Genomic DNA, 72,089 nt, shown 5'->3' on the forward strand with positions numbered 1-72,089 from the left:
CTGCCACAGGCGCTGCTGATACAGTTCTACTCAGCGGTCATTGAGTCTGTCCTCTGCACTTCAATAACTGTCTGGTTTGGTTCAGCTACGAAATCAGACATCAGAAGACTACAAAGGACAGTTCGGACTGCTGAGAGGATTATTGGTTGCCCCCTGCCCCCCCTATACACTTCCAGAACTATACACTTCCAGAGTGAGGAAAAAGGCTGGAAAAATCACTCTGGATCCCACTCACCCTGCCCTCTACCTTTTTGAACTGTTGCCTTCTGGCCGACGCTTTAGAGCTCTGAGCAGCAGAACCGTCAGGCACAGGAACAGTTTTTTCCCTCAGGCTATCCATCTCATGAACAGTTAAAACTGCCCCTTTGAGCAATAATTAATGTGCAATACACAGCTTAGTCTTTTTATATTATCCAACACTTCCTACCTCTTCTGCCATTACATTCCCTTGCACTGTACATAACCGATTTGTATTTAGATTTGCACTACATATGTGTATGTATGTATGTATGTATGTGTGTGTATATATATATATATATATATATATATATATATATATATATATATATATATATATATATATATGTGTTTATGTGTGTGTGTGTGTGTGTGTATATATATATATATAATATATATGTGTGTGTGTGTGTGTGTGTTATATACTTTTTTCTTTTCAATATTTATCCATTTTTTTTATTCAATTTTAATTATTTTTTAAAGTCTTGTTGCTGTTTTTTGTATAGTTGTGTACTGGAAGCTCCTGTCACCAAGACAAATTCCTTGTATGTGTAAGCATACTTGGCAATAAAGCTCATTCTGATTCTGATTATATATATATATATATATATATATATATATATATATATATATATATATATGTTTGTTTTTAATTGCTTTTTTAATGTTTAATATCAGTATATGGTTAAAAGCAGGCTACCAAAATTTTCTGTTTATTATAGGAACAGGAATTGGTTTTTATCGTTAATTTACGATCCCTACAGTCATAATGTAGTTCACACAGCAATGGATGCTGTATTTCTTCTACCCAGAATGCTGCAGTGAGAGGAAGTTGTCTGCGCTTACGCTGTAACACAGGGCTGTCCACTCTGTATAACAGCATAGGCAGAGGAGACGACGAGCGCAGACTGGAGAGAAGAGACGGCAGGGAAGGTTGAAGGTGGTGATGCGGCGCGAGCTGACAGAGAAGATCCCATTAAAACGAAGAATATCTACAAAAAGAATGGCGTCGACACGTTCAGATGAAAGAACTGATCTCAACGGTGGGATTATGGTAAGATTTCGTTATAGATTTGAACTTATAAACGTGTTTGAGCTTATGGTACAGACGCACCAATATGGTGGAAAACGAGAGGGTTCGACGAGGTGTTGTAAAATGGCCATGATGGGGCCATGGCCAAGGACTGAAAAATGGCATTCCGGCGATTAAATCGACGATTTCCGGATCAAAACATCGTGTATTTTTTAGGAAAACAATACTTGGTTATGTTATAGGAAACGTGTGAAGATTTCAGCTGACACCTACGAAGAGAAACAAGGATTTAACTCTCTACGCATTTTAAATGTGCTTTGTCCTTGACAGGACAAAATGTCCTTGTAACATTTGAAAGCCGAAAAAAATATTAAAATGGAAATATTGTTGTAAAAATGCAACTTTGAACGTACCATCTCCAGAACAACATTTTGGAGATCTTCATGTTGACTTCAAATGCTTTCCTTAAATAAAATTTTATTGAATATTTCAGTGCATCTATTGTGTGTTCATTTCTTACAAACATGATTTATTTTCTTCGGATGTTCATTATTGAATTTATACCGAGAACATTTTGAATATGTCAGCTTGCCATAGGAATTAGTTTATAATTTTGATGTTTTACTTTATTTTAAGATTTTATTGTTTTCTGCATAACATGTAATATTTCAATAGTTATTCATTTAATGTTTCTTTTCCTTTAAAGAATGAACATAGGTAAATGTGTTAACTTGTATTTATTATGTTTCTAAAAATATTTATGGTTTATTTTTCGATGTTAAATAATAGGGTGTTGGCTTTTAACCCTTTGTGATCCACAAGAGGACTTTTTATTCTTCAAAAAAATTCAGAAACTTATTTCTCACATTCTGTTTTTCCATTGTGGTAAGAGATTTGTGTAAAGTAAATTTCCACATGATAAGTACTGTTTAAATTACTAATTGCCCTAAAAATGGACTAAAATGATTTATAAATATAAAAAATATCATATTTAACATGATTGTTTTTTTCCAAAGGTTGTTACCAGAATAGAATCATACAAAAGCAATAGTATAATATCACTATTTTATTTAGTCTTTTTAAGTCTAAAACCTTAGTTTTTAATTAGCACGAGGTCTTGGCTGTAAATTAAAGTAAAGAATAAACATTTTACTCCGCTGCTGTGCAGAAAATGTGTAATAATCTAATTTTATATGTAAGAATAAATAAAAACATAAGCTTTCAGTGATTATTCCATATCTTAGAGATTTTTTATTTGCGTATACCTTTTGTGTATATGAAGTACTGTTCCGTTACCTTTGAGTATTCAGAACAATTTTCAGTTCTCCGTTTACCTTGATGCTAGCTAAAGAAATGCATTTTATGCAGAGAAACTGTACGACTGTTAAACATATTTCTTTTGAAGATTTTGATGCGGAAGCAAGTGTAAATGTTCAAAGTAGTTTTGCTAAACCCAAACAAATTCTCAAAAATGTTTTTTTTTTTTTTTCACATACAGGCATCAAATCAAATGGATGAAGGATGATGCAGTTTGGTTGAATATCACGCATAGTTACCGTAAGTGTAATTAATGTACTTTATTTATTTTTTATTTTTTTTAGTTTCTAAAGTGTGATCTGTAGATAATGTTGGCGCAATCCTGTGCGCTTTAGTTATCTTTATATCAATGATCACCACTAGGTTGTGCTCTATATATGATAGTAGTATTAAATCTAATATAAAATCCTTTGTTATTAAAGGTTCGTGACCTGCCTAATGTTGAAGACCGACAAGGAAAAGGATTTCCATAGTAAGTATTGCACTTAAAAGAAAACTTTTAACGACGCATTACAGCAGTTTACATTTCTTAGCTTTTCTTATAACTTTAAAAAAAAAAATAGGTTTCAGCTACTTTAGTTATGTGCTATATTTTCTAATGCTCCAAATCCATAAAAGCCTGGAGACAATTTTTTGACACAACATGAGCACAAAACAATCAAATTAGCTATAATTTAGAGTATAATCTACACTTATCGTAATTTTTCAAAATGTACACCGCGAAAATAAATTCTAGAACACACATTTCTGCTCAAGATGTTAGGGAAACTGTCAAAGGAAATCATGAATTTAGATTTTGCTGCTCTAACCATAACTTTTTTAAGTGATGTTAACGTTTAGCTACTAGCTATGAAATCTAAATTAATTTCTATATTGAGCAAAATGAGATGAAATCTCAAATTTATACAAACCTTTTTAAATGTAATTTTGCAGTTATTAATAGAATAAAAAAAATAGACATGCCACTGTATTGTGCAATATTGTTAATTGGGTAGGTTATGAAAAACTTTGCCACACTGGACAGTGTACTTTATTGTGCCTACACATTTCCTATGTACATTACAAAATGGATCACTTTTCATGCATAAAGAAAATTTTAGACAGTTTACATTATTAGTGTTACACAATACCTAACTACATAACAAAAGGAGTCACTTTCAAATCAAGCTTCTCGAGAATAATTTACTATTTTGCCATTCTGGACAATATACTTTATTGGGCGTACACATTACCTATGTACCTAACAAAGCTTTTCCTCATTTTAATTTCATAGTGTGACATGCACTCCATATTTAAGGATAGTCATCCCCACTTTTTAGACTAATTAGGTGATCTTTTTCAACAACAGTCTTAAACTGATTAAAAGCTTGTACTCTCAAGAAAGCTCTTTGCATATTAATGCACAGATGCAAGCAAGATTATATAGAATTTTTATTTTTATTTTTATTTTTTTTATTTTTTTTGCAGAACCATTAATAGAAGTCTAGCTGGTGCAATTACACATTGGACTTAAATTGAAGAATATTAAACAGTCAATTAAAACTTGATTAATCTTTCCTCATTTCACCTCTGACAACAAAACATTAATGTCTCCAGTGTAAACAGTGATAATGCAATACTTGGCTGAGGTTTGTAATTAAAGAGAAATTTTACCAAAGAGCACACCACCATTTACTCTGCATCAAATTGTCATATCTACACAACATTCACGGCAGTACTCAATCCAGTTAAATTAATTTTTGGTTAGGTGGTGTTTTTACTAACCAATCAAGAATCTTGTGAATTTTTCGTCAGTTTCATCACTTTTGCTATGCATAGTATTGTAAATTTGCCAACATACCCCAAGCACAGCTAAGGCTGCACAACTTCTTTCAATTCAGCCTTGTTGAGTTCAAGAAATGTGATATGAGTGCAGCATTATATGCTCAAACTCTCTGGTTGAGGTCAAATCTGGAAATGTTTATGGTAATTTCTGATAGGAAGTTAACCACTTCAGTGCAACCAGAGTAATGGAGTCTCCATTAGTAATTATTAATAATTATGATTGCCAGGGCAAGCATCATCATTATTGTGGCTCCTATTTTGGATTAGGGGTTTGTTCTAAACACCTTAAGCTGGTTGCAAGAAAACCTTAGTGACTATACACCTACAATTATTACTAGGGGTTTTCTTAAAGGTGCTGTAAGCATTTTATTTATTTTTTTTTCATGGAATTGTATGCAAAAAATGTTTTACTGCTCCCTGAAAGATATTAAGATAGTCCTGAGATATCTCACCAGTCTCTGTGACAGCTCTAGACTTCACAAAAATGAGTTCACGGACCATGACGCTTTGTGCCTGTCAATCATTTTGCATGTTCTCATAGTATTGTAGATGCAGCGAATTTAGGCTTACTGCCATTTTTATGCCATGTTGTTCATAACAGTTGTCAGTTGAGGGTGCTATTTTGCTGCTGTTGTTTTTGACAGCTGTTTCTGCTTTTGTCAGTCTTAGTAAATCTCATTTAGTATCTTTTGGAGTGTGGGTTTTGGAAAAAGGGGGCGTGGCTAATCCAACTGCTTAGTTTGGGGAAATTCTAGAATGGCTAAAATCACTTACAGCACCTTAAAGGGGTTTCTTGCAACTGGGCCTTATCCTAAGTATTAAATTTAGGTCTGTAAAAGCCCAGGTATTCTTCGTTTTTTGTGTGTATTGGATTGCCTGGTTGATCGCTTTCAAAGTATACTCTTTTGACCGCGAGTGAAAATGAACGCGTTTTGTGATACTCTTAGTACAGTCAACGGCAGGCACATGCACCAACGATGGTTATAGATGCGGACTGTCCGCGTGTCGAGAAAATCTGGGCAGGACGTGGACAGTCCGCACAGACTGTGCTGATAAAGAAATTTGCATCACGCATACTGTGCGCAGAGCGATCAGCAACGCAGCCAACGATACTTTAGCTCAACTCATCTGCACAGACATGAATAAACTCTACTATTTTCTGAGCAATTGGACTTCACCTAGCAGCACCCTAGCAATGACCCAGTACACCTTAGCAACTGCTTAGCAACATGCTAATAACCACTCAGAACACCTTAGCAACCACATAAAATCACCCTGGCAACCACCCAGAACACCTTAGCAATATGGTGACGACGTATGCACAGCTAAGCACCACTCTTCGGAAAATATAAAAATATAATTGTTAGTACAGTTGGCATATGTTTGCAAAATCGGGATCCGACCAATGGTACATCAAGGCATGTAATGCCTTATTATGTCCACTGCCAAATGGATGATGACATGTTTTACTTGAATTATTCATGCTAACTGCACCGTCTCATGCTACTCACAACTCACACCATGTAACGTCATTCAGAGGAAAGAAGGAAAGAGTATTTTGTTTTATGCCTCTGATCTCAGTGATTGTCTTTCTCTCTGCAGATGAAGTTGGCCTGAGGATATTGAAGCAAATGTCCAAGAAAGAGAAGACTACTCTGTAAGTCCTCGCAGTGTTATATGTTTGTAAAAATGGCGTTACCCATATGTCTGTCATATTAGCTTAATTTAGACCCCCAGTAAAAGTTCATAATTTGGCCTGGAGTGGTTATGAGCATTGTACACTGCATTAAATATAAATTTTGTCACAATAATTAAGAGTTGCTGCAGTTCCTTTTAAAGTTTATGCAAAAATTAAAATCCCAAACCTTTCTGAAATGTAATCCAAAGCTTAAATGATTAATGCGCTAAGGATGTGTATTGGGAAAGGACTTGCTGTTACAGCTGTATGTTCCACTTTTTATTGATGAAGACACATTTACTTACTTTTGTACCTGGGCATGCTTGGGTGCTCTCATCATTGGATCTTGTATTCAGTGGAAACCTTTGCTTGAGATCAGTGACTTTTGATCAGCGATCTTTTCTTGTGGAGCTTATTCAGCTTTTGTGTAACTTGTTTTACACATCTTTCTTGATTCTGTGCCACAATTGGCCTCCTTTTGTTTTCATTGGCTGTTGCATACCTTGTTGTGCATTACTTATCCATTTCTTTTATGACATGGGTAGAGTCATGGCTCAAGTTTTTGATTTTGATTTTGGCGATGGTTGGATTCCCTGAGAAACATTGTACTGCCGGCACCAGTCTTTGAATGAACAAAAAAACATGGCCTTTTAGCATTGCACATGAAATAGTAGGCCACCTCTAGTCTTTGGTACCAAGTCCTTCACATAAAGTGACTGTTTAATTGGAGCTGCAACCTAATCATTCTAATGAAAATAATTGTGGGTTTGAATCACTTTTCACCAACCTTGAACAACTAAATGGAAATGTATAACAATCTTAAAGTCAGCATCAAAATTGACTCCTATTTACCTTTTCAGTGCACATTCCTGGTCTTATTGGGCACGATTCATGTCTGAAACTATGCGACTTTTCGGACACCTTTCACCAATCCTTCTTACTTTTCAACCCCTCCCCTCCAACCACCTGGCTCAGTTGTAGCATAGAACACCTACTTCTCATGATCCAATCAATTCCCAATGGCTAAAATCAAGCCCGTCCTTGTTGAATATCTTGTTTCACTCAAATATGCCAGATTCTGGAAGTAAAAGTGGTTGCAGGCGGTGTTGCATTTAACTTTGGTTCATCACTCAACTCTTACGATACATAGTGATGATTGGGCTGCTGACATTTTCATGCAGTGACCTAAATGCCAAACGTTCATTGTGAATTAAGCTGTGACTTCAATCAAGCTTAAATCTTTTCACCTGGCAAATTTCAAAAAGTTTCACTTTTATAAAAATTTACTTACTGATTCCACCCCCCCTCCCTCCACTTTTTTTTTGTTTTTTTTTTTGGTCCCCATTTTGTTTTCATTATGGGATGAAATGTTTTGTAAGCCTCTTTATTGAATTTCTTTGTTTGGTGAACTGAACTCTGGTGGTCATTGAGGCTCTTTTTTTACGTAAAAATTACGTAAATGTTTTGGTGCATTTTTTTCCATTTATTGATTCTCTAATTTGAAATATTGTTTATATATTGTAATAACATTGTTATTATACAGTGAGGACACATGTTCTTTCAACCATTCATTTCATTGCTATTTCGATGCTATGCTACATATTGTAGCTTTTCAACTTTTTAGACTTCTTTTTATCACTTGGATACAATGTTCTTGTATCATCAACGATAATGGCCATTACTACATAAAAAGACAAGATACTGTTGAAAAACACAATTATAGCTAGAAATGGCTAACCACAGAAATTACAGCTTAATGACAGACATATGTTTTAGCTGTGGTGTTTTATATTCTTGTAATACATGTTGGGATAATCTGAAATGCGGGCCTATCAAGCTTCTTTCCGAGTACCAACGAGTAAATTTAGACTTTAGTTTTTCTGGTAGTTGAAATTGTTTATGAAGTCTTGTTTCTTGTTATAATGCTTAATTGCATAAAGAGATTCTTTCACAAACAGTTGTAGGTGAAAGCAATAAAATCTCATAAAAGCATCAGCGACAAGTTGCACTTGCATGTGCGCTGTTGCTAGCATTTTATCGTCAAACATGCATATATGGAGAAAAAGGCATTTTATTATTGAATATTGACTATTATAATGCGATTAATGGAGTTGTGCATGTCAGTCAATGTTCAAGTTGCCCTAATTGACGATATAAATCTACCTTGAGAGACAAGGCATTTGTCTTAAACTTTCTCGAGCTTTAAATACTAGCTTAAGAGGATTCTAGTATGTCTGATTTCAGAAATAATTTAGTCTTGGATTGTTTTGTGCGTAGCTATACCATAGCTAGGTCTATGCCTTACAATTGTTATGAAAAGCTATCATTGCATATTGAAGAGTAAATTGGGGGTTTACATGTTTTTCCTTCTCCTTTTTGATTTCATTAAGAACCAATTCTGGACAGTCAAGTGGAGACTACTGCTTAATGAGGAAGATGGCGGCTCAGATTTTGCTTTTGGATTTGAAAAGAACGAGACATTTCATTTGTGATTTGCTCTGATATTCTGATTTATTCGCTAATGTGCTCAATTGTATGTATTTTACATGTACCTCAGCTCACTCATATTTTGCTACTTTTGTTTTTGTATTAATGAAATTATGTCTGTATCTCAAATTATCAGTGTGCTATTTTGCTATTTTTGTTTTTTTTAAATAAAATTTTCGTGATTGAACAATTTCGACTTGCTGTTTTTGGATGGAGAAAGAAAATGTGGCGTTTCTCAAAATATTTACCTTTTATTTTTGTGCTTGACATACAATATTTGTATTTTTTATTTTGACCTTAGTTGGTCTGTTGTGTTGCTTCGTTTCACAACTAGGAATTGTTGAGGTTTATTGACAAGCTAGCATTAGTTGGCTGATGTATTAAAAAAAAAGTAAAAGGTTTTATGGTCTGTCTTTGACTGGCCTTTTAGATATTTAATATTTTTGGCCAGATAAACTCGTTCGTTGTACACTAAGCACGTGACATTCGCAAACTATTTTCTGCTTAATGGTGCATACTCTATTGCATTTAAGGATACAGTCACATTCTTTATTTTAAATAAAACAATTGCACATTTGCTCGCAAGTAGCTGCCTGCAAAAGCTTCGGTGCTTTCAACTGTCCTCTTTAAAATATCACGTTAACATAATATAATACAATTACATATACAAAGCAGGTATAAAAGGTTAAAATGGTCAAAATGGTCTGAAATGGTGTCCAGTGTAGTCCAACACTGCAAAATGGCTCCTCTTGTCTCATTTCCTGTCTGTGCAGGAAGTGAAGGCTCACAGAAATAATATTAATATCATAAAGAAAAAGGATCAAACTGCCCTGGGTGCCTACTAATCATTTGCTTCAATACTTTAACTGTAGTTTAGCCTTAACTTTACCATTTAATATATCTTTAAAACAACTAGTTTTTATTTTAAATAAAAGGGGTGGGACTTTGGTTCATCACCTGAGCTCTGGGTAAATGGAGAGAACGTCAATCAAAGGCTAAAGCTCTCAGAGCTGGGAAGGAGCTTTAGATGGCGGATGAACCTTGGGAAGGGGAGAGCGTCGAGCCTCGCAGGGCTCTCTTTAGCACTTGTGTCTCAACTTCGGTGAACTTTGAGTCCCGCTCAGGAAACCATAGTCCCGCGAATTCGTTCGTTTTTTTTAGTTTTGGAATCTAGAAATGTTAATGCGTACATTTTGTGACTTTATTTCGTCGAAATATGCTCTGCTGCGTGCGTAGAGTGGCCAGTCGTTGTTTTCCCTGCCTTGTACAGGCAGCCATGGCGGTCCTCCATTTTTAGTGCGCTCTGTTGGGCTCTCTCACACACTCTCTCTCTCTCGCTCTCGCTCTCCAGTGAAATAGCCATCCTTGGATTACTGCTACTATTTTTCTTTTCGAATATTATTCCGATTATTATTTTTATCAGAATCATGGAGTATTTTTGATTTATTTATTTTTTTGTTCTAATGGCCAAAGTAACAAATCGAATTTTTTGTCAGATGTGAAAGTGCTGCTACAGTCCTTCTCCTGTCAGTGGAATAGGTATGTTTACATTGTTTCTTTTTTTATTTTGTTTCATCGTGATGTTTTAATCGTCCTTTGTCTGATGACGCAGTAAGAATTTATGCATGTGGCTATGTGAATCCATTGCCTTGAAATGCCATCGACATGCGTTATTTCACATCGGATATAGTCAAGCAGGTGTCCTTTCAATTCCGATGCTTTATAACAAGAAATACTGTAAACATTTATATCGTCGGTTTCCAAGTTACTTTTTTCCCATATGTCGCAACTGCAGGACTTTTTTTTTTTTTTTTGCTGTCCTTTTTAAGCCGACTGACTCGATGGTTCATCCCACTTTAAACTTTTGACAGTTAATACCTGGATAAAAGACCATCATTAACAAAAACCCAAGACAAAATCATGATGAAGAATAAGAATAAAAAGCAGGAAGACGAAGGCTCGACCCAAAGCAATGCTTCCAGGTACGATCTTTCATATTTTTCTCTTATTTTAACATCTGTCTTGATTGTTTACCTTTACAAGCATGGTCGATCACCTGTGCATTTGTTTAAACCACAATGTCTGTGAAATATATGGGTTTCGGATCATTGACCTTGGGGTAGATGTATAGCCACACCCTGATTTTGTTTGCATTTCTAAAACTGAATACAAGGCCTATGGGCCTCATTGATGGACTTTACCCAAATCTGTGCTTAGGATGCCCAGTGTTTTTATACAGATTTGTGTAGTACTCAGAATTGTAATATTTGAAGTTCTAAAGTGACTGTATGAAATGACCTTGTCTGATTAGTATGTGCTGCATTGCACCACACTATGTAAGGTTAATGACATTTTAAACAGTTTTGCTTTCACATCACACGTGTTGAGACAGTTTAGCAATTGATAACTGTAAATTGATGTTGCAGTTCTTTTATACAGGACCTGTTCAGTCTAATACAGAGCCAATCATTTTGGGATTTACTTGACCATTTTAATGATATTCACAACACACAAATACAATGTTTCAAGTAAATTTATTACATTTTAGGTAAAGTTAAGTTTTATTACACATAGGACAATGTATATAATATACATTTTTGTATTTACATTTTTATTAAATGTAGCACTGGAACTTATTTCTTTTGACTGTTTACTGTGCACTTGTCTTTTTTAATTTTGCTGACTGGTCATTACATTTGCAGGAAATGTAGTAACATTTATGTGTCAAAAGTGTTTTATTTAAAAAGAGGATGGTGTCCCATCCTAAAGTGTTATTTGTTTGAGGCTCACACAGGGCCTGTGTAAATTAAAATCTTTATGTTATAGACTTTCAGGTTGTAAATGTTCATGTAGAATACCCTAATGACATGTGGTGTGTAACCTCATATTATCATATTGCATTACATGTTGAACACTCAATTATTTATTGTAAAACCCCTTGAAAGAATTTACTGTATACAGTAAGTAATGTTCTTAATATTTTAGCATTCAGTCTTTAATTTTTTTTAAATAAAAATGTATTCATTATTAGCATTGTTGATTACCAACATTTTTAGTTTTGTCTTGTCATAATGGTTTTCAACAACAAAACAACATTTGTGTTTGCACCTGAAAGACAACTGATGTTACAACCTACGATACAAGTTAACTATTGTGAAAAACTATGTTCCCACGTTTTCCCCTCACACACCCAAACACAAGTAGAAGGATGTCTTGTCCATATTGGAAAATGCATGGAAGCAAATTATTACTGTCACTTTACTACACTCACATTTATGCCCATTTCCATAAGAAAACAGGAACTGTTGAACTGTTTGAATTGTAAAGATTGACACTGGGTTCATATTAACAAAAACTTATGCACAGCTTGTCTTTTACCGGTATTCCTTGTGGTGACATATGCATTGTGAATTTATTTCATAAAAATGTAAATACATATTCACATTTGAATTTTTAAAAAGTTCCCACAAGTTGTCACATGACAATGAAAGTTCATTTGAAATGGTTTGTAAGTCTGACATAATGATGTATCCACACAGCCATAATCGTGACATGGAATGGACATTAATCTCGAATAGTATTTTATACACCTGCACACGGCTTACATGTGGCTTTTATAATTTGCTTTAATGAGCTAGTAGCAAATTAAGTTACCTGATGTGTGCATCCCTTACCCGGTTATATCAAAAGTGAACATATCTGTCTTGAAAAAAAAAAAAAAAAGTATCATTGAACAGAAATGTTTTGATGTACTAATGTGTAGGAATTATGATCTGTCCTATTAATATGGTTGTGCCTGTCAATTGTTTTCCTCTGAGTTTATACATTCTAAATGGGGAAAAAAAGGAAACATTGAACAACATTAAAAACTCTCTCTACAAGCTTGAATGTAGTATGCTAATTTCACAATAAGATGCAGCAGTTGTATATAATAGTTAGTGTATATATTCTCTAGAATTGACATGTAGCCCTGGCTTCAAAATAACATATATGCAGACGATGACAGGTTGATAGCAAATTATTTCTTCAGTGTTAAAGGTGTATATAAAAGCACTAATCAATTCGATACCCTTAGAAACGTAGCTTCACTGTTGTTTGGCTCAGGCAGCCATTTTCTAAACATTACTGTAAGCTGTAAAAGCTGAAAAAGTTGTCACAGATGTAATATCTTTTAATAATGAAGTCAGTATGCTTTATTTTATGTTATCACATGGCTCAGCTCTGCATAAAAACAATGCTCTGTTTCATCCATGTCTGAAACTGGCTTCATTAAATGGCTGAATGTCCTCAAAGTCACAAAATGGCTCTTGCTTTGTGCTGCATAGCTTGTATTAGTTGCTGCATTGCATAAAAGGTGCTTAGAACTACAGGAAGTAGATGCCGGAAGTATTTTGGGGGTCATGTGACTTCATACTGAGTTTTGATTGGACCTTTTCTTGTCTAGCAATAAGCAGCCAATGAGAAATCAGTTGAGCGGTAAGGTCCAGCCCATATGTGATGTCAGAAGCCATATAAGGACAGTCTGGCTGGTACAGCTGCTTCCTCAAGGGGAGGTCTTTCCGTCTCCTTCTCATGTTTAACTCTGCATTGTGTTCCCATGAATGTGTCAAATCAAATATTTTTACTTGAGGCCTAAGGAAAAAATGTTGGTATGTTTCCATGAGTTGCGTCATATGATGAAATACAGTAATCACAGTTTGGAGGAATATTTAATATCATAGTTGCTTAGCTAAACTTTTAACCATGTAAGGAAGACATGAGCTTTCTATTTTAAGTTGCAGCTTCATTTATAGAAGGAAGGGGGAGGGCCTTGTTTCACATTGCACTTAATTTTAGACTCAAAGGGCAAAGGGACAGCAGATCAAGTAGTCTGACACCAGATGACGTAAGATTATTTTGTAAACCTTTAACTGCAGTCTATATGTTTATGTGGGAAGATCACCATATATTTAGGGTTAAGGTTAATAACAGGTTTGGATTGTTTTGGACTAGCAAATTTTAAAGATACCTTTGCCTAATCCATGCATGAGTTGAATTATAACATTAATAAACATTATTGTATTTTAATGTCTCTTCACCAAAGCTCAATGTAAATGCAGGAAAAAATATTCTTAAAACTGAATTAAATGAATGATTCCAATTGAAAAGGTGTTGTCAAATGTGTCCATGTTTAAGTAGCATTATTTAAAAAAAACAATTGCTGTTAAATTCGGCTGTATGCATTCATTCCCATGCCACATTTGTATTTCCCCCACTCCCAGTTTCAATCCTTGGAATGCTATTGTTTATGATGACAATAACACAGCATGGTTTGAGACTTTCCTCGCATTTCATTGGTGGACCAAAATAATTAGGTTTTATTTAACATGATCAAGGATTGTGTGTATTATGAACAAGCAATGAATGAAGCAACCAATTAATTGCTCCATTTTACTAAATCAAATAATTAAGTGCTTTAGAGTAAAATGATGATTTAAAATCCACTAACTAATATTTATAAAATTAATTATTGAGGTCCAAAATATGAATCTGGGATTTTCTAGGAGATTATTAAAAGCCATACTTTGTGCACTGAATATATTGTCAGTCAATTTAATTTTCATAACAGATTGTTCAGTTTGAAACTATGAACATAATTCCAACAACATTAAAGGAATATTCTGGGTTCAATACAAGTTAAGATCAACTGACAGCATTTGTGGCATAATGTTGATTACCACAAAAATAAATTTAGCCTTGGTCCTCCTTTTCTTAAAAAAAATAAAAAATAAAAAAAGCAAAATCTGGGTTACAGTTAGACACTTATAATGGAAGTGAATGGGGCCGATCCGTAAACATTAAAAGACACACAGTTTCAAAAGTATAGCCACAAGACATAAACAACATGTGTTTTAATATGATTTTAGTGTGATAAAATCACCTACTAACCTCTTCTGTTTAAAGATACAGCCAATTTTACAACTTTGTTGCCATGATGACATAGCGTAAACCTTAAAACAACTGTAATGCTTATTTAATCAACTTTACAGGTCAAATAATGCATGAGTTTTAACAGAAGATTTAATGTAAGTGCTTTTATAATAGTATAAGCTTCACATTTCTGCCTTTAAACCCTCCAAAAATTGGCCCCATTCACTTCCATTGTAAGTGCTTCACTGTAACTTAGATTTTTATTTTATTTTTTTTAAGAAAAGGATGGACGAGTCGAAATAATTTTTTTGTGGTAATCAATATTATACCACACAAATGCTGTCGATTGAGCTTAACTTGTATTAAACCCGGAATATTCCTTTAATGGAGGTCAGTCACGCTGTTTAGGAACACCAACCACATGAAATGTTTGTACTCTTTCTGAACATACACATCTTTAATATTGTAGCAACTCAGCATCAGAGGAATCCAACCGCTCTGGATCGGAGTCTGGGAGTCAGTCGGAGAGTGAGCAAGGAAGTGATAGGGCCCGTTCCCGCCGTTCCGTGTCCAACAGCACCTCTGATTCTGAGAGTCACTCTGAGTCAGAGAATGAATCCACAGGGTCTAAGTCCTGTCAGACCTCAGCACATGTCAAAGACAAACCAGTCAGGAAGAAAGACAACCTGGCAGATGTGAAGAAGGTAACGGTACAAAAACAGGCCAGCTTGCTCATTAAATATTTAGACCAATACATTCCCATTGGAGGTAAAAATTAGTTGTTGATTAAATGGTTTATAATTTTAAATGAATTGTATCCCTAATGATCATAGATGTGGGAGGAACATCCAGATGTTTATGGTGTTAGAAGATCCAGTCGCAGCAGACAAGAGCCTGCCCGTCTCAACATTGGAGCTGAGGTATGCTGGTTGTCCGGAGATTTCCCTGTCAACACTGAACCCTAGTGGTGGCTTTCATGCTACCTCAACAGTAGCTAACTCACTGAAATACTTGGTTGACATTTGTAGCAAGTTGGCAAGATGTTCTGCTTCTCGGACTTAAGTAATTTCTCACATGGTTGCTTACTAAAGTGTAAACACATTTATATTTGGCCCTAAACCCAGAACTGATCAAGCTTTTTCACATCAACATATATGAAACCGATAAATCTAAGTGCTATACATTCAAAATGGATTTTCATGGATTTTTAGGGCAGCAGTGATTCAGAGAGTGAGAGTCCCAAAAGAAAAGGTCCACGGCAGAAAAAGAAAGAGTAAGTGTACTGAATGCTTCAAAACAGGACTCGCCCATTGTTTTCCATATTTACTTAGAAATGTGTGATGTATGTTTTGTTAACTAATTTTCTTTCCATAAATCTCTCTGTACTTAACATTTCGATTTTTGTTTGCTTCATAAAGTTACCCACATCCTTCTGACCTTGTGTTATTTCTTTACACCAGGCCTTTTTCATGAAACACAAGCAGAACAAATTTGTGTCTTGCATAAATTGTCCCATTGAATTAAACTTGCACAAGAATGGTTTTACTAATGATTTATACATAAATTTGCTCTGCTTGTGTTCCATGAGGCCCATAGTTTATATTCATATACAGTGGCTCCTACAAGTATTTGGACAGTTAAGCAACACTTAAAATGGATGTATGCCAGTACATTATATAACAGCATTTCAGACCAAGTGGCATATTTTTTTTTAAAAAGAAATATGAAAGTACAAGCATACTTTTTTTAAGCAAAATATTTCACAAGATTAGGGTTATTTCACAAGGTTTTAAATTGTAATACATATTTTATAAAAACAAAATACTGTTCAAAATGAAGATAAGTATTGGGACATGTCCAGTTATGTGATGAACTACACCTGTGGTTTGTTAAAGGAAAATTCTGGGTTCAATTTAGCTCAATCGACAGCCTTTGTGGCATACAGTTTATTACAACAAAAAATAATTTTCAACCTTTCTCATGGTGCCAATTTTTGGAGGATTTAAAGGCAGAAATGTGAAGCTTATAATTTTATAAAAGCTCTAACATTAATTCTTCTGTTAAAACTCATGTATTATTTGAGCTCTAAAGTTGATACTGTCTTTTTTATGGTTGTTAAGAGTTTTAGGGTTTACGGTGTTACATTGTCATGGCAACAAAGTTCTAAAATTGGCTATAACTTTACACAGAAAAGGTTAGCAAGCGATTTTATCACACTAAAATCATGTTAACATGCATATTGTTTATGTCTTGTGGTTATACTTTGGAAACGGAGAGTATTTTAACGTGTACAGATTGGCCCCATTCACTTCCATTGTAAGTGCCTCACTTGATCCCAGTTTTTTGCTTTTTTTAAAGAAAAGGAGGGATGAGTCTAAATAAATGATTGTGGTAATCAACATTACACCACAAATGCTGTCGATTGATCTTAACTTGTACTGAACCCGGAATATTCCTTTAATTTGAGAGGAACTGACTACTTCCATTTGCTTAAAACGACCTTGGAATCAGATGGTTAAAAGTAATTGCAAAAATGGTTGCAAGTTAGCGTTGAGAAAAGGTCTAGTATTGTGTGGTTGCAAATGCCACTTGGTTTTATATTTTATGAATGCAATGACATTAATAAACTTTTAAGTGTGGCATTAAATAAAGTAACCAGTGTACCTAATAAGGATGTATACGGATATTTGACACACAAGAATTGAGTTAAAATTAATTTGAGTTTACCATTTCTTTGAAGTTTTTCACTATTTTAGTCACCTTTTTCACTGATGCATTTAATTGGTCTTGCGGTGTGACACACATTTTTAAAAGTGCCAGGATTCCATGAAGTCTCCATTAATATGATATCATTAAAGCTGCATGTATAATAATTATAAAAGAAATAGCAAAATACTATTTAAAATAGTTTTAGATGGAGTACTGTATGTCACACCGCAAGACATTTCATGTTTTTCACTTCCCATGCTCACATTCTGTATAGAATTCAATTAATTGTAATAGAATACAGTATCTCACAGCGTGTTAAACTGCCTGCGTGATGGGGAATACTTGGAACTGACTGGCTTGCAGCATTACAGTAGGGTCGCAGTTGAAGTCATTAGAGGCCCAGTAGTTGAACCTGTGGCATTTCTGTGTTAAAAGAAATACCTGGAAAGATGATGACTCAAATGACGACGAGGATGATGATGAGGAAGAGGCCAGCAGTTCAGAGAGTGAGCAGGAAGAGAAAAAAGTTAGATCCAGACGACTTCCTGCTAGAAGGTAAGAGTGTAGCGAAGCCTGGCCTTCAGACAGCGCTAATGAATTATTGAGCGAGGTGTCTTAACTGCTGTCTTATTAAATTCAAGTGATGATAGAGCTGTTACAACTAATTCATGGGCTTATCTATTAAATGCTATGCTTGCACTGCAATTGGTTGTGTGATCATTAATTGTTAAAGCATGTATCTTATTTCTGGCACAGTGGTTAACATTGTGCAAACTATACCTCAGATTAGAACTGTTTTAAATGTGTGAAAGCTGTCTCAAGGCCATTGGCTCATGAGTCAAGTTGATAGGCGTAAAAATGAATCGCGACACTAGTAAATAGATCAGGGACCCAGGACGAAAGGCAAGAAGCCAAGCATGGTAAACAAGTGCATATAAATATATGTGCATGCTCTCCTCCCAGACCACAGACCAAATCCTCTGCAGGCAAGCAGCAGTCACAAAAGGGACGGAAACAGAGGAAGCAGGAGTCCTCTGATGAAGAAGATGAGGATGATGATGACGATGATGAGGAAGATACCCCAAAAAGACAAACAAGACGCCGAACAGCTACTAAAGTTAGGTATGGATTGTTCTCCTCCAGTCTGTGTGAATGGAAGACACCTTTCCGTTTACTACTTGTGTCTGTCACTGTGCCCTTATCAAGCAGCATGTTTGTTTACATTATCTGCATAAAGTATAATGGCCCAGTGAAAAAGTTAAGATGAAGTGCGTGTTTGCAGTTATAAGGAGGACCAGAATGATTTTGAGACAGACTCCGATGACCTTATCGAAATGGCAGAAGGAGCTGAGGAGCAACAGGATGATGACAGTGAGACCATTGAGAGGGTTCTTGAGACCAGGATTGGCAAGAAAGGAGGTAAGAGCACTCTTGTTAGTTTCTTCCCCTCTTTATATTCAGTGATAGTTTAAGGGATAGGTCACCAAAAATGAGAATTCCATCATCATTTACTCACCATGGAACACAAAAGATGATGTTAGGAAGAATGGCCGTCTAGTTACCAAGATAAGAAGATGCAAAGAAAGTGACTGAAGCTGTCGTTCTGCCTAACGTCTTCATCATCCTTCATTTGCATCAAAACAAAGGCAATCTTGTATATTCATTTTATTCAGAGTTCTGTTCCTCCTTGTTAACAGCCACTGGAGCTTCCACAACCATCTATGCTGTTGCTGAGAATGGGGACCCTGGAGCAGACTTTGACTCTGAGAAAGATGAAGGGGAAACTCAGTTCCTCATTAAATGGAAAGGCTGGTCCTACATCCACAACACTTGGGAGAGTGTGGATTCCCTTACTCAGCAGAAAGTCAAAGGGATGAAGAAGTTGGAAAACTTCAAGAAGAAAAATGAAGAGCTCAATGCTTGGTAAGTGAGATGCTGCATTTCCATTATATATGATCTGTAAAAGTAGCAAATAAGCATCCGTTAGCTAATTGTGACTGTTAGTTAAAAACTTACAGCAAACTTGTGCAAATTACAATAATGTGTTTTTTATAGGATGAAGAGAGCATCACCTGAGGATTTAGAATATTACAACTGCCAGCAAGAACTAACCAATGACTTGAGCAAGCAATTCCACATAATAGAGAGAATCATTGGTATGTCTTATTTTCTGATAAACATCACAGATGACTCTCAAAAATTGCATTACATTATGCACTGCAAAGAATAATTTTCTTAATGAGTATTAAGTAGGGCTGTCACAATTATGAAATTTGGCTGACAATGAATTGTCAAACAAATAATTGCGATTATGACGATTGTCTGTTTTAGGGCTCTCACGATTATGACAATTCATTGTCATACAAATTGTCATGTTTTTATCTTAGGTGTATGTGTGGTTCATAAACCTTAAAAAGTCATTTATTCAAATGTAACTTTTACATGTTTTCCTTTATGGCTTTAAAAACGTATGAATTACATTAAAAATAATCTTTTAAATATCAAAATATTTCAAAATTCTTAAAACATCTGTCTCTCTTTTTGGTCAGTTTTAGTCTTGGTCCATTTTGCATTTACATGGTGGTTGTTGGAACCCAGCCAACCTTAATAGCTATTATATTATATGGAAGTATGCAATAGTAAAATATTTCTATCCAAAATGTGTCACTTTCTCACGTTATTTTAAGGCTGTCCAATTAAACCCACAAGCCCTTATTTCACATGTTTCTTTATTCTATTATCTTGGGCATGACACAGAGCTCCTCTGTCTCATTGCGTGTCATTAACACTGCGTGTATGAACCCATAACGACAAATAAAATTTGCCATTACACAGTCGTTAAATGAAAGTGAAACTGGAAGGCTTTGCATTCACTAAAATCCTCATTTATATTTTTGCGGGAGTTTGGCGCAAACCTCTGCTGACAGCACATTCTTCAAATCGCTTCAAGCCTGGTTCAGTTGAAAGAGACACTCATTCCCTTATCTGGACAGTAAAATGTGATTGGAATTTAAACTGCACAATATCAGAAGATTATTTAATAATCACGACAGGCCTGGTATTAAGTATTATTTTCCTACCCCATTGGAATTGTTTTTCTCGTTTTAAGCATAAACCTCACTACATTTTGTTATGCTTAAAACAAGAAAGAAAGAAAAAAATTGCCACTGGGGTAAAAAAATAAAAAATAAACAAGTGTTGTTATCTCATACAAATTTTCTTTTCAAGTTAATGTATCTTATATAAGGATGTTTAGATATTTTTCTGGCGAAAAAGGAAAATTTTTATGGAAAAAATCGCTATCATGACTTGATATTGAATTTTCTTTTTCTCTCATTTAACAGCAACAAGAACAGGGAAATCACAAGTACCTTCAGATTTTCCCTGTACGTTCATCGTAACTCATCGATTTTGTATTTCTACTATTTTAGCTCTACATTGTCAAAGGGGATGTTTACTATTTTTTACTAATAATTGTCTGTTGTGTTGTAACAGCCCAAAAAACCACTTCTGGTGAGCCAGAGTATCTGTGCAAGTGGATGGGGCTGCCCTATGCCGAGTGCACCTGGGAGGATGGAGCATTAATTTCAAATAAATTAAAGAAATTTCAGCCCTGCATTGATAGTTTCCTGAACAGGAATGTCTGTAAGACAGTCCCTTCCAAAGACTGTAAGGTGAGTAAGAGAGTCCTATAGTTCTAGCTTTAAAGTGTTACTAATGAAGCTTTGATTTATCAATGTTTTATTTTGAGAATAGTTCAGCCCACACGGAATCTACAGATATTTTTGCATGTTCTGCACTGAGTTTGACAGAAAATCTGTGGAATTCTGTAGAAAGGATTCCAATTATCTATTAAATGGAGCTAAAAGTACCATATTCTTATTGATTGCTGAAAGCATAACCAGATTTGCCAAAATATGCAATAAACAAACATGTAAGGATTTTTAATTTTATGAATGTCAGGAATTACAAATCTGCGTAACTTTCTGCAGAGTTCTGTGGACCCAGATACTGTGTGGATCTGGGAATGGGTGGTGAAGCATTAAATCATACAATGTTATGTGAACCCTATCATCTTTTTCTGTCCAAATGAAAGGTGTTGAAACAGAGGCCAAGATTTGTTCCCTTGAAGAAGCAGCCTTCTCATATTGGAGATGACAACCTTCAACTCAGAGATTACCAGTTAGATGGACTGAACTGGCTTGCACATTCCTGGTGCAGGTACGTAACATACAAGTGAAGTTTAAGTCAAGAATTGTTCACATTAATTACTTTGTACTATTATGCTGTCATATGAGTTCCTCGTGATCTTGGAAGGATCATTGACTCCAACTTTCCAACTTTCATCTTTGATTTCTGTTTTGTTCTGTAGGTGTAACAGTGTTATTTTGGCTGATGAAATGGGCCTGGGGAAAACCATTCAGACGATCTCCTTCCTTTCCTACCTTTTCCATCAGCACCAGCTTTATGGACCCTTCCTGCTGGTGGTGCCCCTGTCAACCCTCACCTCCTGGCAGAGGGAGTTTGAAACCTGGGCCCCTGACATGAATGTAGTGATCTATCTGGGAGATGTCACAAGTAGAAAGACAGTAAGCCAGTTCTCATATGCTGAGATCATCTAACCTCAAATGCAACAACAACAACTTTACAGTGCCATTTGGATGCTTAGTTTGATATTTAATTATCTGTTTTTGACCAGATCCGTGACTATGAATGGATCCACCAGCAGACAAAAAGAATCAAGTTTAATGCACTTTTGACCACATATGAAATTCTACTGAAAGACAAGGTATAAAAAATGTCATTGATTCAACCTAGTGTAACCACCATGTGTGTCATTGAAATGAATTGTTTTGTCATAGCAAATTGTTAAGTTAAGGCCTGTCTGTGTGTGCAGGGAGTGTTGGGGAATATAAATTGGGCCTTTCTTGGAGTTGATGAAGCTCACCGGCTTAAGAATGATGACTCGCTGCTGTACAAAACTCTGATCGACTTTAGATCCAACCACAGGCTGCTCATTACTGGGACCCCGTTGCAGAATTCACTTAAAGAGCTGTGGTCCCTTCTGCACTTTCTTATGCCTGACAAGTAAGTGCTCACAGTTATACTTTGCATCAATCACTTATTCGTATTTGATGAGATCAGAGTTCAGATCGTGAAAATACAGGCTCGTATTTGTCATTAGTTTGGTCCATTTGTAACCAGGGTTCCCATGCATCCTGGAAAGCCTGAAATTTTGCAATGCAGTTTTCCAGTCATGGAAAATTAGAAAAATACCTAAATGTCCTGGAAAATAATTATTTGTCCTGGAAAATATTTCAGTATAATAAAATGGTTTGACTGTTTTCATTACATGTACAAAAGTATGGTAACGATCGGGACAGGAGTCAAATACACAAATTTGTGTCGTTTTGTCACTGCCGGTGGCTGTGCATTGTGAAACAACATCAACGGTTAAGGGGGCTTACACCATCATGATTGATTATAGCAGCAGCCAATCATGTGCTTGGCAATCGTGGTCCAACCAAGGCAGATTGCTTGATTGGTTACAGCTTGCTTGGCTACAGCAGCGCATGCACAGATAGAAGCGGCACTCTTGAAACTTCTCATTCATACAAACTGAACGAACTGGTACATGTACTGACCAACTGAACAGCATCGCCATTTGAGTCTACTTGTTCATCACGGAGAGAAAAGGGCAGAAGAGCTATTAATGTGTAAAAGGGACTGATGTTTATACATGTTGAGGGGCCTTCACTTAACTCACGTCAGTTCTGCCGAATACATTGAAGTCTAAGTAGTGACGCGTCAGCGCAACCTCGGCTCCAACTTCACACACGTTTTGCCTCACAAATGATGTCTTTGAGAGTACAAAGCTACAATAAATATTTTAAAACTGTCCAAATTTATGAAGATATATTGAATGTCTCAAAATTTAATGTAACCAATTATTACCTTATCTTTTCCGAATATCCAGAGACCAAAAAACAAAAACAAAAAATGCTAAGACATAAACATAAATGAGTCCTCTTTTTATTTTCTGCAATCAAAGCAATTGCTATTTTTTTCTCTTCCAAATTAATGTTTTCAATGTTTATTGTGCACACCTCCCGCTTTCTTGCGTGGCAAGCTCATAAATTCGCCCCTCCATGACGCTTTCTGCAACGCTTGTCATGTGGAAGGGCAAAGCGGCGCTTGACGCTGGAGTTGAGCAGAGCATTGACGCCTTGACTCAACTCCTGTGAAATGCACTTTACAATGACGAAAGAACATTTATTGAAACTCAAAATTATTATTAGGCTATTATTGTTGTCTTTTCTGATAAAAGTCATGCTCAGCAGTTTAAATACTGTAGGAAAATGATAAAGTAGATCTGCATTGTTCTTATAATGCTTAAACATCCTACTGAAGTCAGTAGATTTTACATGCAAATTTTAATAAATGAGAAGGTAAGGACATTTTTGATACTCATTATTATTATTAGACTATTATTGTTGTCTTTTTGGATGAAAAGTCATGCTCGGCAGTTCACAAACTGAACGGACATTACAGATCTGCTTTGTTCTAATAATGATTAAATACTATAAAGTCTCTTGGCAGATTTCGGTGGTGAACATCGTAAAATGATTCAATTACTCACTCATTGCACATAAGGCGCTCATTTGTCGCCACCTAGTGGCTTCTCCAGAAGTGGTCTCTAAACTAGTCAATTAATGAAACTGAACAAATTTATGAAACAGAAGCAAACCACACCAAAATACCCTGCCAATTCTGCACAATTGTGCAGATAGTTTTCTATACTTGAATCCTTTAAATAGCAAATCCTTGGTGCTTTTAGCATATTCTTTAAAAAAATAACCCTGGAAAACATGTCCGTGGATCAGTGATTGTCTCAATTGCCTCATGAGGTTGCAACCCTGTGGAGTTATAAAACTTTAGACAACGATGACACTGATTTAAAAAAAGGAATTAATTCACACTTGGTTGGTAGCATTGAGATTTGGCCTTAATACCTCAGGATGTGAATTGCATTGTCTGACTCTGGCACATAAGTATTGATGCAATAGCAGTAAGCAATAAGTTCTTACAGTATCATGATCACGATTGTGCTGCCTACGTTAGCTCTGATGATTAAAGAGCAGATGATAATGCTTTTGACTCCCATCAGGTTTGAGTCCTGGGAGGATTTTGAGGATGAGCATGGTAAAGGCCGTGATAATGGTTATCAGAGCCTACACAAAGTTCTGGAGCCTTTCCTGCTGCGCCGTGTCAAGAAAGATGTGGAGAAATCCCTGCCTGCTAAAGTGGAGCAAATCCTTCGAGTCGACATGTCTGCCCAACAGAAACAGTTCTACAAGTAAGCACTGTTTCATCCAATTACATGCCACTGTACAAGCCTTTGTGCTTGGTTATTTGAGATGATAAAGTAGCTCTCTAAATGAAGGGGTAATTCTTTGATTAAGCCAAATCTTGATAGCATGACTATATGCAATTGTAATACGAGTGTTTTGAGTATCTGCCAGTCTTAATGTGATTGATTTTTTTAAGGTGGATCCTGACAAGAAACTTCAAAGCCCTGTCCAAAGGCACCAGAGGCAGCTCCTCTGGCTTTCTTAACATTGTGATGGAGCTGAAGAAGTGCTGTAACCATGGTTTCCTCATTAAACAGCCAGAGGAGGGTGAGAATGAAAAGCCACAAGAGCACCTACAGGTATGACTGGCTTAGTGTATTGGAACAGAATAAGCTTGTTTCTTGGAGAACGTCATTTTAAGGATTTTTGTTGGTTTGATCAGGCCCTGGTGCGCGGCAGCGGGAAGTTGGTTCTCCTGGATAAGCTGCTCACACGACTGAGAGAGAGAGGCAACCGTGTACTCATCTTTTCCCAGATGGTCCGCATGTTGGACATACTTGCTGATTACCTGGCTATGAAACGATATCCATTCCAGGTATGATCCATACTGCACTGCAAACTGTTACTGTTAAATGGTTTTATCTGTACAGTTTCAGAAGTAAAGACTTAATAGCTTAATGTGCAGTGACAACTATAAGGTAGCCATTTGTAGTAGGTTGATTTCCCAGAAAAGTGGCTCAGTTTGGCGCTGCTAGTGGTGCAATAATTACTCCTGTAAGTGAAATGCATACAGTGTGGATTAATAACTAATTACTGAGAAGAATAAAGATGTTCACATGCATCTGGTCATTTGTAGTTTACTTCATCTTCTGTTCTAAGCCAAGATCTTTTTGTAATGGCTATGGAAAGTTTCAAAAGTGTAGTGTATATGAAACTGGCTAGCACTTGGATAAGGTGATTTAAGGAATCATGTGTCAGGGTTGCAGTATGTAAGCTCAGATAGCAAGTTCCCAGAGCCTATTTTTATCCACTAGTTATTTTTTGATCGCCACTGCTTTGAGCATTAGCACAGCTTGCGTTTTGGTCTGGCAAACAATCTTCAGTGTCGTCTTAATATCCAACAAATTGGTGACTTTTAAGATTTAAGAAGGTTTAGGGATTTCGTTGGAGCTTTATCTAGCTGTGGTGCCCATCAAAGTGCCAGGCTTGACATTGCTTAACCGTATCTGTGTTTTTTCTAATGTTCAGCGTTTGGACGGCTCAATCAAGGGAGAGCTCAGAAAACAAGCACTGGACCACTTTAATGCCGAAGGCTCTGAGGTAAGAACCAAAACATGTTGTGGGTGTTTGTTTGTTTTTTTGTGTGTTTTTTTTTTTTTTTGGGCAGAGCTTCAATGTCCACAGATATTTGTCATGGTTGTGATGGCCCGGTCAAGAGTCTGCGTCAGAGCTCAGCTGACAAGGCTGGATCTGGGAATGCTTGATGCATGGGAAATGCAGGCCTAGTGCAATTATCATGAGATTGCAAATGCAAGAGGACATGTAACAGAAATCAAAATGATTATTGTGTTTCACATATTAAAACTATCAACCAACACTTGATATACATTAATACAGTATATGTATAGTTCCATAAGGTAGATTTATCATTTATCGTAGAAAATCTTTATTCAACCATTTTAGGGTTCCCCTATGTTACAGTCACATTTACCTTAACACGGCGAAATTCCGTGCAAAAGTTAGTTGACCAATAGAAAGTGTCCTGAAAATAATGTCAAATAATGGTCCTAAATGTAGGCTTAATTTTCTTAATGCAAAATATTATGTCATATTTTCTTGTATTCTTTTTGATATAGATTTTGTGAGAATTACCCATTAGAGTTAAGCATTTAACTGTGTCACTGAGGAGACTGGTTATTGACCCTTGTTCTCACTGTCCCTCTGTGTCTTCCTCAGGACTTCTGTTTCCTGCTGTCCACCCGTGCTGGAGGGCTTGGAATTAACCTGGCCTCTGCCGACACTGTGGTTATCTTTGACTCTGACTGGAACCCTCAGAATGATCTTCAGGCCCAGGCCAGAGCCCACAGGATTGGCCAGAAAAAGCAAGTAAGTAGACCTTGAACTTTTGACCTAATATGTACCCTGCTGGATGAACCTCACTCATAAGCTCATAAGTAACAGCTCAGTATATTTATCAGAAGGATGCATTCAATTATTCTTTTTTTTTTTTTTTTTTGTTCTTTGCATAGGTGAATATCTATCGTCTGGTCACAAAAGGCACAGTTGAGGAGGACATTATTGAAAGGGCCAAAAAGAAGATGGTTCTAGACCATCTTGTCATTCAGAGAATGGACACCACTGGAAGAACCGTACTGGATAACAACTCAGGAAATTCAAAGTGAGCACCTTTAAATAGAACTAAATAGAAAAAAATAAATAAAATAACTGGAAAAAGAAAAGCATCATTTTATGGTCTTTATTTGGTCTGATTTTGTACTGAAGCTACTGAGCGTATAACAAAGAAGATGTATACCTATGTGTTTGCTATTTCCAGTTCAAACCCTTTCAATAAGGAAGAACTGACTGCAATCTTAAAGTTTGGAGCAGAGGATTTGTTTAAGGAACCTGAGGGGGAGGAATCAGAACCACAGGTAATCATCCAAAACAGATAGTGGTTGAACTTTACATGTATCATTGACAGAGTTATAGTGTATATATGTTGGGTATTGAGACATTGCTCTCGCTCTATCACAGGAAATGGACATTGATGAGATCTTGCGGCTTGCTGAAACCAGAGAGAGTGATCAGGGATCTAGTGCCACCGATGAGCTGCTCTCACAGTTCAAGGTACAAGAGTCTATGGGCAACAAACTCAGACAAATCCATTAAAAATAGCATTTGCAGTCAGTAAACTACCTGTATCAGTCAAAAGTTTGGAAACACCTACTACTCTTTGCTACCTACAGTACTTACTATATTCAATATTTTAGAATAATAATAAAGTCATCAAAACTAAACTCAGCAAAAAAAGAAACGTCCATTTTTTAGGACACTGTATTTTAAAGATAATTTTGTAAAAATGCAAATAACTTTACAGATCTTTATTGTAAAGGGTTTAAACAATGTTTTCCATGCTTGTTCAATGAACCATAAACAATTAATGAACATGCACCTGTGGAACGGTCGTTAAGACACTAACAGCTCACAGACGGTGGACAATTAAGGTCACGGTTTTAAAAACTTAGGACACTAAAAAGACCTTTCTACTGACTCTGAAATATATCAAAAGAAAGATGCCCAGGGTCCCTGCTCATCTGTGTGAACGTGCCTTATGCATACTGCAGATGTGGCCAGGGGAATAAATTGCAATGTCCATACTGTGAGAAGCCTAAGACAGTGCTACAGGGAGACAAGAAGGACAGCTGATCATCCTTGCAGTGGCAGACCATGTGTAACAACACTTGCACAGCATCGGCACATCCGAATATCACACCTGCGGGACAGGTACAGGATGGCAACAACAACTGCTCGAGTTACACCAGGATCGCACAATCCCTCCATCAGTGCTCAGACTGTCCGCAATAGGCTGAGAGAGGCTGGACAAGAGGGCTTGTAGGCCTGTTGTAAGGCAGATCCTTACCAGACATCACCGGCAACAACGTCACCTATGGGCACAAACCCATCTTCGCTGGACCAGACAGGACTGGCAAAAAGTGCTCTTCACTGACGAGTCGCAACTCATGGACTCGCGTTTATTGTCGAAGGAATGAGCATTACACCGAGGCCTGTACTCGAACGGGATTGATTTGGAGGTGGAGGGTCTGTCATGGTCTGGGGCGGTGTGTCACAGCATCATCGGACTGAGCTAGTTATCATTGCAGGCAATCTCAACGCTGTGTGTTACAGGGAAGACATCCTCCTCCCTCATGTGGTACCCTTCCTGCAGGCTCATCCTGACATGACCCTCCAGCATGACAATGCCACCAGCCATACTGCTCGTTCTGTGCATGATTTCCTGCAAGACAGGAATGTCAGTGTTCTGCCATGGCCAGCGAAGGGCCTGGATCTCAATCCCACTGAGCATGTCTGGGACCTGTTAGATCGGAGGGTGAGGGATAGGGCCATTCCCCCCAGAAATGTCCGGGAACTTGCAAGTGCCTTGGTGGAAGAGTGGGGTAACATCTTACAGCAAGAACTGGCAAATCTGGTGCAGTCCATGAGGAGGAGATGCACTGCAGTACTTAATGCAGCTGGTGGCCACACCAGATACTGACTGTTACTTTTGATTTTGACCTTTTGAAAAAATGTATGCTGGGCATTTGTTGGCTGCTTTTCCTTCATTATCTGGACAAAATCATTTATACACTCACTGAGCACTTTTTTAGGAACACCTGTACACCTACATTTTCATGCAATTATCCAATCAGCCAATCGTGTGGCAGCAGTGCAGTGCAAAAAAAACATGCGGTCAGGAGCTTCAGTTAATGTTCACATCAACCATCAGAATGGGGAAAAAATGTGATCTTAGTAATTTCGACCGTGTTATGATTATTGGTGCCAGACGGGTTGTTTGAGTATTTTTGTAACTGCTGGTCTCCTGGGATTTTCACGCACAACAGTCTCTAAAGTGTACTCAGAATGGTGCCAAAAACAAAAAACATCCAGTGAGCGCCAGTTCTGCGGACAGAAACACCTTGTTGATGAGAGAGTTCAACAGAGAATGGCCAGACTGGTTCGTGCTGACAGAAAGGCTACTGTAACTCAGATAAACACTCTGTACAATTATTGTGAGCAGAATAGCATCTCAGAATGCACAACATGTCTAACCTTGAGGCGGATGGGCTACAACAGCAGAAAGCCATGTCGGGCACTTAATTAGGACTATAGTGTTCTTAATAAAGTTTGTTATATGTTGGCACAATTTATATTTGTCTACAAAACTAGTATTAAGCATTTAAACATTAGCCCTTTAAAATTAAAGATCATGAGAAAAATAAATTCAATGTTTCTTAACTTTTGATTAGTAGTGTACTTTGAACATTGATTTTAGTCCAGGATTGTTCCTAATGTGGGGTTTTCATAACCAGCTCTTAAATATTTGAATTCAGATGTGTAGCCAAATGATTAGTCTGAAGCATGAACTATGTGTTTTCTGGCAGGTGGCTAACTTCACCATGGATGAAAGCATCCCAGAGCTTGAGGAGAAGCCTGTGAGAGACTGGGAGGATATCATTCCAGAGGAACAGTGGCGTAAGATGGAGGAAGAGCAGAAACAGAAGGAAATGGAGGACATTTACATGCTGCCCAGAAGCAGAAGCTCCAACAAGAGGGTGAGTGCTTCTAGGTTACCCTTAGCCTGAATTTTGATGGACTGTCTATGGTTGTGCTGACTCAAATTGGGTAATAAGGTGATAAACGAGAAATACTTTTTATGGTTGCCACAGTAGTGCAGTATAGTTATATAGTACAGTTGGTTGGCTGTTTGTGGTATTACATTATTTCTCTTCAAACCATGACACTTCAGCACCAATAAAAGGCAATTATATGTAATTCCGAAAAAAATAAAAAGATAATGTAAGTCTATAATACTTAAAGAGCTGTTTGTTACTGTTCTCATTAATCTTTATGGGAGCCATGAAAGTGCTCAAACTGCATGCTGCCATTTTTGCTAATGTGCATCCCTTGATTTTTAAATAATCACCTGAACCGTAAATGCCACTTGACTAATTACTCTGGAGCTGCTGGAAAATGGCATACTCCTGACAAAGCTTGACCCTATACACATATGTTGTGTGATTATCTAATTACTTTTTCCAAAAGACTTCCAGTTTGCTTATGCAGTAGCACTGTGCTCAGAAAATGATCCACTTATCAGCATGCAAAATACTGTAAATAAGTGCGTATCAGCGTACATTAATATGTACATTATACATATATGTATGTAGCAGACCGCAGTGTGAAGTGCTCCCTGTGGCTTTTCAATGCTTTCATCCTCACCTGCATGCTGGATCTGTAATATCTTACGCAGACTGTAAAGACTCATTAGATTTTATAGCCACATGCTGCATTCCCTTGTGATAACAGCACATGTACAAGTATGTGGCATCATATCTTTTGGAAATGAGTCATTAACTTTTACAGCATGGTGTACTCCCCAGCGATAAGGCAGTGTGTGTGAGTGTGTTTTGCAGCCACATGCTCATTACACTTGCTTTGAGCCACAGATGATTTAAACCAGAGCAGAACAGAGGCATCCATAAAATATTCAGTGAAACCACTATTTTTATATTCTTAGAGCTGCTTTTGAGAATGTCTGCATGCAGATGACATATAAAGAGCAAAAAGTATATTTTGACTGCAGAAGTTGTTAGGAAGTACAGTCTGCAAGGTTACATTACATCATTTGGAAAAAATGTGTGTAAAAGCAGTGTTATTATGATTCGTCTTAGGCCCAGGCCAATGACAGCGATAGTGACGTGGGATCCAAACTAAAGCACAGATCCTCAGGCTCTGACAGCGAAACGGACGACACTGATGATGACAAACGGCCCAAGCGCAGAGGCCGGCCGAGAGCTCGCAAAAACAACGTGGAGGGATTTAATGATGCAGAGATCCGCCGGTAAAAACAGAATGTCATGTCACTTTTTTTAAGTTAGACATTGCTTTTACCATTGTATTAAGTACATTTTTGATTCATTCTAGGTTCATAAAGGCATACAAGAAATTTGGAGCCCCGCTTGAGAGGTAAGAAATGCAACACTTCTGTTCGTAAATGATCTGAAATGATAAAGAATCATGCCATTTTTGATATTGATTTAAGAGTAATTTGTAATAAGCTATATTATGTTTATTTATCTGGTTTACCTTTTCTACCATGTAAAGGCAAAACGCATTACCTGCATATTTTGTCAAAATTTTGTTATGACCAAAATTAGGTCTTTTGGATTGTAATCTGTCCTATGACAGACGGATTTGGCTTTGTTCAGATTTTTCGATTTTAGTGTGGGCTTATTTTGTTTTGCCTTTATGGGGTAGTATTGGTTTCACAGTATACTGCCTTATTTTCACATTCTTCGTCATTATGTAGTCCAGTTAAAGCTATTCGGAACTTTTGCCATGTTTTCTACAGGTTAGAGGCAATTGCCCGTGACTCTGAGCTGGTAGATAAGTCTATTGCAGACCTGAAGCGACTGGGAGAACTGGTGCACAGCAGCTGTGTGACTGCAGTACAGGAGCATGAGGAGCACATGAAGGAGAACCCTGTGGAAGGTTTGCGGATATTAACACACCAGTTGTGATTAAAAGTAGTAATTTCCTTTTTTATTGTCTGTTAATTTGTGTAATATCTTTGTTGCAGCTAAAGGCCCAGGGAAAAGACGAGGGATTAACATAAAGATCTCTGGAGTACAGGTCAATGCCAAATCCATTATCCAGCATGAAGAGGAGTTTGAACCACTACATAAAGCTGTTCCTTCAAATCCTGCTGAAAGGAGCAAGTAAGTCCGAATTAAAGGTGATAAAGCTTGTTACAGATTGATTCTTGATTAGTTTTGCTGCACTTGAGAGTATTGCCTGACTCAGCACTGTGCTTAAACTCATGATGTAAGTACACTAATATGTACTGCATTGCTCATTGTTACTATTGAGTTTTAATCATCCCCACTGGGATTGAATAACTCATTCAATTTCAGAGTTTATTTGCATGAAAAATAAATATCCATTTTTGAGGCTGAAAAAGGTGAGTGACGTTTTTTCCTTTCTTTGGACAGATTTCAGCTGACCTGTAGGGTGAAGACTCCCCACTTTGACGTGGACTGGGATATTAATGATGACACACAGCTGTTACTGGGTATCTATGAGCACGGCTATGGCAACTGGGACCTGATCAAGACCGATACAGACCTCAAACTATCTGAGAAGGTAAATTGAGTGCAATGAACTAAGGGTTCCAGACAATTAAAAGAGCGAAATCAGAGAAATGCACAAGTTGCATTGACTTCAAATGCCTTGTTGTCCTTATATGTAGATTCTCCCAGATGACCCTAATAAGAAACCTCAGGCAAAGCAGTTGCAGATGAGAGGAGACTACTTGCTCAAGATGCTGAAGAAAGAACAGGAAAGCCAAGAAGCTGGTAAAGCAGTAGATGAGGTGATCATTGGTTTTTCTGTTTTTTTGTTTTGTTTTTTCATCTGAAAGGTCTTGCGACTTATTGTCCAAAGTGACTTATTTACATCATTTATACATAACTGATGTCGGCCAGTCAAATGCACTGCACACCAAAACACATGCTTACACACAAACAGATAAAAACATCAGTCATAGAGACTGTAGAAGCATTTTAAAGTAGCCAATTCATACAGTAGTAATTTATGCAACAAGTTTAAAAATTCTGTCCATCACAACATTATTGTTCTAACAAACTCTAGACCGCTGTCAAACACCTCACATCCCCACAAAATGTTGTGCAAATATCAGAAATATCCACAGATAGACAGTCGCTAACATTAATGAATGAATATAATACAACAGGCATATTGTTTTACTTGCAGACTAAAAGCTGTGTATTTGTATACAGCACAGAGTTATAAACAGATGTGGCTTATTTGTTGCGTTTGTTTCATGAAACATAAACAGAATATTAAAAACTGTTACACACGATTACTTAAAGCAGATGCACCCAATTAAAACAAGAGGCTCATTTGAGATGAGCAAGTCCTGCACAGAACCGATCAACGGTGATCAATGGCAGATGCATGCTGGTTAGAAATCTGTCCGAACTTTCTGTGATGTCATGGCGACTAATGTCAACAATACTCTTGTGAGAGTGAGGCGGCCGCACTTTTTAGAGCCAGGCGGTGCAGTTTTTTGTTCTCCCACATGTGCAGACTGCAAGCACGACTGCAAATTACTTGCTGATGACACCGCTTAATGCTCATTTGCTTAAACAACTGTGATGCTTTGTTCTCTTTTAAAATGTTGATTTTTTTTTTTTAAATATCATGTTTTTATGTGTATAAATTATGTGTAAATATTCCCAACACCCTGACAGTGCGATCTCTGTATGGGATATGTGACTGTTATCATATTTCTAAAATATCTAAAATGCTTGTCTTTATTAAACTTATTAAAAAAGGATGGAAAAGACCCGGCTTTTGGGGAGAATTAAATAACAGGTACATTTGGATGACTTGTTCATCATATTCATTTTTGTTTAAAAGCAACAGAATTTAAATTACATTCACTTTATTAGCAACAAAGCACATGAACATGAATCACGCAGTATCTGCCTTCGATCTCATAGATGGCTGATCTACGACGAGAAGTGAGAACTGTCCGACTTGACAGCACTTATTTCACTCCTCCCTTTATTGCAGCCGCCTACTCTAGTCTACTTTCAAGGTGAGGCGTTTGGCATCTCAAACGAGCCTAAGGCCAAAGACTGTGATACGATGCACAGATCCTGAGGTAATCTTCATGGAGCATGTTGACATGCTACTGAGCGGCTGAAAGGATGTCGGTGGTCTGCTGCCAGGTCCGAATGCCTGCCGCAACCTCTGTCAGTACGACTTGTACAGAGATGCGACTTATCTGTGTGTTTTGTTTTTTTTTCCTTCTCAACAACGCGATTTTGACCAGGTGCGACTTACTGAATATTAAGGTGCGACTATGTTCAGAAAATACAGTATACACATTTCTGGCCTGAAGCTGATGGCAAATGGATATTTTCATTGAAACATTTTCAAAATTGAATGAGAACCAAATCAAACCAAGGTAAACCAAAGGTTGTCCAGATGAAATGTATGAAACACTTCTTTATTTTACTTTTAAATGTAGCTTTGTTTTGTGACTGATTTCAAGTCTCTCTCTGTCAACTTCCCAGCCCAAAGTCAAAAAGAGGAAACCTCGAACGAAGAACAAGACACCTAACAATGAGCTGGCAAATGAGATTTCTTCTTCTCGTCTCTCTGACAACCCTTCAGAAGAGGGAGAAGTGAAGGTATGTTACTTGTAATGCATCTTATCTTGTATATAACCAAACAGACTTACACGTAAACATGCAGGGATATACAAACACAGAATCCATAGCACTAACCAGTCAGGCTGCATTTTAACAATTCTCTTTTTTTCCAGGATGATGGAGCTGAAAAATCTCCCACAAAGAAGAAACAGAAGAAAGATAACAAAGAGAACAAAGAAAAAATAGGAACTCCTAAAAAAGAGAAGGAGGGGGACAAAAACAAAAAGCGCTCCAAGTCCAAAAAAGAGAAGGTATCTCAGAGTCTTCGGTATTATGTTTCACCATGAGAACGTTTCCTTTAGAAACTTGACTTAAGTATTGTATTTCACTGTCATTCTATGCACAATGGTTGTTAGTTTCTTGGATCAACAAGTTGACTCAAACCAATGATTCAGGGTTATATTATACTGGTATTAGAATTAAATTTACTATATTATGAATATAACTCCTTTTTAGAATTCATTTACTCCGGGGGTTTTTTATGCAGATTGGATCAACCCCAGTACTTGAATAAATGTGTAGGATATAAAGGACTATTACATATGACTGTGATTCTCGTAAGCTCAAAGTATTCTTTCACATTTTCAGGCTAAACCAGGAGGCAAAGGGAAGAAAGCTCAGGGCCCAGTGCACATCACTGCAGGCAGTGAGCCTATACCTATTGGAGATGAAGATGATGAGCTGGACCAGGAAACATTCAGCATTGTAAGCATTTAAATTTGCTTCATGTCTCTTTTTTTGTCATACTTCAAGTTAAGCAGTAGTATATGAAATACTTTGTTTTTAATATTGTAAGTGTAAATATATTTTTGGATATTTAAAAAAAATGACATAATACTGATCAACTGTGATTTTTATTTGATTGAAACATAATATTTTGTGTAATGTGTGTGCGTGCAGTGTAAGGAGAGGATGAGGCCGGTGAAAAAGGCTCTGAAGCAGTTGGATAAACCAGACGAGGGTCTGTCAGTGCAGGAACAGCTACAGCACACTCGTACCTGCCTGCTGAAGATCGGAGACCGCATCACTGAGTGCCTTAAATCTTACAATGACCCTGAGCACGTCAAGACCTGGCGCAGGTATCTCATATGCACGATAAACATCTGAATTGATTGTCCATTCTTAAAGGGATAGTACACGCAGAAATTATCTTGTTCCAAGCCCGTATGACTTTCTTCAGTGGTAATCAAAAGGAAGATGTTAGACAGAGTGACACCTCAGTCACAATTTACTTTGTATGAAGAAAAGATGCAATGAAAGTGTATGGCAACTGAGACTAACATAACTACTGATGTTAAATTTGTGGGTGAACTATCCCTTTAAATCCCCATGGCTTTATATTATTGCAGCCTTTATGAACACTGAGACAAAATGTTACATTCAACCCATTTTTGTTTAATATTTCAGAAACCTCTGGATTTTTGTGTCCAAATTTACTGAGTTTGGAGCCCGGAAATTACATAAACTATATAAGATGGCTCAAAAGAAGCGCTCGCAGGAGGAAGAGGTAAGCTAAGCTTAAAGCCACAATTCTCAAAGACACTGGTCCCCATGTACCACTCAGTCACTCCTCGTGTTACAGAAAGAGCAAAAGAAGAAGGATGATCCTGCCAAGAAGAAGCCCTTCAGACCTGAACCATCTGGGTCAAGCCGGGATTCAACAGGCACCCAGCCCTCAACCAAGTCCCACCCTCCCGCCAACCACCCGTCTGGACCTCCCCCTCATGGCCACCACAGAGAGCAATACAACCAGCCCAATATAAGGCACTTCCCTAATGATGGTTAGAGCAGAAACTATTAAGAGATTAATTGGATAAAATGCTTGATGTTCAACAACCTCAAATGAATTGAATTATAATTCCAATCCTTAGTTCTATAATCAGCCATTTGTGTGACATCTCATATGGCATTTCTACATCTTTTGGCAGATAGGGGAGATTGGCAAAGGGACCGTAAGTACAACTACCCAGGCAATAGCAATCAACCCTGGCAAGGGGATCGGCATCACCCCTATGACAGTCACAGGTACAAGGACCATCACTATGGCGACCGCCGGTCTCATGGTGATTACCGCAGCTCAGGAGGATACCGTAACAGCGGCTCACCTCGCAAACGACCTTATGACCAGTATGGTAATGATAGAGATCATCGGGGCCATAGAGACTATTACGACAGGTGAGCAGACAGTATTGGAGCATTGAAACTCTTTAAAGCTGAAGTATGTACATTTTACAGTGTTTAAAAATCTTTCTCTTGTCCCAGCTTAATAGGCAGAGACAACTATAAGTAAGCCATTCATAAGTAGATTTTCTCAAAAACTGTAAACACTGGGTGTGTCTCAGTCAGCTCCCTAATTCAGTAGTTAGGGCACTGGTCAGGGAGTCGGCCATTTCTAGGGCTGTCTCAATAGCAAGTGCACTGAAATGTTCGCTCCCTAAAAAATCTTAAAAACCAGGGAGCATCATTGCTCACTATGTTCCCTTACTGGAAACATTGTCATGTTTTCTGAAGTCTCTCAAGTCATTAGATTGCGAGCACAAGTGTAAATAAATGATGTCAAAGCCTTATTTTCTCTTTAAAAGAGATGTTGTTTGTAATGTCTTTCATCAATAATTTCAAAGAAAGGGAAACAATCTTTAAATATTTCTTTATTTAATGTAATTTATCTTTCATAATAACACTGTATCTTCAACGAAAATAAAAGATAGTATCATTTATACAGCAATGGTGCTGATTAATAACAGCTGCGCTTGAATGCGCAAGCTCGTTATCGTGTTGCAGGTGATTGAGTCATAAGTGTTCCAATGTTCAGTGGGTCAACACCCTTGCCAGTGCCCAAATTTGTGTTCACGATATACTGATTCACGACATAGGGAGCTGGGTAGCAGATTGAGGCACACCCACTGTGTCTCTGTGGCGCTATAAAATTTTCTGTTTATTTTGAGGGACCCGCTTAGACTCACCCCAACAACATTACTCAACCAATGAGTTAATGGCGTTAATTGGGAGTGGGGCTATATGTTCGTTCGCTCAACAGCAGATGAGGGGCTTATTTAGAAATCGGTTTTGAAAACATTGTTTATTTTGCAATTCCATTCGGTGGTGCTAGTGTTGCAGAAATTACATACTTCAGCTTTAACTTGAGTAGTGGCCTTCAGACTTGTTATTTGCTGAAAACATTTGACTTTTTCCCTCAATGTTGTGTAGAGCTTAAGTTTTAGCTCTTGCTTTCAGACATCCGGACCCTAAGAGGAGGCGCTCAGATGAATACCGCTCCCCAAACTACCATCAAGGGGGAGGAGGACACCCTCAGGACTTCAGAAGAATGCCGGATCATAGGGGACCCCTTGGAAACCATGGCCCTCCTGGACCTGATCACTACCGCCCCTTCCACCCAGACAAACCCCAACCCCTGATAGACCCCCGTTCCCCTCAGGCCCAGAAATCCCCCCTTGAGCCAATCTCACCTGCAGAAAGAACTGCAGAGCAGAAACCTGTGACGGACTTCAATTGGAACAACAGGAAGACATGAGATGAATAGGTAGTCAGAGCAGAGACAGTTCGTACTGCCAAAGGACATGGCAGAAAGGCAATCAAAGGAGGGGTCGTAACCAGCCACTACCAAACTCCTCCTTGGATACTGGATACTGTGTCTGCAGTGTCCTCCGTTTTCTTGTGGGTTTCAGCGACCAGGTTAAGTCTGCCATTTTGGACTGAGGATATTGAACAGCAAGGCATGGTTACTCCTATGGACGATGATGTGACTGAACTTGATAAAGTGTTGTAGTATGCCTGAAGTTAGAAAGTGCCTCATTTATTTGGTCTTTTGAGAGTCATTAGCAGAAAGGGACTATCCCCGAAGCAAAATTTACTTTGATGTTCATGTCTTTTATTTCGTGTTATTTTGATTTGTGCAAAAGATTATTTGAAAATGAATTATTTTAATTGCACCTTCAGATGTGACTTCATTGTTCTGTTGAACTATTTGAAACTCTAACATGTAGATTGTGCTCTCCAAAACATCCAGACCCTCTTTTCCTGTAATCATCATTTTGAGGGAGAGAATGGTCAAACAAGTAATTGCATAGATGTTTTTGTCTCTGATCTTCTCAGTTATGTAAAAGTCACAAATATTTGTGGTGAGCATCAGCTGCATCAAAATTACCGTTTTTCTCAATTTCTTGAATTAGCTTAATGTGTCATTGCTCTTGCAGACCCTGTTTGTTGATATTGTAATGTTCAGACACCCTGTCATAGGACAGTAGCCTTATTTAAAAGAAGAAAAAAAGGCTGAACAGTATTCAGGGTCTATGTAGACCTTGTCAGAACACTAGATAATCATAACACGTAAGCTATCCTTGTCTTATTTTCTTTATGACTGTAACGCATGGCACCACTTAAGCCCACTTTATGGTAAGTGCTTGTATGATCGGTACTGTTGCATCTTTATATTGCACTAAAAAAGTCAGTACTCACAACTTGTTTTTGAGTATGTAGTAATGGTAGACATTACCCGAATTTGATTTTTATGTTTTGTTTAGTTCTTTTCCCAGTATGAGTGTGCTGAAATGCTGATACCATTGACCTTTTAAGTGGAAATGTGCGTACTGTATGATTGAACACATGCGTGTTCAGGTAGTGGGTGGGTGTAACAAGCTAATTTTGGTGAACCAGATTTTGTGCCAAAAAAAAAAAAAAAAAAAATCACAGACTGGCATGCTGGTAAACACCATTCTTTGGTTGTTCATTTTATGTGTTTCTCCATCTGTGCCTTATTCTTGTGTAGATTCAAACACCGGTTTGGTATAATGTCTAGCTGTCTGAAACAATGCAGTATTACGCTGTACAATTTAAAACATTTGCCAGGATGGAGTTTTTACTAGATGCAAGTTAAGCCAGATCTGGAGAGTGGGGGAACAATGTGTTGTGCTGAATTCCAAAAGTTCATGGTGGCAGGAATCAAGAGTAAGTGAGCTGGTGAAAAATGTGAAATACTGAAGATGCTTCTCTTCCCACTCAAGCTCCTGATCACACTCCACAGACATGCGTTTAAGATTTGAAAGAGAGAGAGTGAAAGAGAAAAAAAAAAACCGATTTAAAATCATTTATATTTGTGAAAAGCCACTGTTCAGATTAACTGTACTGTACATATGTTTATACACCTATATGTATTAAACTTTCCTACATAATGGACAGTGTCTGCCTTGTTCCTCAGGGATGCTTTGCAAACTAGTCATCTTCTAGAACCCACAATATCACATGCACTTCATTCAGAGCAACAAAAAATTTGGTTTTAATGGGGTATTTAAGACAAAAAATGGAAAAATAACTTTCATTTAAAAGGTTCATCTGATCGCTCACCGTACAAGTTTCACAGACGCACGTGCACAATAACTCTTGAGAGAAATGGCGCGAATTTCTGAGGCGAGTCATTTTGCTTCAGGACATAGTTAATTATTGCCAAAAAAAAAAAAAAAAAATTATTGCAAATATAAAAGTAATAACGCGACATTGAGGCGGAGGTTACAAAAATACAACTGAGCGCTGCTAACGTTCCAATTTTTGAGATTGAATCATAGATTCAGAATGGCGAATTAGTAATTAAAGTCGTAACTCATTAAATATTATACTTGGTATTTAAAGCTTAAAAAAAAAAAAAAACGGGAAACCATCTGTAACTGTCTCGCACACCTATAGCCTAAGTTGCTTGATCCTGCAAAAAAAAAAAAAAAAAAAGATATTTTGAAATATTTGCAGTATTAAACCGCAATCAAAGTTATATAATGTTCAAATACTTAAAAGATACAGAAATTATGTTCTCTGTAGATACCTCTTATAGTGGTTTCCTAAAATTAAGCAAATTAATTTGTTTTTACAAATTGTGCCATCAGATGGCACTCTTCGCCAAACGTAGTAGCTAACGTACAATTTATATGCCTTGTTTTTACGATGGTGTAGCCTGAACACTTGAGTGAAAAACAAACAATCACACACGCGACTGAATACAAATATACACACATAAAAAACAAATCAACATGACACTTTATTTTTTCTTCAAATAAATAATTTACAGTATATACAGGTGGTGTGTGGCACCGCTTTAGTCCTACATACAAAAACAGACTGATGGCATCTCCCATTCAATGTTAATACATAAAAATGTTATCTTTCATTTTCATAGCATTACAAGTCTGATAACCTCTTTTACCATCAAGTTAAAACCAAGTAAGAGCTAAGTTAAAGAGAACAGAAACATAAAGTGCTTTTATAACAACAACACAAACACTGCAATTCACACGTTTCCTACGTATTATTTAGTTACCTTTATGAACAGGATATCTCCTTTTTACTCTTGTACCAAATTAAGTCATAATGAATCCCTTATCCTATGTTGTTGTGGTGTTTGTGTACACAATATCACTTTAAATTTAAAGGCAAAATTCACCATGCCCTCTGCTGTACCAAACAAATTTCAGCACAACATATTAGGCTATTTGCTAAATCAACAACTCACAAACGTTTATACGTCACATTACGCATTTAAATCCAAAAAGTACTGACGACAACCACACCTAAACACAAATGTCACTACAATCATTTTTCAAATTTCTCTTTAAAGCCATTGACTGCACCAAACACGAGCTTTCTTAGCAGTAGTAAGGCTCACAAAACTTTACAGTGTAAGAATAAATTACCATGAAGCAATTCTGTCTCTCAAAGAACTATTTAAGTATTAATAATATCTAACCATAATTTTATAGTTTAAGCTAGTTATTTAGAGAAAACGTAAACATTTTAAGAGACGAGTGTGACAGATGTTCTTAGAAACTGGACATGGAGGCCACATGCAGGTGTGATCTGGGCTTCATTTACAAAGATCTTTCCAAAAGTCTCTTTAAAACTATGATGTTACCAAGGGTGAAGTTAGTGTGTTGTTTCCAAATCAGCCTTGTTTGACCATTACTGTTAATACAGTTCTGTTTAAAATATTTGAATTACACTTTAGCAAGCATTTCAGTGCTTTATAATATTATGTTATATCTGCTAAATCCACAATATCTGATGTTAAATAATGTGAGAAATGACTCATGATATGAAAAAAAGTCTAATTCCATCTTCAGTATCCCCCCCCCCCATCCCTCAAAATAGTGGTGCTATGTAAGCATGTGTTTAGAGTGCCAATACTGCTAATGCTATTGACAATACTGAGTGCCAATACACATGAGCTAGCTCAAGGCTGAAGAGAAAATGTCCCCATTTCAAACTGTCACAAGAAACGCATGGCAATAGCTCCCTGCACTGAAGTTCATGCACCACACTGTAGTTAGCAGCACCTTCAAATATTATACACAATCAGGACATCTGGTTTGAGCCTAAATACTAAGAGAACCACAAAGGTCCCATGAGAAAGTGAAAGAGAGAGAGAGAGAGAGAGAGAGAGAGAGAGAGAGAGAGAGAGAGAGAGAGAGAGAAAATTCAGCTGTATGGGAGGGAAATTGTTGGCACCAGGACTTGTTCTTCGGCAAAAAGCCTCCGCCATAAATTCACAGATCTACTGAGTTGTGAATTAAACGGGGCCTACAGCACAGCCACGTCGACACCCTTTTTGAAATGGAGAATGAGGCTTACTCTTTAAGAAGCAGTAAGGATGACTGATTGATCTGCCTACAGGGCTTGTGGGTCCCATCTTAAACGGCAAGAGTTGTATTAGGAACTTGGCTCTTTCCTGGATATGTTGATTGTAAGGTTACATACTGCAAACTGACATGATTATTTTTTCAATGTTGTACTTTTTTTTTTTTTTTCAGAAGCAAGTGTTCTTTTTCTAAAAGACAACTGTGTCTTGGACCACAACATCAAATGGCTTGAATTTGTTTTTTGACTGAACAATAGCACTTACTTTGTAAACACAAAGTAAAGAGGGTAATTTTCTGTGCCTAATACACTCCCAATATGACAATGGAGAGAATACAATAAATATTTTCAAGATTATCACACCTAAGCAGTGTAGGTGCTGTTTGACAGTATGATTGACACACTGAAAACACTTTTTATATAAAATGAAGTAAACAGCTCTTGGCAGGCAGTAGAACTTCTTACTGACCCATGAACCACCAAACCAGAGCTACATTAGGACCCTGGGTGCAACATACAGCTATTAGGAAACACTACACACACACACATGTTGGTGCAGCTATCCTTATGAAGACTCTCCATAGACATAATGATTTTTATACTGTATGAACTATAGATTCTATCCCCTAACCCTACCCCTAAACCTAACCCTCACAAAAAATTTCTGCATTTTCAAAAAAACATCGTTTAGTATGTTTTTTAAGCGATTTGAATTATGGGGACACAGAAATGTCCTCATAAACCACATTTATAGCATAATACCCTTGTAATTTCCAGTCTGTAACCTAAAAAATGTCCTCATAAACCACCCAAACCCACCCACACACACATTCATATAATCACCTACGCAATAATACACAATTTGCTTACACACACACACTTACAGACAAACTATACAAAAGGCCTGGTGTTATGGCCTATTAATCTCCACTCTAGACAACATGTCAGACTTCCTAGTCTGGCCTTGGCCAAGGGGTTTCCTCTAGAAAGCTAATGCTTTTCCAAAGATAGAGCTTCTTCAAAGAGTGAACTCCTGCTGGCCCTCCATCTTTAGGAGACATTAATAAAAGCTCCTGTCATGTCCTCCAGCCTTGCTCCGGGAGACATACTTCACCTCTCACTTGGCATAAAGTGAACTGAAGCCCATCTCCAAACTATTCTTTCTGCAAAGGACCATCCCCCTCTCACTCCTGTCAGTAGAGGAGAGTTTAATCTGAGCCGAGTCTCAGGACCTCTCCGCACTGCCTTCTCCTTTGCTGAGCAGTTATGATCACTGCAGTTATGGGTGGAGCTGCAGAAATGCTCCTTCTCTGGCCTGATGAACAAACATGCATGGTGATGACAAGATGAGTCCATGGCTGAGATGAGCATGACACAAGACACACAAGAGTGAAAGCCCTCGGCAGAAACTTGGGTTTTAGCTGAGAAGCCCAGCCTCCGGTAGATGAAATGCAACATGGCGAGAGCAGCATTTCACATGCACACAGCTTCTTACAACGATCTATTACAATAAGGATGTCCAATGGGAACTACAGATAAATGGAACACAACTCAGTCCACAACTTTGCAGTAACAAGGCTGAAAAGGACAAAGAAGCTAATACCAATGTTTTTGGAGGCAGAGTTGAATATTGTATCTCTTTCAAAGAGATGGTACTTGTCCTTGTTTGAATGTAGCATTTTAACATCCTCAAAGGCATAGTAGGCAGCCAGGGTAAAGTTGATGTCCCCAGAAGATAGCAGGTCAAAAACACAAGATTGGAAATACAAATCCTCGACTGGAAGACGTTCTTTGCACTTGGCCATGGCTGACTGGTAGGTGAAGCCATGGGCAGGGCTGCCTGGCCGGCCCCTGCCTAAGCCATGGCTCTCTGCAGCCCGTGTTCTAAAAGTCCTGAAGTCAATTCGCTGGTTGGCAGGGCAACCATGCAGACATAGGTAAAGATCCTGGTTGTCTTGGTCCTCCACCGAATTCACCACCTCCTCTGGCATCCGCACTGCAAAGGTGAGGTAGCGGCCGACCTGCCGAACTACAACAGTGGTGCCAATGTATCGTGCCTGGATCTCCACGTGTTGTCCAGGCACCTTTTCTACCACACGTAGGGTGTTGGCCCCATGGCGGTCACCTCCATTCTTTGAACCATCTGCAAAAGCAGCTGGAAGCTCATCAGTCTCTGCATGGTACATCTTCTGGTCTACACACTCCTGAAAGTTCTTGAAGATGATTGTTAGCTGTGGAAAGAGGAAATAGAGTTAAGTTAGAGCAAACCATTTGTACGATTATTTCGGCAGTATAGAGCACAACAGTTCCAGCCCACTTTTTCAGCCATCTCTGTTCTAGAAGTGTTTTTTTCCGTCCATTTTTTCCATAGGATTACATGAAATCCTTCATAAAAGAGTTCTAAGCCATGGATTAAGCCAACCAGCTCCAAGTGGAATAACAACATTACAAACTTTGATTGCAGAAAAACTGTTGAAAATTGGACAAAAAGACAAAGGTACAAGGCTGTTAAGGCTACTTGACGTCTTTATTAAGGGAATTAACTATAATCCCATGAAGCATTGCACGTAATCAATGTAATCAAATTAAAAATGATAGAAAATATAAAACTATTGATTTATAATTGTTCATTATAAGTGTAGAACCAATAAATGTAAAGTGTATTGCAAAATATTCATATATATTCAAATATATAAGTAGTTTGAGAGTGTAGGGAGAATGACTCGATAGCATCATTCGGATCAAACCAGACTGCATCATCATGGCTGTCAACGCTGGACACTTTCACCGCAGTTTGTTTGCTGTGATTTTCTTATTAGTGGATTCAGGATCATGGGTAGTATAGTTCTTCACCAGAAGATCCACTATTAAACTATATTTTTATAAAATAAATTTTAAATAATGAAAACTGATGGTTTCAGCAGAAGCATATACCATTGATTAACAACCTTGGAACTCATGCTTGGTCTGTATTCAAAGGTTTGTAAGTTATCATTCATGATCAATTCCCATTTGGAAAAAATGAAAAAGAGATTTTTACTTCCAGAAGCAGACTGTTGCTATCTATTAAGAAGAATTGTTATTTTGTCCATAAAATATTGAAAATATAATACAACAATATAATACAACACACAGACTGCAATAATTCAGGAACTGAAAAATGACCAAAATACACATTTAATTGTAGAAATGGGTCATATTAAACAACAGCATTTTGAAATTGCAATCTAGACAAATAAGATACAAAAAAAAAAATGTGTACAAAAATAAATAAAAGTGCACAACGTTTTGACTTGTCTAAAATGCCACATTTGTTTAATCAAAACAAGCCAACAAAGAACAGCCAGGGACATAACATTTTTTTTAAGCACCACTGCATATGGCAAAAGATGGTGGCTAATTTACTGCATAACTGAGCCTTGTCTTTATTAAACCAGAGGATTGTGTAGTGCAGACCCTCCAAGCCCAGCAGCTTTCGTAATGTCACATTTCAGCAGCAGCTCAAGATACAGGGGGCCAATGTAAACGCACTCTGGAGAAACACAGGTCCAGTCTATGTTACAGCAGGCCTCAGTATGCAGACACAAAGACAATCCATTCATGCTGCTCAGAGCCTGCCTGTGAACCTCGGATTCAGCTCCAGGGAGTGGACTAGTGCCAGCTAGAGAGCACAGCCTGCACTGGGGCTAATTAGAGAAGGCTGCTCCTCTGACTCCTCCAGCAAGCTGCCATTAGGAGGCCAATGGGCTGCTGACACATACGTGACCTCGGGATGTCCAGGCTGCTCTGATCTTAGTGAAGAGAGGGGAAAGATGTGTGTATGTGTATGTGTATGTTTGAGTTGAGAGGACAGTCAGTTTAACCAAACCACCCAATAATCACTAATGGTCAGTAATCTGCCCCATTATCCCCACCCACCCAAGGCTAGTTCTTCACAGTACAGCAAGAGCTTGTTTAAAGCAAAGGGCCTATCAATAAACAAGGGATGTCTTGTTTGCACAGGTGTCATCTGCCTGCAATATTGTTTTCACTTTTGCCTTTGCTAAAATAACCTCTGAGCCACTGTCATTTATTTAAAAACAGCCAACTTAACAAAAATATCACTATCCCTTTCTCTTAGAATTTTTTTTTAATGGTGAATCATTAGAGGTTCTTGATGATGTAAAATTGGTCTGTTTCTATATGTGACTGAGTTAAAAGTTCTTGTGTTGTTCCTCCTATTCTCAGTGCTGCTCAACGGGGGCCACAAGGAAAAATGTCAACCACCGGTCACACAATTAGAGCAGTCTAAAGGACATTAGATGAAATAAATTAGGATTCTACAATCAGACAAAAAAACTTGGTAGTCCTTTCACCTTAGGCTCCACAACTGGCCAGTTCTAAGGCAGTCCAATGTACCGTAAAGAAAAACAATGATAATTTATGAGGTATGAGGGCCAACTAATGCAGAGAAAATACTGGCAGTTTCCTGTATGGACTGAGCACTTAGTTAAAACAACAAGGCTATTCAATCACATGCAAACAATGGCAAGGACTACCACAGATATAGTAACATTAGTCTTGGCAGTCTGAAAAAAAGGAGCTGGAGCCTGGTAACATTCTAAGTTATTACCTCTGTTTTACTGCTGGCATTCCCTTAAATAAATGTTTTATCAGACTTTCATCAGTTCTGTTGCTTATCACGTCTTCATCTGTTGTGGACCAGATCCAAATGTAGATCCAAAGTGCAGACAAGCGTCTGCACTCAAACTCCTGCGTTCTTGTCCCACTGGTGAAACCACACTTTCACCATTAACTAGTTCCTTGCTGAAACTTCTAACAACTATTTTTGGTTGATTTATGGTAGAGGAGAAGCTTGTGAATTGTTACCATAGACTGATGCTGAAATTACATTTGTGTATGTAAGCGTTTTTTTTTTTTTTTTTACCTTGCTAGTAGCTGTAGCAGAAGACCCAGGCACAACGGGAGTGTTCGTAACCTGCACAGACAGGTACTTATTGTGAATCAGTGGCCAGGCTCCCTCAACTTTACAAGTCTGAAAGTCATCGTTGAATGTGCGAAGGTGTGGGTCTCCAAAAAAGCCGCAATGAGTGTAATTTGGGGGTGAGGCGTGACGTGGTAGACTCCGCTCGTAGTGGCACACCTCTGGCCCATCCGAGGGTACGTGGATGTCTGGTTGGGGTGGTGGCTGGGCTGGGGGAGGGGGCGTCCGTGCACGAGGTTGGGTAGTGGGCCCTTCTTTGGAGCAGTTGTGTTGGCTCATTAGATCCTCTATACCATGTTGGGCTGAATGGTAGGCCAGGTCTCCCCGGCACGTACGGGCAGTGCGTCGGACACAGTTGTTGTATGCTCGCAGAGCTGTGCAGAACTCCTCTTCTGGGCCAGAGCTGGAGGTGGAGGCCCAGAACTCTGAGTTACACTTGAGGATCTTACACTGCAGAGTTGCTGTAAAGAGAAAAGATAGATAGCATAAACATACTGGCAAGAGCAAACAAATCTTACGGTAAGCTGTAAGAAAATAAGCATCAACTAGAGTAGCTGACAAAACTGATTTAGCTTTTGAATTGAAAACTAACAGTTAAAATGAAATAAAAAGATGTTGGAGAAAAATGTCAGATTTCTTTTACACTCTTAATCAAGAACAGTTAATTTTCATTTCCCATAGTTAATCTTTTACCCTCATTGCCGAGTGAAGAAAACACATTTTATGCACATTTTATCACTTTTTATATACACTCTAGGGATTGCACGACTACTGATTTTTAATAGTTGGCTAGTCGAGCCCATTAGTCGAATCAGACTAGTCATTACGTCATTCCACACCCAAACCACCGCAAAGGAGCAAACCGCATCCAGGTCAGAATAACACTGGTATTTTGGTTATATTTAAAGGCAAATTTGCATATATTGAAGGTTACCACAGCAATTGTGTCATCTTTATCAGAGTACCCTATGGAATGTTCTGAACATTATCAGTGTTGATACATTGCTATGCGCTTGTGCAATACAAATACGGAGAATGCATGAGATTATTGCTGATACATCGATACCTTGCGTTGTTGAGCAGAGTGATAAAGAAAACAAACACCAGTTCTAAGGTGCATTCTGTGTGTGCGTCTTTGAGTCTGACAGAACATCACACCCTATATTTGCACCTTTTCAGTGCAGAGCCACCAGGTTAAACACCCGCTGTATTTCTTACCGACTCGTTTTATAAATCACGAGGTTAGCAACTAGTCTACTTCAGACTGACGGTGTCAACTAGGTTAGATGTAGTCGACTAGTCTGCTGAACCCCAAATACACACAGTCATAGACTTTAAATTATTTCAGTACTGAACTTTAAATAAAGGTTAGTTTATTATGTTCTGTTCACGAATGCCAGTTGTGCTCCAGGCCCTTCTAACAACACATCAATTCTCTCTACATCTGGACAAAGTGAGGCTTTAATTTCATCAGTAATAAAAAACAACATTCCAAACTAAGTTCCAAGTTTCTGTGTTTTGCCAACTTCCATGAAGTATAAATGCTCTTAATGTAGTATAAAAAAGGCTGTTGTTGTTTTGTTGTCTTTTCAAAAAGAAATTTAACAAAAACATGAAAATAGGTCAATTAACATTTGTTGATTTTATGTGAAACTTTCAAAAATGATAATGGAATATTTGTATTATGTCTATATAACAAGGGAGGAAAAACAACACTTATCAGCTATTGTAATACAAAACCTAAAGCAATAAGCATCTAAATAGGCATCATTACAAAGTAATGAACTCTCGACAGGCTTATCTAACTTCATTACCTCACGATGAATGACATCACTTTGTAATAGCAAATGGATTGTGTGCTTTATTGAAAAATGCTTGACTGATTCCAAGATCTTGGTTAGATATATAGTAATTTCACATTGTATAAGGTGCAACTCAAATTAACAGTTTTAAGACAAATGGGAAGGAAACCTGTAAACTGACATTCACACAGACAAAAGTAAATTATTTAGAAGTGCTAATCATCTCATATCAAATTCACACACATTCACACCTAGTGCTCACTTTGCATTGCTAAACAGATTCTGGGGGTGCTTTTGAATAAAGCTCTGTGTGTGTCAGCCACCTCCTCTTAGGAGGAAGGGCAAATGCACATCTGAAAAAAAAAAAAAATCACTTAAAGTTTTAACAGAAGGGGGTAGCTGTTTGTGTAAGTGTGTGTGCGTGTGTATGTGTGAGTATGGGAGGGGTGTGCTCCTAGGACTCTGAATGAAGACAATGCAATTTGCCATTGAGAGCAAACCAGCACAGTCATAAATTAGCCCTGTATAAAGGGATTAGGTAGAGTTTCATCAGCCATGCAGGGCAGGAGAGAAGGACTGCCTTAAAGAAACAGGATCTCTGGAGAGAAACTGGCTCCAGGACCAATGGGTGGAACATATAGTAGGTCTCACCATTCCACAGGTCAAACTGGATATGAGATCTGTCCAGAGCAAAAGGCAGTAATCAAAGGCAAAAGCAATTTTAATCGCATTCCCCCTTCCTCAGATTGCAAAAGTTGAAATGAAGGTGGACGGCTTTTCAGTTCTGTTTTTTATGATTTAAAGAAGACCTATTTCATTTGATAAAATGATGATTTGCAATATGTGGAGGTGAGAGCATGGTCGAGCGTTCATCTGGAAAGAGCGTAAGCGGTAAGGGTTCTCACCTGAGATGAATTGCTAGAAATTGCTTGTTTCTGTGTTCGCAGTGAGAGATGGGGGAAATAAAAAGGGCCAGTCCTCAGAGTGTGGGGTGAGAGAGAGCGAGACAGACACCTGACGCTGTGTGTGTTAGATTTAAGCTTCTCCGTTATGTCTTATGCGAATGTGTTTATTGTTTTGTGTATTAAGAGACATTCTTGAGTTGGAATCGCCATTTCCCACTTTCTCATTCCACTGAACTGTTACACAATAGATTCGCAAAGACATGCCAAAACTAAAAATGTAACATGGTGCTTTACTCTAAAAACTAAGCCAAAACTTTACACAGTACAATTTTATTAGAAAGTTTTTATTTGTTCCCAAATTATTGTGCATATTTCTTTGTTGACTTTGTCGCACACCTTCCACCTACCAGCAACAAAGTGCATTTATCACCCGTCTGCTAAGGGACAATAAGCTAATTTAAGATGTCAACGAATAGCTCTTGCATGATCGGCTTTTTTTTATTAATGTTTTTATACCCCTTTTCTCCCAATTTGGAATGCCCAATTCCCACTACTTAGTAGGTCCTCGTGGTGGTGTGATTACTCACCTCAGTCTGGGTGGTGGAGGACAAGTCTCAGTTGCCTCCGCTTCTGAGACCATCAATCCGCGCATTTTATCATGTTGTTCGCTGTGCATGACACCGCGGAGACTCACAGCACAAGGAGGCTCATGCTACTCTCCACGATCCACGCACCACTTACCACGCACCCCATTGAGAGCGAGAACCCCTAATCATGACCACGAGGAGGTTACCCCATGTGACTCTACCCTCCCTAGCAACCGGGCCAATTTGGTTGCATAGGAGACCTGGCTGGAGTCACTCAGCACACCCTGGATTCGAACTCACGACTCCAGGGTTGGTAGTCAGCGTCAATACTCGCTGAGCTACCCAGGCCCTCGGCAGGTGGTTTTAATGTTGTGGCTGATCGGTGTACGCTAAAAACACCCCATTTTATGAGCATCGTGCGCTGTGCTTGTTGTAGTAGATAACAGAGAAAGCAAACATTCACTGTGAAGTGTGCAGCACCTGTGGACTATATATTTATATAATTAAATTGCAGCATTTTTGTGCTTTAATAATCTCACTGGGCAATATAACCAACGTCTTATCCGGAGGTGTGAAACTACTGTCAAAAACACAGAAAATGGAAAAGTCTTCACATCAAAATAAAAGCTTGATTCAAAATAAAAGGTTGACTCATGAAATTGGAGGAATTGCGACAGAAATATTTTACTAAGGTTAATTATAATGTAATATATTTACTGTTATAATAATTACATTAAAACTATAAATGTATCTAACAAACAACAACGCTATACATACTGAATAGACATTTTTATCAATGTTTTCATTTATAATGTGATGCTCTGTGCAGCACTTTATTTAACTAAAGTAAGACCAATGTTGTGTTTTAGATTATGCTGTGAGGATCTTTACTGAAGCACTTCAATTGATAAAAAAATGCAATGGTATGATGAAAAGTAATTGTTCTATTTTCAACACTTCAAGGAAACATGTAATTGATTTAATTTATTATTTACATTGATACAGTTTACTTTGTTAAATAGCCTTTAGAAAAATGTTCAATACCATATTAACTATTTTTTTGTGGTATCAAAATTGGTACAGAATACAGAAATTTTGGTATTGTGAAATCCTAACTGTGATTTAATTATCACATTCTCAAACACACTTGCGACCCATAATCATGTGAAAGTGCACATATCCAGCCCACTTTTAATGACAAACTTCCCGTTTGGTTATTTTCTGGGAACTCCTAACGTTTCAGGAACGTTCTTTTTAGATTCTATTTTCATAAACATCCGCTAACCTTCCCAGAATGTTGCAGAGAGGTTTTTGTGAGAACCTAATAAGAACCAGACACCACAGGCTTTTAATTAAATACGCTAATTATAATTACTACGCACTACGGTTATCTCTTAGAGAATTTTTTTGATTTTAAGACTATGTGACATTATTTGGCCCATTTATGAACCATGTTTTGCTACTTTTAAAAGTTCGTTTAAAGAGGCTTTAATTTGTCCCTCACAAGTTTAACAAAATAAGTATAGTAAAGGCATGTTATAGATGTTGAGAAAGTGCCAGTAACGGGGGTTCGCCTCCCCTCCCCCAAACACAACAGCACATCTCCGCCAGAACTTTGGGAAACACTGCAGAAGTGCATTAGAATCGAATCCAACTTTAGAATCATTGGTACGTTTTAATCATGCGGTTTAAACAATTGCTTTATTAATACAACTTTGAGAATCAACACTCCAGCGCTGCACATGAAAAGGCAACATTTAGCAATTCTTTGTTTTGCATCTTTGTTTTTATTTTTAAAGTTTAGATATAAAAACTGAACCATTTAGCGACATTACAATACCATTTCAAATCACTATTTGTAGGAAACAGCTTGAAAGCTATTTTTTAAAATAACAGTATTTACAAAGCACTATACTGTACACTGACGTAGGGCTGCAGCAACTAATTGATAAAATCGATTATTATCGATAATGGAAATCATCGGCAAAGAATTTCATTATCGATTAGTTGGATATATGCTGCAAGCATGGAGAAGCTCTGTCAGTGATGTCACTTTACAGCACAGTGAAAATGTGTTGCATGATGAAACTCATTTGAAAAACAACGGAGACAAGCTGAAGCGGAGAAAACACAACCCAAGTTGTCCAGCGCATGAGAGCACTTTATTAACACTTTAAAGAAGGTTATAATAAGCCTACAGTTTAATGTGGAGTGGTTGCTGCATCAGGTGTGTTGAAAGAGTGATTGTGCTGTTTGATGTGCTTAAGAGTTGTTTCTCTCCAACACATAACTTACATTTTACTGCTATTTTCTCTTTTATAATATGTATACATGTTATTAGGGATGCACCGATCCGATACCTGGATCGGTATCAGCTCCGATACTGACGTTTTTAGATGGATCGTGTATTGGTCCGACGAGCCCGATCCAAATCCAATACTGTGTGTTAGTCATGTTCGTTCCTGTAAAGCTCCAACAATGACATAAAAGAACCATAACAACACCATTGAAGCAGTTCATATGACTTGTGCATTTTATTCAAAGCCACTTGAAGACATGCGATAGCTCTGTGAATCACAAAAGGCTGTGTTTAATAAGTAAATGTATAATATGCACATGCAGCACCAGCACATTATAGAATGGTGCTGCTCTATTTACACACACACTCACGGCTATTTTTAGCCTTCACGCATTGCGCAACATTTGAGCGCTACTCACAAACAACATCTCAGATGTAGATGCTCAATAGTTCGATTCAATTATAATATGCATTTAGAACGGTGCCGGAGGTGCATTTTACCAGAATTCTACTGAACACTTAGACTGGAATTACTTTTAATTTTGCTGCAGCATTATCCAGTAGACTAGTTAACAATAAAGTTTTTCTTAATAGTTTGTACATTTATATTGAAATAATGTGTAGTTAAAGGTTTGTGTTTCTTTACATATAATTAGAGGTATAGATATTCTAAACTGATTATGAAAAAAACAACACTGGTATCGGATCGGTATCGGCCGATACTGAGATTTCAGATATTGGAATCGGATCGGAAGAGAAAAAGTGGAAACGGTGCATCCCTACAGATTATGAATTCAAAATCAGGCACGTATTTCTGCGTATTTTGCAAAACTGCTTGTTTTTACCACATGCGAATTTCCATTAAACTTAACTGAGCAAGCGAGCGAGCGCATCCACATCAATCAAACCGATCGCAATGGAGAAAGGGAACGCAATCACTTTGATTAAACTCGTGCAACTTCATACCGCACTTTCAGTTTCAATGTAATCAATTGTGCAGCTTTCATTGATGTCACGCTGAGGTCAAAGTGTGCGGTTTAAAGTGTTTTAGATCGTTTCTCATCATGTAATCGCATGTAATACAAAGAGCACCGGGATGAGACTTTTCAGCGCAAGAGTGAATCTGCACTGTTTACAGATGATTGTACTATATTAAACTGTATATAATGCTGAATATAATGTATAATAATGCTAAGGGTCCTGATATTTGTTAGTGTTCCTGATAATGCCAAATGTAATGTCTGATTCCACCAGTAAATTTATGTACCATGGCAAACGTTATTTTACTGGATAAACATCCACATATTTGTGAAAAGAATAGATTAAGAAACATGTAATCAGCGACAATAGCATTTTAAAACCTACAATATTAATTGAAAATACTTAAAATGTATATAATTAGTGACCGTGTAAAAGCACACTGTATGTATCTAACATAATTATGAATTTTTCAGCTGGACAGAATTATTAATATTTCTATTCTGGGGTCACCATTGCCCTCTGCTGGGCTGATTTTTTGTTCCACTCCATCCCTGATGGATCATTTTACTCTTTAATGAACAGTACTTTTTGTTCTACAAAGTTTTACAAGTAATGAAAGGAACTGTTTTGCATATGTACTGAAAGTAATAATAATAATAATAAATTCAAACTTAACTTTTCATGATTCAGGCTTTGTTCAAAGTTTTGTGAGAGTATAGAATCATGAATTCAGTAATGTAAATCATTCCAAATGATTATGGCCTTTATCATTTTTGTTTTTTTTCTTCTTTATAATATTTTGATAAAATACAGGAAATAAAATGTCCGTTTTATCAGATTAATCGATTAATCGAAGAAATAATCGAAGATTAATCGATTATCAAAATAATTGTTAGTTGCAGCCCTACACTGGTGCATTTTATATGTAACTTTTACAAGACATAACTCGGTCATAATGACTAAACAACTACACCCAGCTGCATTTCATTTGCAACCAACAAATTGTGTTTGTCGGCCTTATTATACTGCTCTGAATGTTCGCTGATTTTGTTACAGTGTAGCTACTATAGGCAACCTCATTACTTTGACTATTAAATGCAAAGTGATATATACATACAGTATCCTCATTTTCCACCCCTAAAAATGTTATTCATTATATTCTTTATGACTAATCTTTTTCTTACCTGCTGGAAACAGACAGAGAAACACCACAAGGAACTTGCAGACTTCTAGCGCCGATGGTCCTGCTCCTTTCCCCATAACCATCCATCCAGCATGGGACAGCGCTCCTCTCCTCTCCCTAGTCAAACCAGCAAGGTGAAGGTAAGCGAATTAGACCAATGCTGCAATTTTACGCTTGATTATTAGTTGTTGAAGAACAGAATACTCCGAAATTATGCCGTCTTTCCTTCGCACCAATCTCGTTGCTTTTGTCATAGGTGTTCTCTGTGTTCACACATTCCCCAATCCTCCCTAGAAACGTGCCATCGATCTTCCAGTTTGCTAGTGCCAAGAAGGTGCAGCCTTCTGTGAAGTGCACCAATAAGAAGTCGATGTTTCGCCACCAACCCCACTAGTTTCAAATTACTCCTGAGATTTGAAAAGTAGTTTGCCATGTAGGCTGAGAACCCATGCAATTGAGTATATTATTTGTTATTCTTTTACACATAGTATAATAACAAAGTCTGAATAATAGCCTACTTTCCAGCATGGTGCATGCATGTTCAATTCTGACAAACTCTTGATAGTAGGCCATGTTTGAATCAAGGTAAATGTAAAGAGCCTTCATCATTTTCATTGCTTAACAAATCAACAGTGCAATTGATAACATTCACTTGTCACTCAAAGATTATTTCACCCATTAAAGGCATATGAATTCATGAAAAGAGAGAGAGGGCATGCTAAAATAAGTTATGTATCATGTTAAATGATTATTAACACTGACATTGAAATTTATCCTTCATTAGAAAACTGACCAGTGGTTCTAAACCTTTTTGACTCCAAAGCCCTGCACTGTAGGCTACAAGACAATATTCGAAGGAACCCCAGAAACTAGGAGTGTTGATAGATTAAAATACTTAATAACAATTAATTTTGGCATTCCAGAAGTTTCCAGAACAAGCAATTTATTGTAGCCCTACATCTCAATTTTTTAGCTATTTTAGCATTAGTTAGGTTGTAACAATATAACTCATTTTAAATTAAGTCATCTTGCGGCCACCTTGGGAGTTTGCTAAGCTGGTTGAGAACCACTGCACAAGACCAACAACAAATTGATTTTAGGGAATGCATGGGATGAGCGAGATGCTTCCATGTCTAATCCAAACCTATATTTCAAATCAGAAGTGGAAGTGAAGGCCACTCCACTTGCAACACCATAATTCATGCCCACCTGTGACATGTATAGGGTTATCTCTGTCAACATACTAAATGCCAACCTCCAAAGCCAACCATATTTAACAGGAGTTTATTCTTCCAACAATATATTGTAGTATTGCAGGAATTGCGGGCTGTGTCCCATGCCAATCTCTATAAGATAACCTACTATAAGTAATGTGCATTATACTGTATGTCTTATAGAAAATCTAAAATGTGCTGTAACATTAGTCAAGAGATATATTCAGGTTTGTGTCGCAACAGATTTCCTTCATGTACAGTCTGCCTGACAGGTCGATTTTCCTTTTTAATATGTTGCATTACTAAAGAATGCGAAATGTGTATATAATACACATATTAATACTAAAACACATATAATACTGTTAAAACATACTGATATGACAAATTTTTTTATGTGCATGTGGGATGAGGGATGCTGCCCATCTAAAACCATAAAAGCTTTAATCAGTGTAAAGATACTATCCACCAAGAATACAATAATGTTTCAATAATGACAGAATTTGCTCAAAGTTCTTGCTGAAATCTTAACAACTCGGGCATTATTTGAAAGGGCCTACAGATGAGGAGAGAATGTGGATATGTTATAAGCTATGGTTGTGTTTTGAGGGATCAGCTGTTACAATCCAATAGATGGCGCTTGCACAGTGGTGGAGAATGAATGATATCTCCAGAGATGCGTTCTCGTCCATAGTTTCATTTATGGTTCTCTCATTTATAAATGTGAAGTCTTCATTTTCTGTAAAGGTTTGAGAAAATAACTTAGATGACTTGGATGGAGGTAGCCTCCTGCATTAAGCCAAAACTATATATGACATCCCATCTTTAATGAGGTAGACAATTTGGTTATTACAGATCGTGTCAACTCAACACCAAATATAGGCTAACCATATGGGAATTTGTTTGATTTCTAGATTAAACTGTTAAAATGCTACATGAGGTGGGCTACATAATATAGCCTACAAGCAAATCATTGTAATGTTAATATGCATATAACCTAAAAGTCTCACTGCCTCTCCTCTATTCTAACTAATTAACAAAACATTCTTAAAAATAATAAATACAAGCCTTATTTTATTTATTTAATCATTTTTGCCTAATCTTGAAGCAAAACCTTAGGGCCACTTGGAATGAGACGCAGACTTCAAAACTTACCATGAATAACTGTAAAAATGGCAACCCAATGCAGTTGTGAACATACATGTTAGCTATATCATTTGATAAGAGTGGTTGAAGATGACAAATCAAACAAAAGTACCGCTTCAATGTGTACGACTAATGCATTTTAAAAGAAGTTGTAAAGATATGACCGAGTACCCACCTTTTCGAATGCATGGAGCTCTTCAACTCTTTCGGGTTGAATTTCTTTGCGGAACCGGGATGAAGCTCGTGGGTCGAATCCGGTTTACAGCGTGTGCGAGCGTGTTTTGTATTAGTAATCCGAAATTCTATACATCGTTGTTAAACTTGAGGTAAAACACTGATGTCGACCCCGCATGGTGTCCCTATTCCGTACATGCAATATCAGATCATTTTAATGTCGAGATAGGTCTTTATCTAAGGACTGTTAATCTACTGGCGGTGTCTAATGTTATTTTCGTCGGTCTCGTAATGAAACGACGATCTCCGAATGAAGGTAGTACCCGTCAACCAGTTTAGCGACACATTCACAATAAAAAAGAAAACCTCGCAGATATTTTCGAATCAACAGTGTTCTTCATTTTTCCGCGCTATTCCCAAATTCCTCTCTGCTCTGGCTCCCAGGAGTTCAGTAGGAAGAGCCCTCGGGGCAGTACTGTTGATAGCGCTGGCTCGTTTCCTCGCCTCAGTGTTGTGAAATGACTAGTTTGAAAGTGTGAGACACAACGATCAGCGCTGCGTGACGCCGCTGCAGTCTCAAAACTCCCCTTACTGCCATATAGTGAATGCAGGGGCATCTCTGTAAAATCAAGCCTTAAATATACATGATCATGATCAACACGTTTGATATCACCCAAACGACTATTTTAATTCTAAACTAGGCTTATACAATTATGTATTATAGCACACAGACACCTATAGGCTACTTTATACACGATACGTGTGTGTGTGTGTGTGTGTGTGTTTATGTGTGTGTGATAACAATTAATTATAATTAATTACAGTTGTTATTACACATTGTTTTGTTACCGGCTACTTATATATATACAGTACTGTGCAAAAGTTTTAGGCACTTGTGAAAACTGTTGCATAATGTGGATGTCTTCAAAAAATAATATATCATATTTCAATTAACATCATACAAGGTGCAGTAAACATAAAACAAGCTAAATCAATATTTGGTGTGACCACCTTTGCCTTCAAAACAGCACCAATTATCATAGGTACACCTGGACACAGTTTTTCTTGGTTGTTGGCAGATAGGATGTTCCAAGCATCTTGGAGAATTTGCCACAGCTCTTCTATCTATTTAGTCTGTCTCCATTTCTTCCGTCTCTTTATGTAATCCCGGACTGACTCGATGTTCAGTGGGGAGCTCTGTTGGGGTCATGCCATCTGTTGCAGGGTTCCCTGTTCTTCTATTCTGTTCTTTTATATTTACAAAAGAAATGATTGGAAGTCTAAAATGTATATTTCCTACTGACACACTAAAGCTGAAGATATAAATAACCATCTTAAGATAAATGTTTTTGTGAAACATCTTATGTGCCTAACACTTTTGCACAGTACTGTGTGTGTGTGTGTGTGTGTGTGTGTGTGTGTGTGTATGTATGTATGTATATATATATATATATATATATATATATATATATATATATATATATATATATATAAAAATATAATGTAACCTATAACAAAACAATGTGTAATAACAATTGTAATTAATTATAATTAATTGTTATTACACATTGTTTTGTTATTCCTATTGTATTTAAGAATGGTCTGTGTAATAGTATAGTATGTGTAAAATGGGCACAGTATAAGTACATGATAACAAAACATGTCATACAAACTAATTGCATCACCTAGATTTTGTTTATTGTTGGGTGTAATGATGCAACCTCACACTAAAAACAGTCAACACACTGTTACATAATTAGACAATTTAAATGTAAGTGGCACAGATCCAGATAGTAACTCAACCTAGTAAGTGCGAAAACCAAAAATTGGCTGCTCTGAGTCATGTGCTGGTATACCAGAAGAGCACATGAGAATTGACATTTTAGAACCTTGAACAACCTGGCTGTTGGCAATCATAAATAAAAAAGCCTAGTGTTTGACAACCTAAAATGCACCTTGACTTAATATAGTTACATGATTGTGTACGCATTCTATTTTCAATGCTATGACAATGTCCTTATGAAAATTACAAATGCTTAAAGGGTATCACTTTTACATTGATCTGCTAGTTTCCAAAAGGATAGACTTCCACCCTGGTGTGAAGAGAATGGCTTTAAAACAGCCGGATGCTGGACATACACCTCAAACACAGCTGGTGTAGGACAAGAAAGAGTGGGGGTGCAAGGGCAAACAGAGGGTTTGCTAAAGCTATGTGCTCAGTTGATATATATTTGGCTGACATCTGAGTGATAAACCCTGCATTTGTGAAAAATATAACTTTTGCCATGCTTGAAATCCATTATAGGCATTAGCAAAAATGACAGAGGATGATATGTTCTGAAAGAAATTGTATGAACTGTACAGCATTAATTCCATGATAAAACTGAATGTGTCTCAAATAAAAAAATCATACCATATAAAATTAAACAGTGAGGAGAAAAACACATTAAGTAAAAATGAGAATTGATAAAGAATGCAATACAAGCCTGACAGAGACTAAACAACATAAAAGATGACAAAAATATATCAAGGCCACACAGCTACAGGATGCCACACATGCACTGAATGAAAAGAAAGTAATTTATTACATTTTGGCCCAACACAAAGACTTTGACTTCAATATATTTCAGCAGTCACTTATTCAGATATGAAAACAGATGCAATCAGTCGTAGTTACTACCACAAGAAATGAAGAAAAATCAATAAGGCCCCTCCCTATTTGCTACCCCTTGATTTCCTTTCATTTGCTTCATGACTGAATACTGACAGGGCCAATCTCATTATGTTTCATGTAATTCATTATAGACACTGTCAGTTTTAGGCATGAACCAGAGGTGAGGATGGGATTTGCCAGAGAGTGAGCCATTACAGCCAGTAATTATGGGAAGAAAGCATGGGATCCTTATGTGGGTGAAAACCATTAATTTTCCAATTTGTCTCGTGAAAAGGCGAAGGATTGGGCACAGTCTGGTAAAGCACTCAGATCTGACCGATGTTTATGTTTGTGTAAGAGGCTGCTTTAAGGACACTTTGAGGCATGGTCACACATTTAAAAAGACCACTTACAAGAATGCCACAAGCATGATCAAAGGAAGGTTTATCTAATTTCTATTGTGTTGTGTGTAATTAGGCAGATAAGTTTAAAGAATGGCTGGGCTAACTTTTCCCTTTTGTTAGGGTGTACTTCACTTTATCAGCATTTATGTGGGCTTGTGAATATCCACACTAGCTCTCTAAACGGCAGTTTGAAGAATTAAACAGGGCTATCTATCTGTCTATCTATCTATCTATCTATCTATAGCTATCTATATATATATATATATATATATATATATATATATATATATATATATATATATATATATATATATATTTTTTTTTTTTTTCTCTAATAATGGTAATAATAATAAGACTTTAATACTGTTTTTTTTAATTTTTCATTTGCTTGAATAGTTTTCCGACAGAAATCTCACACTGTTTGTAAATAGGAGTATACATGATAATACACACAATAGGTTTGCTTTATAAACATTGCTGTATTTCATCTGTGGAATCTTATTGCTTCTCATAAATTCAGGCTATGACAGAACTGATGAATTCCGGTTTGTTTACATTCTCAGTCAGCCCTGTTTTTGCTTGAGGAACATTCCTTTTAGTTATGTGTTGTACAGGACCTATTTTGGCAAATAGATTTGTCTCACTCATCAACAATTGTAATCATATGACTCACAATAGCAGAGAACAATTATCATGACATGACCTCGATCAGACATATTGCATTTAAACCAATAACGTAGGCTGTTCTGTATTGATATTATTTTTATTGATCCTTTTTAAAAACACAGAGTTTAAAAACACATGCTCTGAGGCAGTAAAGAGTAGGACCTATTTGTAAAGGCAATCACACATACCGTATGTTCACAATGACAAAATTTCCCCTTTTCCATTCTCTTTTGCACAACAATTGCTTCTCACAGAATGAGAGTCTGATAATTCAAAATTACTCTCACCAACTTCAAGCAGATTGACTTGAACGCCAGACTGACCCTGTCGTAAGTCATTCCCTGCTGATAAGGTACAGTGATTCAGCAATAAGTAATAATAAATTAAGCCAAAGCATGTCGTAGACAAAACTCCAAACAAATATGTCAAAACTGCCGACTAGGAACACCCCCATCTGGGATTGCTGTGCCAACTGAAATAACTACCTTCATTTATCTCTTTCACCCACAGTGCAGATCAGGATAATCCCTCTCTTTTAGACTTCATGCATAATGCATCAAACTAATCCTCAAGAATGAGTGGCAGGTGACTATAATTACTTAGGTATGACCGCATCTAAAAAACTCAGGGTTCCAATTGTCTCATTATCTCAAATGATCATTATAAATTCTGATTGTAACATATTCAAATGAAGTGAATAGCTATTAATTATGCACTTCCCATGGAAATCTTGGATCACAGTTGTCTATGAGAAATGGAAAAGGTTATCTGTGTGAGTGGCAGCATGATCAGTTGGGAAAGAGTGAGAAATGTCTTTACCATCCTTTGAAAAGGATCCCAGCTCAGCTTCGTGCAGTGGTCATTCTCCCAACTATAGGGAGAAATCAGTCCTAAACTGACATCTCTATCTAGTTGTTTTTAGGGGCTTGGCTTAAAGGTGAATAAATGAGGAGGTGGAGTATACAATACAAATACACGACAAACTGTTTGCACACATACCTGAAATCCCAGACTGATCTCACAGTGAATTCAGAAACAATAGGTTGACATTCCTAGAGCAAAACTCAGTCTGTGCTTACCTAAATTAGAAGCACTGCCTCCAGTGGCGGGAAGTATTTTTTGAGTGTATGGGCACGTGTGAGTTCTAGCCTGATATCATGAAATTTATGTGACAACAGTTTTGCAAACTAAAATTACATGCTTCATTTCACGTTTTGCTGCAGTTTCCCAGTGAAATGTCCAGTGGGGGGCACCAAAAGAGAGTGAAATGATGTTGTAATCAGACAAGGATTTTAAGGTGAATATTAGATGGTTGTTTTAATGAGTAAAACATACCTCGCTAGCCTAAAACTTTAGCCTAAATCTAACCAATAGTGATCTAAAAGATAAATGAGAGGTGAACAAAACAGACATCCTCACCCTTAACGCCTAAGCCTAACCCAGGGCCATAACCACAATATAGTTTTGAGTATATGTCCCCCCCATTAATCAGATATGGCCAGATTGTCCCCCCAATAATTGATATCCTTGTTGCTGTTCTGCTGAACCGCTCGTCGATGTCATATGCCAATCATATCGATTAAGGCGGGACTTAAATTTAAGAAGCTAAGCGGGAACCTCGTGGAGTACTGTGTAACCCAGAAGTAAAATCAGAGTAAATGGTATACTAAGTTATAAGCTTAAAACTAACTAAAGTGCATATTTAACTAAAATATGTGAAGAAACTAAAGACAAGTAGCTAGAAAAAGAATGGAAACCAAAGAGTCAGAAAAATATGCAAAATTGTATATTTATTATTAATACTTGCAAATATATGTAAAACATTTTGCAGATAAACTTGACCTATAAGAGTCTGGATCAGCATGCAAATGTGATTTAGCCAATCTTGCTGTAGCCGTAATGCAAATATTATTAGGTAATAATTTAAAATCGAATTTAAGATTTTCTAAATAATTTCTTTGTCATAAATTAATTCTGAATTTTGTACCGCATCTCCTAAGTGTCTACTTTTATAATAGACTGTATTGTTTTGAGTATGTCCTTGTCAGGTCTGTGCTCAAAAAATGAGCCACAATTTAAAGGAGTAGTTCACCTAAAAATTGAAAATTTACTTTTACTCACTCATTTACTCACCCTGTTACCTTTACTGTTGTTCAAAACCCATATGCTGGGGTTTTTCTTGGAACATAAAAATAGATATTTTAAGCAGATCTATTCCATAGAATAATAGTTTATAGTGAGCAGGAGCCGTTGAGCTTCAAAAAGGACAAATACTATAATGTTCTATTAAAGGTTCAGTATAAAGACATCATAACAGTAGTCCATATGACAAGTGCACTATATTCCAAGCTTTCTGGGGCTATACAACAGCTTTGTGTAATATGGACTACTTTTATGGTATTTTTATAATGATTTGTTTTCTTCTCTTTGGACCTTGACAGCAGTGGTCAATATGAACTGCTTTTGTATGGAAAAGAGCAGCGTTAGAATTCTTGAATAAAATATTGTGTTAAGATTTTACTGGGAGGAAAAAACAATGAGGGCAGTAAATAATTTTGTGTATTTACTTTTTGCTAGCCAGCTGAAGTCATGTCATTTTACAGATACATCAGTGATGAAAAGAAATGAAAATTGTATTCATCTTTTCTTTGAGGCAGCACAAAAAAGAAAGAAAAGAAGTCTGAAACAGGCAAACTGCTAGCAATGCAGAAACAGTGTTTGTCTTGTACTGTGTGAACTTTAAAAATACACGCATCTTTTAAAACCAAAAATTATACACTTTTGGGCCTTTATCGCATTTCAAGCCTTTATTCAGATAATTATTGAATTCAGCGCCTTTACTGTATTAAAGGAACAAAGAAGACCATTATATTTGTGACCTCAAAACCCATGACACCCCACCCCAAAAATGGTTTGCCCACCCCCAATGTTCAAGACATGGTTATGGCCTTGGACTAACCGATAGTGTTTTAAAAGCAAATTCGACATGAAAACCACATTTACTGAAGCTACCCCCTCATTTCATGTCGCTTTTAGGCACTTCCGCTTCACATTCGCTCCAAGCATCCTTGGGTTTATGGCTGGGTCTCCGAATCCAAAGCCCAACACTCTATCATGTGAGATAGAGCGGAAGCTTTAGGTTGGAATACGTGTGTAAATGTAGATGGATCTGTAATACATGCGTTAAAATTGACCTTTTTTCAAATAATTCCTTATAGTAAAAGTGTTTCAGTATCATAACATAGCAGGTCGTGAGTAATAGAGTGAAAAATAAGTGTTTATAATGTCATAAACAGCCATAGTACCTGTGAATTTTGTGAAAGTGAATAAAATGGACAGTTGTTGTAGTGCCTCTAGTATTCATTCACCAGGAAACTACAGCAAAACTTAGAAAGCAACATGTAAAACTCAGTTTGGAAAAATGCAGTTATAGTAATGTTCATTCTATGAGACTAGGTTGGGTGAGTTAAATTTTCCGAGTGTAATTTACACAGAGGGGCACCCAAAGCGAGTTGTACAGTTGTAAATGATGTAATACAGTGCAGAGAAAGGCATATTTTATTAACTCTGCCCCTAAATCCAAACACCAACCCTAAACCTGACCATTAGTGGAGAACAAATGTATTCTTAGAGGGAAAATATAACCTTCGAATTGCGCTCATTACTGGTTGTGCAAACGCAATTACTTCCTGGTTTTAACGGGGGGCAAGAACCCAGGTCTCCGACGCTACTGATGCAACATTCTATCGTTCGCACAACAGAAGAAGGAACACACACTTGAACTGATGCAAAAATGTCTAATGGGAGATGGCACTTTTTAGGAAATGGGCAAAATGTGGCAGATGTCCAGGATGTTCAAAAGTCAATTTTTTATGTGATGCTCAACACAAAATTAACAAACTAATTTTAAAACAATGGAGCGCAGTTTGACGTAGCATATTTCATTCAGGAGAAAAAGTTTGGATAGTTCCATTGTATAAATTAGGCTTAACTGACCCTGAGAGCTAAGCTTCACATCTGTACATCACAAAATTCAGAACTACTTGCATGTAAACATGTATTGCCTCCAGTATATTCTGCACACAAATACACACAGGCAGAGACAATACAAAGACTTGGTGTGCTGAAACCCCACTGATGACTGCCTATAGACATGCATTATGCATTAGGAACGTTTGCTGAATAAAAGAGGAAAGGAATCAGTGGTGTGCTGTGTCTCAGTGCACTTACATCACCCTGGCTTATTCTCCCAGGCGTGCAATTTCCCCCTTGATGAAACACAAAATTAAATGTGTGGCCCTGAGAGCAAATGAAAAAGAAATAGATGAGAATCGATATAAAGGCAGACAAGTGCCACTTGCAGGGAGCTACCCACAACACAAAGAACAGTGCAAGACTTAAAATGGTGATTTATCTATGTGTGCGATTGAGGGTTTGTCTGACCCTCTCGGAAACAAACCATGATGTGGAGTGCTAGGAGGCATCATTGCGTTCACTTTATAAGACTCAGACAGCATTGATACGTGTCCTAGTGGAGGACTTTATAAACAGACACCTTTTAGGTGGAAGAATGGGGCGGAATGCTCAAAGCCTCATTATGTAAACATATCGGTCCACCAAGAGCTGTACGTGCTTTTAATCCCCACTTTGCACTTAGAAGTCAGTATGGTCTGCAATTGTAATTATCCCAGAGGCAAATAGAGTTGATGAAAATGAAAACCATTACTATGTAGGCAAGTTGGTTGTAAGGTGAATAGCAAATGTTTTGACTCCTGGAAATGAAAGCTCATAATGAATGCATAGACAGTTTCAAAAAGGTTCTAAAAGTTAGGTCACCAGTTTTCAGTTGTCTTCTCTCTTTTAATTTTCTCTTCTCAAGTAGTCCTCTATAGAGCATACATTGCGAGCAATTAAAGGAATGAAATAGCTTTTTAGATATAGATCTTTTCATGGGGCAAAATCTTTCAGAGCCAAAAGAAAAAGATTTCTACTTTCTCAACTGCAGAGGTATTAAGCAAACATATATTTGGAACCTATCTGGTGTAAATTAGGGTTTATATCTCAGTGGCCTTGCAAAGCAGAAGATATTTAACTTATTTTTTTCCTTTTCACTGGTGGAATGATAACTCTGGATTTTCAGAGACTCTGCTCATGGTAAAAACGAGTCCTCAGAATGACTCTGTGGCTGTCGTCATCTTTGTTGCCATGGTAACTAACCACTAATGGCAAAAAATTAAAAATCTAAATTATATAGAGGACTACATTTTAGTTCCCTTCCCGTTATGAAGCCATAGGACAGTCTAATTGTCTTATTATTCACTAATCCAATTTAAGTGCTAGTTTGTCAATCTGTCTGAGGTAGACTTAAAAGATATTCTCACAGAACATTTTCTAGCATCTGTTTGCTCTATTTTTTTTGGTCTATGTACACATGCATCAGACAGTCTCACTGTGGTTGCGTCACTTGTATTTATTTTCAACGTCTCATGCTACAAATGCTGCATTTTTAGGCCGTTTTGCTAGTTTAAACGTAGCTTAATTTTGTTTGTGCTCATCAAGCTGTATTTAAAAGCAAGAATGCATTCCTGCAGTGTGAGGCATCTTCACTCATTTTGTGAGTAACTGCTTGCTCTCTGTAAGTGTGATTTATTACCTGTAAAGGTTGGAGTTATGCTGACTGTACATGATAATTGCTAGGAAGCGTCCTGTATGCACGATCAGGGGGCATGATTAATTGCGTAAATTTTTTAACACATTATTTTTAATATAATATATTTAATGTACTAGTTAAATCATCAGCCCTTGTAGATATCTTTACACAAGGGCATAGATTTGGCTTGAACATTTGGGGGGTTGCAGTGTGAAGCATTTACGTACATGTTTCCACTGATCATGGTATAAATAATGGGGTTGGGTTATACTCGCTTTTTTGATTATTGGGGGGGGGGGTTACATATGCCCCTGTCTTTACACCTTAAAAATTATATATTACAAAAAAGTGGCCAGCAGAGAGAAGAATCAGCAAGCAACTAGGTGGTGATTCATGTCAGAAACATGTCATGTTTCTAATGAGTGTGTTGTTAGATTGGAGGAGGGTTGTGCAGAGTGGTCTTGTATGCACAGCTGTAGCGGAAGTCCTTTTTTCCTTTTGTAATGTCCATTCACCAAGGCCAGAGATACAGAGCTAAAATTACTACAGCTGCAATCCAATTATCGACCCCTCACAATTCTTCACAGCTACTTGGTCTGGGAGATAGAAGATGGCAGCTGCTCTGAGAGCTGTGATGGACAAAAATTATGTATTTGACTCTCAGCCCTTGGATAGTGTATGCAGGTTCTATAGTAGAATCTCATCCCACAGATGCACTTTAGAACATTCTACAGTGGCTCAGGTGTTTGGTGGTATAAGTCTGAGGATGTGGAATTGTGAAGGATTTCAAAGTAATTTAACAAGTTGGCAGGACTCCATGTAATTATTTAATTAAAAAAATTAAAAAATTTTTTAATTAGGCAATAGAAAAGAATAGAAATAGGACAAATCCCCATTCTAGCATAAAAGCTGCCCAAATATTAAATAATTTTGCCAGGAGAGGTTAAATGGTTTTACCAATAGCTCTTCTTGAAAAAAGTATGCTTCATAGACTGCTGTTTCGATTTGCTACTTGATATGGATTAAGAGCTGTAACTCAATCAGCTTCCAGTTGAGAGAGTGTTAGTAATCAATCAAATTAAACTCTGCTCAAGCTCTGAGACAAATCTTTGATAAACATATTCTGGGTTATTTTCAACCTAATCTTTCAGTCAATTACCACAGACCATTTTGACACTTCCCTTGAAGTTATACTCATTTAAGACATTTGAGCCAAGTTAAGCTCAATCAACAGCAATTGTGGCATAATGTTGATTACCACAAAAATGTATTTCAACTTGTTCCTCCTTTTCTTTAAAAAAAAAGCAAAAATCTATGTTACAGTGAGGCACTTACATTGGAAGTGAATTGGGTAAATTTTTGGAGGGTTTAAAGGCAGAAATGTGAAGCTTATAGTTTTATAAAAGCACTTTCATTCATTTTTCTGTTAAAACTCATGTATTATTTGAGCTGTAAAGTTGTATATATCGTCATCGTCGTTTTAGGGTTTGCTGACATTACACCGTCAAATTGGATATAACTTTAAACAGAAAAGGTTAAGCGATTTTATCACACTAAAATCTTGTTAACACACATATTGTTTATGTCTTGTGGCTATACTTTTGAAATAGTGAGTATTTTAACGTTTACGGATTGGCCCCATTCACTTCCATTGTAAGTGCCTCACTGGAACCCAGATTTTTTTTTCTTTAAAGAAAAGTAGAGACAAGTCAAAATAATTCTTTGTGGTAATCAATATTATGCTACAAATGGTGTCAATTGAGTTTAACTTGTACCCGGAATATTTCTTTAAAGAAAAATATGTATCTCTGATAATGAAGTTGATTATTGTATATAAAAAAAAAAAAGTGTGTATCTAAAATGCTGTCAGAAATCACCATTTCCTAAAGTTTATTTAAATTTGTTCATTCAATCAAGTCGTACCTTCCACAAATCATTTGCTTAAATCTGAAAATGTTGTCATCTTCAACCCACCCTCATGTTGCTCGAAACTCTGAATTTTTCCCCACTGAACACAAAAGGAGGTATTATCAAAATGTCAAAGTTAATGTTTTCCATACTACAAAAATGCTTGATGATCACTAGCTGTCAAGTTCAGTTGCACCTTTGGCTGGTTTGCAACCAAATATAGTATATACTGAATATAAGTTGGGATTGGTCCCTGTGTGGGCTAAGCAAATACCACTAGTCTATAGCGGTTATACATAGTACTAGTACTTCGATCATAGAATAATAACAAATAATGCTGACTAGAGCATGTAAATGTACAAGCCACTGTAATTGTGTGATTATTAAAAGTTTGCAAGCTTGCATTTGAGTAACTTGAGACATAATTGTAAGACCTAGGTAGAATAACAACTTTTTTTCCCCTCCCCATTTCTCCCCAATTTGGAATACCCAATTCCCAATGCGCTCTAAGTCCTCGTGGTGGCATAGTGACTCTCCTCAATCCGGGTGGCAGAGGACGAATCTCAGTTGCCTCCACGTCTGAGACCGTCAATCCACGCATCTTATCACATGGTATGTTGAGCGCGTTACCACGGAGACGTAGCGCGTGTGGAGGCTTCACGCTATTCTCCGCGGTAACGCACTCAACATGCCACGTGATAAGATGCGTGGATTGACAGTCTCAGACGTGGAGGCAACTGAGATTTGTCCTCCGCCACCCGGACTGAGGCGAATCACTATGCCATCCACGCACAACTCACCATGTGCCCCACTGAGAGCAAGAACCACACACTAGAGCGACCACGAGGAGGTTACCCCATGTGACTCTACCCTCCTTAGCAACCGGGCCAATTTGGTTGCTTAGGAGACCTGGCTGGAGTCACTCAGCACGCCCTGGATTCGAACTCCCGACTCCAGGGGTGGTATTCAGCGTCAGTACTCGCTGAGCTACCCAGGCCCCCTAGAATAACAATTTTTATATTTTCCAAGCTTTTCAAACAAAACTTCAGATAACCCTCCCTAAATGTTGTTTGGCAATTCAGATGAAACGTGGTTGTAAAACCAACTGCCGGTCTAAAATATATCTTGCAGGTTCTACAGTGATCAACAAAAAGAAGTAAATTAATTTGTGACTCAATAGTTAAAGAAGATACATTTGAACTATTCATGGTTTTCATTTGGAGTTGCTCAGTCTTTGTAAGAATACATTTATCAAGCAGTTAACTGCTTGTTATTGTAACAGTAACAACAGAACAATTCTATTTGCTGGGATTAAAATGTCATTGTCATATGTGCTCGGAAGAGTATGGTGAGAGGTTAAACAGGATTGTATTTAATGCACTCTCACTCATTAATGAGTGGTTAAATGTCACTGTGGAGGTCTAGATTAATTAAAAACCACAGACAGCTGATTACAGGAAAATGACATGCAGATATCCCACCAGCCTCTGATACTCAAAGCCAACGTTCTGATGAGCTAAATTACACTATTATTGATTGCTCGCAGTAAAATTAGACTGTGATTGCTTCAGCTTTCCTCCAGTGTAACAGTTTAAGATGGAGCAAATCGTACAAACAACATAAAAGGTATTCTGGCACTACATGACAAACATGTGAAAGTAATCTGTGGGACACTTAGTTGTTGAGCGGGGTGGGGGGGAGGTTGTGCTCTTAAAGGCACCTCCGCTTAAAGGGGTACCTTTACATTTGTGATTTGTGCACGTCAGTGATAAGGAGTCCTGTTAACCCTTATTATCACATTTATTTCAGTATTTGCATACGCAGACATATGATTTTGAACCAGATAAACCTGATGCTGTAAGCCACAGTTTGCATTTAAGTAGCAGCTTTTTGTTGCTGATGTCCTTGTTATAATGAGAAGTGTCAGATGCCAGTACAATTAGTTTGACAGATTGTGGTAATGTTTATTACCATACCCCAAATAATCTTCATGTGTGGTTTTCAGTATAAAGTTGCACCATTAGTATGTTTCTCTTGTCTTGTGCCATCTGTATATTTATCAGGGCAGGGCAGAGAAAGCCCTGAGAAAAAGAAACTGGCTCTGGTCAAAAGTTGCTGAAACAGAAAAAGGCAGAGGCCCAACACAACTGTCATTGCCAAAATAATACCAGTGACTCATAGTTGCCTTCAAGCCATGCTGCCATTCTTCTCCTGCTTCAACATGCAGTCTGGTCTTCTTGCCATGAACTTTAATTAAACACACTATATATAGAGAATACACAATTTTCACCACCTCGCTTTCTAGAAACACTGAAACTGAAGAAACTGAAAGTTGTGATTCTTCAATATGCTCTTTGATGCTTTAAGTACACTATATAAAGTGGATACATGCAGTTGTTATTTCTAGTAAACACATGGGATGAAAACACTGCTCTATTTTCAAATATTCCGATTTATTGTGCAAAATTAAGTTCATGACTTGGATGGAAACATGACTAATGTTACTGTTTCGGGTGGCAGGGACGCTCAAACATACAGAGCAATATTTTTTATAGTGCCTCAGAGTAACCGTTTTTACAGTTTTCAAGGAAATTAACCTACAAATGACTTATTGTATAATTGTCTCTGCATATTAAAATGGGATAGGAGAGAGTATTTTAAAATCAATAAAATTTAACATTTCCACTTTAAATAATATTTTTGACTTAAATAAAAACTGTCAACTTAGATGATAGCTGTTAAAATGTTTTTAGTTACCTGATGAAAATGTGTTACTCTTTATTCTGCCAAAAAACATATGTAACTCTTTTATCTATTTGTAGGAACAATAAAGTATGTGGTATGTTTAAGAGTTAAGCAGGACATCTCCAGTGAATCAGGGCTGGAGTGACTTCAGCAGATGTCTGCATGCTTTGGTTTCCCTCCCAGAGTGGGATGGGAGCCGTTTATATGTGCAATCTGGGAAAAGAAACGGCAAGCTGCAATCTGTGATTCCTCTATTACATGAATAAAAAATCTGTCAAGCTGAAACAATACCTGGCAAGTCCCTTGAAAATAGCTCTGTTGTCCAAACCAAGTAAAGTGTGGGCGCCTCGACCTCTCAGCCAATACAAATTCTCTTGTACTATGACAGGATTGGTATTCAAGCAACAAGCTGCAAGTTTTAAAACAAGTGTTTGGGTATTGTAGAGCCAAGACTGGCCATCAATTTTCTGAGTGAAGTTGGAACAGGATGCCAATTCAAACATGGTAGTGGAGCAGTAATATTCACAGCACTTTTAGTGCTTAGGTCTCGTAGAGCTGAGTGAAAGCAGGATGGATAGTGTTATGTAACC

The 72,089-nt window shown here is 37.4% G+C and overlaps 2 protein-coding genes across 4 annotated transcripts; one reads left to right on the forward strand and one right to left on the reverse strand.

Moving 5' to 3' along the window:
- The first annotated feature begins 1,106 nt into the window (after nt 1–1,106).
- LOC127455727 (chromodomain-helicase-DNA-binding protein 2-like) lies at nt 1,107–39,757 on the forward strand. Of its 3 annotated transcripts, XM_051723810.1 has the most exons (43): nt 1,108–1,291; nt 2,769–2,827; nt 3,010–3,059; nt 6,014–6,068; nt 8,480–10,115; nt 10,448–10,558; nt 14,956–15,196; nt 15,320–15,406; nt 15,698–15,759; nt 17,631–17,750; nt 18,159–18,317; nt 18,478–18,614; nt 18,893–19,118; nt 19,251–19,351; nt 20,540–20,581; nt 20,691–20,869; nt 21,292–21,416; nt 21,568–21,784; nt 21,895–21,984; nt 22,093–22,283; nt 24,364–24,552; nt 24,744–24,906; nt 24,990–25,142; nt 25,796–25,867; nt 26,504–26,653; nt 26,797–26,945; nt 27,102–27,198; nt 27,302–27,394; nt 29,707–29,877; nt 30,997–31,166; nt 31,250–31,291; nt 31,677–31,816; nt 31,905–32,043; nt 32,317–32,467; nt 32,574–32,696; nt 34,429–34,545; nt 34,680–34,817; nt 35,155–35,271; nt 35,467–35,645; nt 35,974–36,073; nt 36,149–36,347; nt 36,495–36,741; nt 37,801–39,757. In XM_051723810.1, exons 6-43 carry the CDS (start codon nt 10,497–10,499, stop codon nt 38,096–38,098), a joined length of 5,436 nt encoding a protein of 1,811 aa, XP_051579770.1. In that variant the 5' UTR covers nt 1,108–1,291; nt 2,769–2,827; nt 3,010–3,059; nt 6,014–6,068; nt 8,480–10,115; nt 10,448–10,496; the 3' UTR covers nt 38,099–39,757. The 3 variants fall into 3 exon arrangements, with proteins under 3 accessions (XP_051579772.1, XP_051579770.1, XP_051579771.1); XM_051723812.1 differs by having other exon boundaries at nt 1,107–1,291; nt 8,480–10,558; nt 37,774–37,921; XM_051723811.1 differs by having other exon boundaries at nt 8,480–10,558; nt 14,956–15,190.
- Nucleotides 39,758–40,587: 830 nt separating this feature from the next.
- On the reverse strand, nt 40,588–57,987 carry rgma (repulsive guidance molecule BMP co-receptor a). The gene is made up of 4 exons (XM_051723813.1): nt 57,475–57,987; nt 54,944–55,059; nt 47,129–47,646; nt 40,588–44,432 (listed from the first exon to the last, which is right to left on the reverse strand). The coding sequence occupies exons 1-4, from the start codon at nt 57,486–57,488 to the stop codon at nt 43,731–43,733; spliced, it is 1,350 nt and encodes a 449-aa protein (XP_051579773.1). The 5' UTR covers nt 57,489–57,987; the 3' UTR covers nt 40,588–43,730.
- Nucleotides 57,988–72,089: the final 14,102 nt, after the last annotated feature.

This window comes from Myxocyprinus asiaticus, chromosome 18, assembly GCF_019703515.2.
Source record: "Myxocyprinus asiaticus isolate MX2 ecotype Aquarium Trade chromosome 18, UBuf_Myxa_2, whole genome shotgun sequence".
Classification (NCBI taxonomy): domain Eukaryota; kingdom Metazoa; phylum Chordata; class Actinopteri; order Cypriniformes; family Catostomidae; genus Myxocyprinus; species Myxocyprinus asiaticus.

What these genes read in the sequence shown, in the direction of transcription:
- LOC127455727 (XM_051723810.1), top strand. Translation starts at nt 10,497, where the DNA reads ATGATGAAGAATAAGAATAAAAAGCAGGAAGACGAAGGCTCGACCCAA. An exon ending in CAGGATTGGCAAGAAAGGAG is followed by an intron (nt 18,615 to 18,892) that starts GTAAGAGCACTC and finishes CCTTGTTAACAG; the next exon opens with CCACTGGAGCTTCCACAACC. An exon ending in CACGTCAAGACCTGGCGCAG is followed by an intron (nt 35,646 to 35,973) that starts GTATCTCATATG and finishes TTAATATTTCAG; the next exon opens with AAACCTCTGGATTTTTGTGT.
- rgma (XM_051723813.1), bottom strand. An exon ending in TCTCTGTCTGTTTCCAGCAG is followed by an intron (nt 47,647 to 54,943) that starts GTAAGAAAAAGA and finishes TTCTCTTTACAG; the next exon opens with CAACTCTGCAGTGTAAGATC. An exon ending in CTGCTACAGCTACTAGCAAG is followed by an intron (nt 44,433 to 47,128) that starts GTAAAAAAAAAA and finishes CTCTTTCCACAG; the next exon opens with CTAACAATCATCTTCAAGAA.